Source organism: Oculina patagonica, chromosome 2, assembly GCF_052425735.1.
Source record: "Oculina patagonica isolate OP01 chromosome 2, crgOcupat, whole genome shotgun sequence".
Classification (NCBI taxonomy): Eukaryota; Metazoa; Cnidaria; class Anthozoa; order Scleractinia; family Oculinidae; genus Oculina; species Oculina patagonica.
Window position 1 is genome coordinate 7,064,497 of NC_135759.1, and position 70,000 is coordinate 7,134,496.

At 36.3% G+C, this 70,000-nt stretch overlaps 1 protein-coding gene and 1 pseudogene across 2 annotated transcripts; both read left to right on the forward strand.

The window, feature by feature from the left end:
- Positions 1-9,986: 9,986 nt before the first annotated feature.
- On the forward strand, positions 9,987-10,955 carry LOC144642128 (adenosine receptor A3-like; the record flags this gene model as incomplete). Its single annotated transcript, XM_078501120.1, has 1 exon — positions 9,987-10,955. A coding segment is annotated over one exon (969 nt), but the record flags the coding sequence as incomplete, so codon positions are not given.
- An 8,526-nt stretch (positions 10,956-19,481) lies between these two features.
- On the forward strand, positions 19,482-45,775 carry LOC144642129 (uncharacterized; annotated as a pseudogene). The gene is made up of 19 exons (XR_013568703.1): positions 19,482-19,551; positions 22,544-22,611; positions 22,769-22,853; positions 24,368-24,469; positions 25,076-25,185; positions 25,848-26,030; positions 26,568-26,641; positions 27,784-27,904; positions 29,291-29,353; positions 29,833-29,975; positions 30,520-30,679; positions 40,800-40,950; positions 42,080-42,206; positions 42,826-42,883; positions 43,262-43,350; positions 43,826-43,946; positions 44,839-44,880; positions 45,033-45,080; positions 45,607-45,775. The product of XR_013568703.1 is annotated as an uncharacterized LOC144642129 (transcript).
- The last annotated feature ends 24,225 nt before the right edge of the window (positions 45,776-70,000 follow it).

Sequence of the window (70,000 nt, forward strand, 5' to 3'; positions counted from 1 at the left end):
CATCCATGAGAAGTAGAAATAACAAAGTACGGCTTGACGAAGACCTCTTTTATGTTAACGACGCTAGAGAACAAGGGTGATTTTAGGATATTTATTTCTCAGTTACTCTACACGAAACAAGTTTCTATTGGGAAAGAAACTGGACCATTAAACTTAAATATTCGCAGTCTAATGGTTAGACATAATTTAAGGTTTTTACCGCGCATAATTTCACGCGTGGTGAGCGCGCACATTTAAAATGGCGGCGTTTTCTTTGCGGCTGGACCTCTCCAAAATAAGAAAGAATCGTCGAAAACGCGAATTTAGCAAAGAAAATTGACAATAATCATGGTTGGTGATATTATAACAATTTATTGGGTTTAAACAAGGTGCTGTTGCACCCCCCATTTTTATTTCAAAATTTTAGTTTCTATAACCATAAACAATCAATACAGTATGGGGCCCAGTTTTCGGCCACTTTTGACGTAAACTTGTATTTCTTATCTCAGAAGAACCGCAGGAACTTGAAATTTCGCCCAGAGCTAACTACATTATTCAGCTTTTTGTTGTGGAGCTATCGACCGGTCAATAATTAATTCGCCCGAGCAATAATATAAATAAAAGCTCCGTTTGTGGGCCCAGTTCTCGGCCACCCGGACCCAGTTTTCGGCCACCAAAAAGCTTGTGCGTAATTTTCTATATAAAAAGTTTCAATTAATTTCCACAGTCATAAAATCACTCTGTAAACTTATTTATGTTATGTCGATCCCAAATTATTTTGTGAGACTTTGTTTCACTTTGGAAAAGAAGGTTTTTAACGTGCCTAGTTGCTTGCCTATGTGCAGGGTCTGGCAAACCCGCAAAACTACGTTGTGTGACCAATGCATTTAGATGGTTTATTTTGCAGTGAAAAGGTCTTGAAAGAGTTAGGTGTTGTAGAAATAATAGAAAAGACAAAAGTCAGCTCAAAACTTAGATATTTAATTGAACTTTATTTTTAAAACATTTCTCTGTTTCATTATTGCTGCAGCAGATGAAATTATTTTAAAAACAAAAGCGCTAAACTGTGATAGCGAGCAGGGTGGCCGAGAACTGGCAAATACGCAAAAGTCGCACGAAAAAAATGTCGAAGTAAATTAAGACCAAAATATACAACGGTTCAACAAAAAGTTAACTTAAGCAGAAAGCTGAATTATTCTAAGTTTTACATGCCAAAAATAAGCTTGTTTAGTAGGGGCTCACGGACAAAATACGAATTTAACTACATCCATGAATTTTAAGGAGCCGTAAACAAACACGTTTTCGACAAAAACAAATTCACCTACCTTCGCATAAACTCGACGTGTGAGTTTTCTATAGCGAGTTGAAAGATCAAACTCAAGATACTAAGAGCACAAAAATCAGTCTATCGTTTGAAGGAAATAACTTTTTCTTTTAATTCAACTGTGGCGTGAAAAAACGCGTCGAACACAAAGTGGCCGAGAACTGGACCCGGCCGAGGACTGGGCCCCATACTGTAGGCGAAGTTTGACAAAAATCTCAGTGCAGGTTATATTTCAGTGGAATAACCTTAAAGCAATTAGTAGAACTATCTATGAATTGTCAAATTTCACTTAGAAAATGTTTGTTTAAGAAAGCCAATATCTTATGAGAAAGAAGTGTTTTGTTTTTTCCTAATTTAACGAAAATGATATGGTCGTCTTCTCTGCAAATAAAAAAATTTGTGTCCACAGACAAACATTTAAAAAGGGTTATATCTCATCATCGCAAGAACATTTATCGATTATTGAATCGAAACAAAATTAGGAAACAAGCTAAATGAACAAAATATTTAGGGTCAGAAACTCTTTCTAACGAAAAGGACGAAATTAACGACTTTAATCTGCAGTTATAATTATTATTTTTGCCAATTTCTCGCAGTATACGCGCGCTGTTTAAAATAGCTTTCTAATTCCGGCTTAAAGATTTTCATTTTACTGGGGTAATTTGAGAAATTCGTTATGCTAAAATTAAATTTGAGTGAAAACGAGGTTATCTATTAATAAAATATGTTATCTTTATTATTTGCTTCAGTCCGTACGAAAAAACTTATTAGAAATGATTGACATTGTTTTTCCTATTGGTTTTTTGACAGAAATGGTATGGTTGACAGCAATTTGAAATAACTGCAAGAGCCATATTATTAAAAAAACGTTTATGTCATTTCTACTCCATTGTATTTTTGACATTAATACAACGCGTGTCACCCTTAGCAAATAACGGTCAAGTTATTAACAACGACCATTATGGTACGTACAAACTCCTTCGTTTTTTGAGTGGGAGTTCTACTTCATTTCCAAAAATAAATTATAGTTACAACCGGGAGTTTCAATGTAATCTCTTCTTGTTTAATTTAGCTAAAGACTGTCTAAAAGTGTAATTCCTCGTGGAAACGTTAAAACTACTGACATTTCTAAAACATGGCAGGAAAGGGATTTACTTCCTAATCGTGTAACGATCGATTTACAAGTCGTGAACTAATTATGTTCCCATAATAACGGTTGGTGTTTTTTTTTTTTCTCACTTAATTATTTTAGCACTTAGAAAGGCAAAAACTCAATATTTAAAAGTTATATGGGTCGTAGCCTAAGAAGTTCACAAAAGAAACAAAAAGGGACAAATTTCAAATGCTGTACCAGGGCGAACACTGGACCTCACAATATATGATCCCAAATCCACGAGTTAACATTTATGTACGAAAATGGTTCACAAATATTGGGATTGTTCGAAGCCGATTAATCTAATGTGTAAACAAGTGGCCTCTATAAACTAACATGTGTAATTTTTTAGCAAAGTTCATGTGTTTGAATAGCTCATTGACCTCGGAGAAAAATGAAATTACCCGTTCACTCTGCTGTAGAGTCTCACTGTATTTATAAATGTTAGATCTAAGCTTCATTTATTTGAAACAAAAATTGTCTAAAGAACACGCGCCAAATTAGCAATAAAAAAAAACGAACTGTGCGAATCTGCCTTTTCTTATTCCTTAGTCCCAGGTTGTAAGAATGGAAAGGACTAAAGAAAATATTGAGGACTTGATAGAAAATTTAACCATAGAATATATTTGTTTTTTTTATTACACTGAAATGAAGTTTTGCTTCATGTTCAGGATTAATGAATAAAGACCTGAAAAAGAGGCAACTGACAGAAGAAACAGACCTAAAAGAAAAAAATGAAAATGAAAAAATGGTTAAAAATATGACTTACCTTGCCCACTTCCTAAATGCCACAGTGCAAGAAGAAGAACGGTCGAGAGAATCTTGGAAAGATTCATTGCCTGTATATCTTCCGACACTCTATTTGTAAGCGTAGTTCTCTTGTAAACTAAGTCTAAACGATAAGCACTCCAAGTAGCTGCCACTCCGAGAAATCGAAAACGTTCTGCTTTTTCTTCAAAGCAATGTCGCGAGGTTAAATAGCGTCCTAAAAGATTCATGGCTTTGTTTTTGGACCAAAATTAAACGGTTGGCCAACCTTGAACTAATTAAATACCGCAATTTTCTAATTAAACGGTATGTATGTATTTTTCTGTTATTAGCTTTTGACAGAAACAATTGCTGTCATTTTCAGATAATAATTAAGTTTCAAGATACCTGTTTATTCTTCCTCGCGGAATGCATAATTATTAACTTGCTTAGATAAAAAGACAAAAATAAATTATCAGAAAAACGTATTCACATTTGTCCTAACAAGATGCAAGAATTACTGAAAAGACTTGTTCAATTTCTTCGCGATTATTTCACTCCAGTGAGAATAGCAACAAGTTGGTCGTTCTTATAATATATATAAAGACTTCTCGTTTTTGACCTTTTTTTAAATGATATCTTTATTTCACCTGTCTTTCATATTGAAAGAAACCGAGCTAATAAAAATGTCAGTCTCTCTGTGGATTTCATGTAAGGTCTTGATCGCAAAATAGCAATACGCTAAACAAACGAATTTAGATTTAAAACGGGAAGCTAGAAGAAGAGACCCATACATCAAGAGAAATCAAAAATGAAAAGGGAGCGAGCTCTTCTGCTCCTAATGAAAGATCCACAAAGGTTAGAAAAAGAAAGGTTTGTACAACCAACTAAGAAATATTAATTAACTTTTTTTTCAGTCAAGTTTTATTTAGCGGAAACGTTTTGCTGTTAATGACGGGCACAAATTCGGAAGGTAAAAGGTCCCGCGCGCAGTTTAATTAGACGTGCAGGGGAATGGTCGGATGACCTTTTTTATGTGGACAAATATTTGGCATAAGGTGGCTTACAATATGAAATATTTGATCAATTTGACCTAAATGCAATAACGGGCAGTTTTAGCAAACATTAGTCAATTAACCCAAAGAACACCATAACAGAACCTGCAAATTCTGTGTTCAGAAAATAACTTGTAAATCTTTCTTAGTTTTGAATATCACCTTAAGCTTGCTCTATTTTTTTAGGCGAGGTTGGGGAATAAAATATAGTTTCTGGTCCCGTTTTAGTAACTACATTTGAATAGTTTTCAAACGCAACAACAATATAATAGGTGTGAAATGCATTGCTCTAAAAGGGACTTAACCGATGAATTGCTAAACAATATTATAACATAGCTAGCAGAGCCGTAACATAGCTAGCAGAGCCGCGCAATCAAATTCAGTATACGTAGACGTGCTTAAAATCCCAATGGTGCACGCTGATAACTTAATCGTCTAGTGAAAATCTCACTGAGAATAGCTCACACGCTGTGTTTTGCGAAAGCGATGAAATCTTATCTTTGGTTTATAGAAAGCGAATCTTTTAAATATTTTTTCAAGGATATGAGCTTCAAGGTACGCTGTTTCTTATTATAAAACAGAGAGACAAAAGGGAAAATATATTCGATTTCGCCGTCAATCTTGTGAGTTGTGTGTGTGCTTTACTTCATTCAAACTGACAAACAACAAAAACTAACGCGCGATTCTAGAAGGACGAAAAACATTTTTAGAAGAATCGGCAAACCATGAATTACAACAGTTCGATGGAATTAAAACTAGCAAGCAAACTAAATTTGTCGCGTTTTAAGCTGTACACCAAAGCGTCAACAGCCCTGTTGTGATTTCGACCGCTCGGGGAAAATATAATTCAGCGAAGAAGCACTTGGGAAGTTTGGCGAGCACTCAAGAAGTTAGAGTTGCCCTCGGCTGTCGTCTCGGGCAACTCTAACGCTTCTTTCGTGCTTTCCAAACTTCCCGCATGCTTTATAACTCGATAGCGCACGCTAAAGCATAAACCAATTGTTAGAAAACATGTTACTTCGGTCGTGATAGCTTGAGGAACAAAAAACACTATTTTCATTCCATTGCAAGATATTTCCATATCCATTTTGAAGTTAGGTTAATAGAAAAAAAAAAAAAAAGAAAAAAAAAACTCTTTTAAGAGAAATAGGAAAATGCACTGCATAAGCACAATATGTTGGATTTTAGCAGAATAATATTATAGAACACGAAACCAACTCATATTTTAGCGTTTAACATAGAGGAGGCGCGGTGGCCTAATAGTTAGCGTGCTGGAGTGTCTTAGGCAAGACACTCTCCACCCAGGTGTATAAATGGGAACCAGCAAAATTATGCCGGGAGATAACCCTGCGATGGATTAGAAATACTCCTAGTCGCTAATGCTACAGAATTCGGAAGAAGCTTCGAGTGTATGGGCCACGAAACGAAAATTGCCATTTTCCAATTTTGTAACTCTTAAGGCACTATCATAAATCTCATTGACGTGCCCTAGAAAGAAAAAATAAAAAGATAAGAGATACAAATCTTTATTGCATGGGTAATAAACAAGGTAATTAAGGATCATTGCAACCCACAAAGGACGGGAATCTTTTAATCCACTGTTCAACCCAAGTTCGCAAAACAAGAAAGGTTCTGTCCCTCCTTGGTTAAGGCAACATAGCTGTAGGACAACGGACCAAAATATGTTTTGTTCCCACTGAACTATCTTATAAAAAACGGAAATGAAATCTATGAATAGCTTTTCTCATTGTATATTTGAAAAGATCTAAGCTAAATCAACATTTGCCAGGTACCTGTGCATTTTTGTTGTCGAATCGCTTAGTTGTTTTGCAATGCAACAGGACGGCTGCACTTATCTAAATTTCGTAACATTCCATAATTTGACTGCTCAGCGGACCCCTTAGCGGACCTCTGGGGTCGGGTCAAAAGGTCATGACTTTCAATTTAGATTGGAAGATTTCGATCCATTTTGTTTAATTATGTTTTTGTGGTTAGTTGGCTGTCGCCATAATTAAGATTGACGGCAGCGATAAACGCAATCGTAAAATGGATTTTTAATTTCAAAGTTCGCATATCACTGATACCGCATAACCTAACCCTAGCGGATTTGGCCAATTTTCTAGGAACTGAGAGGCAGTGGCGAAGAAAATTCCCTTGCAATCAACTATTCCCATGGGAACGATGCCGAGAAATGTAAAATTACTGGATCGGAGCACTTTGCCAAAAAAGTTAGGATTACAAGCTAGAGTTAACCCTATCCATAACGTTTTTGGCCGATTTTCTAGGAACTGAGAGGCAGGGGAAGGAATTTGGTTGGGGGTGGCAAGGAAAATCCACTTGCAATAAACTATTCCCATGGGAACGATGCCGGAAAATGTTAGACATTCTGGATAGGAGCAGTTTGCCAAAAAAGCTAAGGTAACGAGCTAGGTTTAGGGTTATGGTTTCCCCTAACGATTTAGGCCGATTTTCTAGGAACTGAGAGGCAGCGGCAGAGAAAATTCTCTTGCAATCAACTATTCCCATGGAAACGATGCTGGGAAGTGTAAAAATTTCTTGATCGGAGTACTTTCTGAAAAAAGTTAGGATTACAAGCTAGGAAAGGGTTAGGGTTAACCATAAAGGTTTGGGCCGATTTTTTTGGAACTGAGAGGCAGCGGTAGAGGAAATCCTCTTGCAATCAACTAATCCCTTGGGAACGATGCGGGGAAAAGTAAAAATTTCTGGGTTGGAGCACTTTGCCAAAAAAGTTAGTGTAACGAGCTAGGGTTAGGGTTAGGGTTAACCCTAACGGTTTTGGCCGATTTTCTAGGAACTGATCGGCAGCGGCAGAAAAAATCTCCTTGCAATCAACTATTCCCATGGGAACAATGAGGGGAAATCTATATCTAATCTAAGACGAACATTCATGACATTAGAGCTAAATCAGGGTTTGATTTTTTAGCAGTGTTAAGGTGGCTCGCAATGGTTTATATATTCTCATATTTGGTATCCTATCACAGCTACACCAATAATGTTGAGGTTAAACTTTTAGTACAACTTTCTAAAGTTTTACCAATGAACAAGTTTAAGCCACCGAGGCGTCAAAAATTGTTGCTGTAGCAACGACCAAAGCGGTCAAAGTTGCCCTATTTTTGCCTTTTTGAAGTTAAAATCTTACAAGTTAGACGGTGAAAGTTTTTGTTTTCCATATATTTTTGTCTAATGGACAAAACTAACAATTTAACAAGTTATCCACACGAACCTCTGATTTTCCCACCTTGTTTAAGACAGAATGCTATTTTTTGACTTAACAATCCCCTTAATTTGTTCATTTGTAAAACTTCACAAGTTTAAATATTTTAAACTTCTAAAGTATTTTCATAAACATTATTGGCACTGCTGCGATAGAACACCAAAGACGGGCATGTCTAATTCGGACTAAACTATTACAAGACTACAAACTTCCTTAAATGATAAAATTAAATTTATGATTTACATGTGTTTTGATTTTCGCGTTTATATCAGTTAAATCCGTTATTCGATAGTTTAACATATAATACGAGCGGACATTTTGCTCATTGCTTGTATTTTCTTCGGAACTCGAATAATATCCTCGCGTATTATATGTTAAACCATCGAATGAGGTGTATGTATTCAGTTTCTCAACAGTTATGGTGAGAAGAAAAAATGTCGAGTTTCCAGGAGTCGAATCTTCTACGCAACAGTCTGACGCACTATAGAAGACTTGTGGTATGCTAGCTAAGACATTTATTACCGTACTTGACGCTATCATCAGGGGCGTCACCAGGGGATACTTCATGGGGTAACAGGACCCCCCTCTCCCTTTTTGAGCTTGAAATATCGCAAATGATGAGAATTAAGTACAGAAATTTTAAGAAAATCAAGGAAAGAGCATCATCATCATCATACATCACTTTTGTTTATCCTTAGATTTGAAGAGTAGCGTATACAGCTGATATCTCCAAGCCATCCACAGTACACAGCACAATGGGCAAAGACCAGACCACAACACCGGGAACTCCATGCCCTTCTCTTTACGATAAGTGTGTGGGTTCTTTTACGTCTCCTGCTGACCGTACACTGAAGATGCAGGACACGGGGCCTACGATTTATCGTCCTTATCCGAGAAGACTTAAATATATAACCATATATTTAACAGATGTCTTTGCAAAGGCAGCATATTCTCCTCAGTTATTTTAAGACCCCGAGTGTTGGTCCGTCTGGGAGTCGAACCCGAGACCTCCCGCACGTTAGTCCGGCGCTCTACCAATTGAGCTAACCGGTCGGCGGATAGCAGAATTTAAATGGAAACCGAGGTTCTTCAAGAAATTTTTATTTTAAGGAATGTTCCCTTCTTCACTGTGACATACACATTCGTTCTGAACGGCTGTATTGAACGCGCGACCTTTGTTGAGTGACTGATTTCGGACGTGATAACACTTTCTCCCCCCCCCCCCCCCCCCCTTATTAAAGGATGGGGAAGTTCCTGATCGCAGCAGCTTACAGGGTAGCCTGCGAGCAAGATTTCTGGTGTGTACGTGGGGGAGGGGGTGCAGGGCGCAGGACGCATGCTGTATATGAGCCCATATTACCTAGCTCTTCACCAGTTTACTGCAAGTCTTTATTAGGATGATACAAATGTTAATGTTTCAACGCGCTTAGTACAAAAGCTCTACGTTTCTTTCCTATCTGTTCTTTCTCTTAAAACTTTTCGTTACTTTGATTTTTTTTATAGTTTTCACCATTTCTGCCTTCGCTTCACAATTGAAGTCCATTTTTCCTTTATCAACTCTAGACAGTAATAGCAGTTGCAGAATATGTTATCCGGTCCGTGTCGCGCTTTGAGTTAAAAAATAACATGGCCACAAATCTTGTTTAAGCATAAAATCCCAATATCACTTTCCAAGCAAACTAATGCTCGTTTCAGATTGCTTTTGGACCATTATCAGATTTATGTCGAAAAAAGCATGCATGGAAGGCAATTGACCTTTTCAATTAAATCGGCCAGGAAAATATGTTTGTTTTTTGTTTTGTTTTTTAATTCACTGCCATGTTTTGCTGATATAATTTATCAATATTTTATCATCCAGTATTTATTTTTAAGCTTATTTTTTATGGATTTGCCAAAGAAAATATTATGAAAATTAATGAGACTAGTATAATAGTGAACGAACTGTCTTTTTAGACAGAAAAAAAGACACATTACCTAGTCTTTTTCACCTAAACTTCATTATTACGCACTTTGCCAGCTGCTAAGCATGTTTTCTTTGTCCTTCTGGGCCCAGTTATTCAAAGGGTGGATAATGCTATCGAGCGGATAAATCACTATCCGGTGGATAACGAAGTAGGTTTTGTTAACACTTATCCACTGGATAGCGATTGTTCTGGTGGATAACGTTATCCACCCTTTGAATAACTGGACCCTGTTTGCAGCAAATACTTGAAATCCTACAAACTGAACTTTTATTAGTTGGAAACTTGTCAAAGAAATTTTTAAACCGGCCAGTTGAGTTTATGACGTCTTTAATTGTTTGTTTTCTTGATGCAAGCTGAACCTGGATTTCATTGAAAACATAAGACCAGGAAATCGAGGCAAGACGTATGATTACGTTAACGGATTAAAGCAAAACAATAAATGTGGAACAGTAGCCTAAAATCGGAAATAAATTTTGTTCATCTTATTATTTTCTAATTTTAACTCGTTTAATTTTAACTCATTAAACTCGTTTTTGTCTTACTCTTGGCGACCGTTGGAATTGTAGGATTTGTCGGCAATTTTTTCATCTATTACTTCATCAGCACCAAGAAAAAATCCGTCTCATATATGCAGACCACTCCATTTGTAAGAAATTTAAACATTTACATTAAAAGTTTAGCTCTTTCAGATATGTTTTCTAATATAATTTCAGTTCCTTTGATTTGTACTCAGATTATGTTTGATCTATTCCAACATGGCTGGGCATGCAGAATTGTTCGATTCTTTGTCTTACTGTTTACCTCTATAACAATGAATAATTTAATAGTAGTAAGCGTTGAGAGGTTCTTGGCAACTCGTGCCGTTCCCCGCTCGTTCAGTGTCTCTACTGTTCGTAAACTAGTGTTAAGCGCATGGATTGTAGGTTTTATCTTCGTATTAGGTCCAACGGCAACATTCAATGGGACGAGACACGATCTTAACGATACACATTATACAGTAACTTGTAGAAATGATAAGAGTTATTTAATGTTCAGAATAATATTTGCAGGTTATACCATTATACAACATCTTTTACCTAGTGTTATTTTAAGTTATCTTAATATTTCCGTTGCAAAAACAATGTGGACAAAACATAAGAGAAGAGTAGATATTCAGAGGGACAACGCCATCAGGGCCAGTGTAAGGGCGGCTACGCTGCGAGGAACTTATCTCCTTGTTGCTCTAACGTTTGCTTTCATAATTCCACAATCAGCGTCACTTTATTATGCAACCTATGTATTATTGGCGAAACCTTCTCTGGATTTTCAAGCAGACTTTGTAACAAGGTCTGTTGGCGCTGTGCTGTTTTTTTCAAACAGCACCGTTAACTTCATTATATACGTTGTACAGATGAAGGATTTTCGCGAATTCCTTAAGAAGATGATTACTGGTAAAGGCAATGCTACAAATCTAAACCCTGCCGGGAACGGGATAGAACTAATACAAAACAATTCCTGACTCTATGGGACCCAACTCCCCCCCCCCCCCCCCCAAAAACAATTCCTCTTTGCCAGCGGACCTCCCAGTTAAATATGACGGGGTGATCGTCATAAGTTCTAAATGGTACCAGAGCTTGTTTTTTGGGGCGTGATTTCAATTTATTTTCGTCTCTGAGGGGAGTAGCAATCTATAACAAAACATTAACTTTTCAAATTTTCACTTTTCTTTATAGCAGTAATGGCTATTGCTTCTTGTCATATTTTACCAGCTTGCTTTAAAGGAACGAAGATATCCTTAATCATATTCATACGAGATTTTAACACCCCAAGCGATATCAAGACAGAAATCGCTCACCGTTAAAAGGTACAACGATCACCCATTTTTTTTTTCCTTTTTTATGGGAGTCCCCTACGGGCGGGAACGAACAGCTACCCCTTCCCAGACATGGATCAGAACACGTTACAGTAAAAACTCGCGAGTAAGAACCTGCATTTTGCCAAGTAAGTCTAAACATGTTCTTGCATAAATGGTAATTAGCACAAATTTAGGGCTTTTAGGTTAAAAATAGGTTCTTATTTTCTGTAGTAAAATTTACATTGCTGCTTATTGAATTTTTAGTGGTATTCAGTCTTTTTCTTATATGAAATTATTTCAATTATATAATTCCTATATAGAGGATGTCTAACTGGCAAATTTTAGCCTAACAGATTCTTAAAGATTAGGTTCTTCCACGCGGGTTTTTACTGTATTCCAATGTGGAAATTTAATCGCAACATAGCACAGGCATATTTAACAATTAGATTGTTATTAGCTCGAGATTTCTATCGTGTGATAGTTGATGAGGGCGAAGCCCGAATCAACTATCACACATAGAAATCGAGAGCGAATAATCTTATTGTTTTAGTATAAATCTACTAGACGTTCAAAACTTAACAACAAGATAGGCTCTCGTTTTTATTCAATAATGATGTAAATAAGTCACACAACACGCGGATAATTGACAACTGCACCACATTGCATTGGCTTCTGTGTGCGCGTTTGCATTTCATTCACTATTTATTGAAACCGTTATATGCCTGAAACTGAAGGAAAAGCCAAGTTTTTTTATTGTAAAATGACGATTGAAAGATGTACTGACGTACAAGGGCCCTTGGAAGTCAAGTTTTTTTTTTAAAATTCGAAAACGATTAAAAACATTAAAAGATTAAAAAAAAGTTAAGCGAGTTGTTCGCAAGGAAGAAACCACATTGCACTGTTTAGCTTCTGCGTGCGACTTTGCATTTCATTCACGATTTATTTAAACCGTCGTTTGCTCGAAATTGAACTAAAAGCCGGATTTTCATTGTAAAATGACAATTTAAAGATAGACTGACTTACAAAAGCCCTGTGGAAGTCAAGTTGTTTTAAATGTAGGAAACGTGAACGATAAGAAATTTTTGAAAAGTTGAACGAGTCGCCCGCAACCTTGAATTCGCTTTCAATTTTGTTGTTTGATTTAAGTCTTATTGATGCATAAAAAAACTTGCAGGTAGAATCAGTTTAGCCTTTCTTTTACTGCTCCTCGATGGGACGATGAAACTGTGTTAGTTTGCAAAGACATTTTAAACTTTGTTTCCACAAAATGTCTCGGTGAAACGCATCTCTGAATGTTATAAAATTATAGATTCGCCCGCTTTTGAAAGCGTAAATGAATATTAATTGCTTTTCTTACCGTGTAAAATCTTCATTACATATTTCGGTACAGTCTTTATCTTCTCCAACATCGCCTGGAATAGTAAATAATCCAAGTCCTTCTTTACGGTCAATTTAAAAGCGAAAAAGCTGCGACCATTCTGTTGACAACCGCACGCTGTTTCGCTACTCACCTTCTACAACAGAATAGATAGTGAATAGCGTAGCCAATCAGAGAACAGCATTCGTGATAGAACGCTAGTAGATTTATACTAAAAAGGATTAGTCATGTTACTATGGCAAAAACTAACATGAAGGGTGGACAAGAGCTGTTTGTGAGAAATATTCGGCGTTCAAACACTCAAAGAGTTTCTGAACGAGTTTTTAGTAAATATAACGGCTTGGCTTAAAGGAGTAAGCCTCAAGAGTTAATTTGCACAACTGAAACTTAATTTGAACAAAAAACATTGTATTAATTTTCTTTACTTTAAGAAGTCTAAGTTTTTTGCCAGTGGTTTTCTCGTTAACAGAGTATGAGGTAGTTCGTCCTCTCTTGGTTAGCATAAATTTGTGACAAATTTATTTTAATAATAAATATTACTAATATGACTCAGGACAATTGTTTTTATTAATGAGGAAAATTTAAGGAGTCGAGATAATGATAGTAACTTAACGATTTATCTAGCGTGGACAATATGAGAGGAACATGATTTTGATTTTACACATGATTTTATGATTGTGCAAAAAGTACCACAGAACCATACGAGAAACAGTAAATGTTGTTACATTGAATATATCGTTTACAACTGCATTTATATATTGGTATGCATCGGTTTTGATTAGCTCATTTTAAACTGCACGTCCAAATAAGATGTCAAAAGATGGATGTAGAAAGAAAGCTATGGGACGTAACACTGAAAGTGGGTGTAAAAATGCAGGTTTTGCATCACTCCTTTTAAACTTAAATGATCTTAGAATTATTTTACTTCTTCATCATTTGTTACCTTAATACGGAAGACATAGTCCGACGACGTCAGCAAAGAACGTGTTAAATTTAAAGGAGCTACGATACGGTCGACGCATTTTGAAAAAAAAATGGCAATTTTTTTTTTTTTTTTTTTTTTTTCTTACCAGCCTATGTTTACTTTCTGTTTTTATTCACTTCTTTGGTATTTTTCTACCTTAGATCCTACTTATACGTACACAGTAGAATCGATTTGAAAGTAAGTCCTATATGAGAAAAATGACTTACGTAACGTAGCTTCTTTTAACCGATGTAAATAGCAGTGATCGAGCTGCGGATTGTAAATATATGTGTTGTAAATATGACGTCACAACATTGAGGACTTGTTGCGCAATTATACGTTGTAAATGTAATGTTCACTGAGGGCAGCATATTGATAAACTTATTCCATATATTATTGTTACAATTCTCAGTGAGTAGTCATTTAGCAAACACTGTCATTTTTAGTGATTTCTCCCTGTTGTTTTTTTTTTTTTTTACAGCAAAATGAAAAGATTGCATCTTCGACATACCTTACTAATCATAATAACATACATAGCAATCGAACCCCGCTCTAGCAAAAGTAGTCGAGATCGTGATCGAGTGTTCCACTAGGTGTAGGGCTTGAATGAAACCAAGAAAACATCACAATTTTGCATTAATTCTTTAGAGTGATTTTATTTAACCCGTGAAACAACATCAAACAATAAGTGCTAAATAGTGAGAACTAAACAAAAGAAAACAATGGAATAAGTGTCTAATAGTATCTATTTGAGTAGTAACTATTTCACGGTTGAAGTAAAATCACTCTAATACTTCACTAAGAGTTGAAACAATACAAAAAAATTTTAATAAAGATTTTATTTTTTAAAATGTTATTTAAATAAAGTGTTAGAATAACCTTAAAAATGGATCTGCACTATACTATTTTATTGGTGTCAGCCAATTCACAGAAATATAAAAAAAAAATATAAATATATTTTATATAATTATTAATAAATTAATAAAAAAAAATTAATTTATTTTTAAAAAAAAAAACACCCACATATTTTAAACAAAAAACAACATATATAAAAAAAACAAATCAAACCAAAAAAAAAAAAAAATTTTTTTTTCTGGGGACCAAAAAAAAAAATAATAGTATTTATTTATTTGAAATTAATTTTTTAGTGTAAGTAATAAAACAGTGTATGTTAATTAAATCGTTAGTGATGTAAAAGTATCGTATTTCTGAAACAAGTTTTAAGAACATTTTAAGAATATTTTCAGGCTGATTTCTCACAAAGCATCCAGTAAATATCATCTTGTTTAGCCTGAACCCAAAATCATAGGTTCTTATATATGCGGGTGTTTACTGTATTATCTAAAACTGTAATAACTATTTTACATGTTTAGTGAAATCACTTTATTCTGCATTTGGGGGTGTGTTGAACTGTTAAGTATTATGGTGGTTGGGTATTACTAAGTAAATGATCAGAACTGGCCGTGGATTATTATATATTTAATGGTCTGGGACTATTATTTGGTTTACAAATGAGCACAGTGGACCATTAAGAGGCTAAGCTGTTGGGAATATACGTTGTTTGGAAATGTTCTCGTATTGTTGTTTTTTTTTTAAAGCAAGGACGTTTTTGTGTCTACAGGGTTATTAGTAAAAATAGTCAAACGAGTGAATGTTTGAAAGAACAAGAATAGCTGCAAAAAGCTTTGCCAAGAAAAGGAAACTAATAATGGGACGGACCATTATTTTGTTTGAAATGGGGGATCAAAAGTCCTAAAAAAATGTTTGCAAAAGCAAAAAAGCCCAAATACAGCAGACGTCAAAAAACAATGTCTACAGGACGATGCAGCCGGAAATATTGTTTGCACAGACAAGAGCACTGAAAAAAAATTGCGTTGATAAACTTGTGACCCTCCCGCAACCATCTCCCGCCAGGGAGCTCCACAAAATAATGGCCCGTCACTAAATGATGGAGAAAAGGCATCCGAAGTTCGCTTGTGAAAATAGCGTTCAATGATCTACTAAGACTACCATTATATGATCTTTGTATAGTTACAAAAGAAGCACAGTCAATAAAGTGTTTTACATGATGTATATCTGAGTTGTGCAGGTTCATTTATTAGCATTTTAGTGACTAAAAATATGCTTGTGTGGTAAGTTCCTTATCTCTAGGCAGCATATTGACCTTGTGCTAGATCATTATGACTTACTTGGGTTGTGAGTTCCTTATGGAACTCATGTTATCTAAGGGCAAAATATTGACCTCGGGCTGGATTATTCTTTTTTCACTTGGGAGGTGAGTTCCTAATGGAACTGATGTTCACTGAGGGCAGCATATTGACCTCCTGCTAGATTTTTCTGTCTTCCATGGGTGGTGATTTCTTTTTGGAATTTATTTCTTCTGGGGGCAGCATTTTTACCACATGCTAGATTATTCTGCTTTAAAATTACTTGTATTTTGGGTGGTGAGTGCCTTATGGAAGTCATGTTACCTGAGGGCAGCATATTGACCTCGAGCTGGATTATTGTCTTTTACTTGGGTGGCGAGTTCCTTATGGAACTCATGTTATCTGAGGGCAGCATATCCCCTGCAAGATCATTATGTCTTACTTGGGTGAGTTGTTCTTATGTTATCTGACGGCAGCACAATAATCCCCTGCTAGATTATTCTGTCTTACTTGGATGGTGGGTTCCTTATGGAACTCATTTTACCGGGGTTTAGCTTATTAAAATCGTTCTAGATTATTCTGCTCTTTTTTATTTTGCGTGGTGAGTTCCTTATGGAACTCATGTTATCTAAGGGCAGCAAATTCACCTCGAACTGGATTATTTCCCTTTTACTTGGGTAGCTGAGTTCCTTATGGAACTCATGTTATCCTAGGGCAGCACATTAATCCACTGCTAGATTATAATGTCTTACTTGGGCGATGAGTTCCTTCTGGAACTCATGTGACCGAGTGACAGCATATTGACCTCAAGCTGGAATATTCTCTCTACTTGGGTGGTGAGTTCCTAATGGAACTCATATTTTCTGAGGGCAGCATATTAATCTCCGGCCTGCTAGATTACTTTGTCTTACTCGGTTAATGAGTTCCTTCCGGAACTCATGTTACCGGGGGTCAGCATATTGACCTCGTGCTAAATTATTTTGTCTTACTTGGGTTGGTGAGTTCCTGATGGAACTCAAGTTATCAAAGGGCAGCTAGTTACATTTAACTGGATTATTATCTCCTACTTAGGCGGAAAGTTCCTTATGGAACGTATGTTTTCTGAGGGCAGCATATTAATCTTTTGCTAGATGCAGGCGAGCACATTAATCCCCTGCTGGATTATTATGTCTTACTTAGATGGTGAGTTCCTTCTGGAACTCATGTTACCGGGAGTCAGCATATTGATATCGAGCTGGATTTTTTTCTCCTTATTGTGTGGTGAGATCCTAATGGATCCCATGTTTTCTGAGGGCAGCATATTAATCTCCTGCCATGTCATTCTGTCTTACTTGGCAGAGGCGGATCTAGGGGGTGGATTGGGTGGCTAGCCACCCCCTTGATCAACCAAAAAAATGAAAATAAACATATTAAAATAGAAAATAAGGACAATGTTCATCAACCTTTCATATTCAGGCCGCCGTTCAAAGTTAAGGACGGCCAATTTTCCAAAATAAGAGATTTTCGACAGCCTTTTTTACGAAAATCTGTAACGAAACTTGTGTGTATAATTTTAAAAAATTAGATTCCTTTTAGTTTTCAAGAGATGTTTTAGATTGTGGAATAATTTTCTGTAAGTTCGTTGCCTGTCAACTTTAAATTTCCATCACTGTTCATTTCATAACTAAGAACTAGACTTTCTCTCCGAAATAAGAGGCTTCAACTTTTCAAAATGTTCTGAGGGGGCATGCCCCCAGACCACCCTAGAGGGATGGAGCCTACGGTTCCATGAAATATGAACCTTAGACCCAAAATGATATGCACTCCCACTTTTAAAAAAAAATGCCTAAAAGCCTGAAACCCCCTCCCCCATAAAAAAAAACTGGGACTTGAACAATATGGTGAGTTATTTCTCGAGCTCATGTTACCAGGTGTAGGCGTCAGAATTTTCTTTTCGTTTAGTTTTTAGTGTCATAGCTTTGTGTTAGTTTTTGCGTTAATTAGTTCCCTTTATTTTTGGCTATTTCTGTACATGTTACTTTTAGTAAAGAAATTATTCTACATGACACGAGCGTGGTACAAAGAAAAAATCTGAGTCCCCGATGGGAATCGAACCCATGGCCTCGCAGATACCGGTTGGGCGCTCTAACCAACTGAGTTACGTGAGACTCGTTGTGAGCTGGGCCATTTACTAGGTTGATAAGTGACACGCGTCCTGCATACTGCTAGGATCAGCAATGTCGAAATCATAAAATTTGTAATAAATAATAAAGATGGTATATTTTAAGGGCGATAAAAAATAATAAAAAAATTATTTGAGCCAGGCCATTTACTAGGTTTTATTTGCATATTGGTATATATTCTGTTGCGTGTAATTTATTCAGTCAGTTTTGTTTGCGAGTATTGAGTCGAGTAACGAGTTTACGGTTTATTTCGAGTCTACTGTTTCAAGTTCTAGTTCACGGTTCGTCCTCGGTTTTCCAGTCGTCACATTCGTCTTTGTAAGTTTCTCGTTTACTTCGCTTTGTTGTTTTCCTGTTTTCCTCATGTCGTTCGTTGTAAGTTATTTTATGCTCATTTCTGTGTTTGTAATTTTGTTATTTTTAGTTATCGTATCTATCTTCGATATTAAATGTGTGTACTGCAAGATGGACTACATGTGATTTAGCGTTTGTGACTACAACGGGGGTCTAGCCTCGTGCTAGATTAATCTGTCTTACTTGGGTTGTGACTTATGTTAGTTCTCTTTTGCTTGGGTGATGAGTTCCTTCTGGAACTCATGTTACCGGGGACTCAGCATATCTCCTCTCCTGGGGTGGTCGGCGCGCATATCACTTACCGCATTTTCTCAATAAAACGCACCCGGCGTTTATTACAAACTTTGCGTCGACTTTACCCTGCGTTTATTTGGCTCCTGTAGTTTATTAGAGCGCGATACTTATTAAGGAATGGTGTTATTTATTATTTTTGAAAGGAGATCTACATTGCATTATTTACCTTTTATTATACCTCCAATACATGCTTGAGGCGCGTATTTTCAACTTCAACTTGGAACCCGGGTGTTTATTCGAGGCCCGGTGTTTAATCGAGAAAATACAGTATTCGAAACGGTGGAATATTTCTGGTTTCTGCAAGCGTGACAAACTAGGCTAGCCCATCACGTCCACGATGCAAAAAATCAGTGCTGGGAAATGAACGCCTGCTATCACCTGCATCTGATTGACGTCAGTTTGACGCGTAAGTTGTCGTAAACTCAGCTGCATTGAAAGGGTTTCCTTTCGTGACACATGTTAATGAATTGTTTATTGTTGAAAATTACCTTCGCATTGTACACTACTAATATTCGTTAGAAGATGGAAGACAGAGAATATGTGTCCTCTGTTTTAACATAAATATTATGCACGGATGTCGAAGAGAGTTGTTTTCTATTTATTGTTCTATATAAAAGTTCATCAATTGACGTCGTTTTTCTGCTTTTTTAAAGTGAAAAACCATCGACATCAAATCCGAAGTTCCGTTCGAAATATAATTTAAAGAAAATTTACAGTGTTTAATTAAATTATTATTAAATCGTATAACATTGCTCCCGTGAAAGTCACCGTCAACAGTGCTCGAAGAACCCATTATACGTCAGCTGCCAGGATTGTCAGATAGAAACCAATAAGGATCGCGCTTAGATCAATAACTTAATTTGATAAACCTAATGGCTTTTAAGATTCTACCTCGACCGCAGCACTACTAAAATGAAAAGAAAATGAATGAAAGGCTTTAAAGAAGACGTCGAGCAATAAAGTAAGTACCTTAAAGCATTAAATTTTGACATTCAAAGTTGGACATTTTAAATTTAAGCCGTTTTGTTCCATCTGAAGCATTTTTTTTTTTGGTTTGAGAACAACAACAACAACTTTGGAGCTGCGTAACTTGAACATTTGTTTGGAACTACGTTTCTCTAAGACCATTTCTAGCGTCTTTTTTAAATAATAATAATGAAAAAACTATAAGAAAAATGTTACGGACAAGTAATTGAAATGATCAGTTAACTAATATCTATGTCGCTGCAAACGAATTTTAAAAACTACTTACAGTGTTACAGTGTTGCCGAAAACTGACCTATTTTTTTTAATATTTAAGAGGAGGCCCCATCACTAGGGGTGGTTTTCAGGAGGGTCCTCTGAGAAAATAAATGTAAACATTGAAATACATTATTGTTGTTTTTATGTAGGGTAAAAAACGATTGCTATTAACCTATGGATAGTCACCGAAATAAAATTAAAAACTATTAGTGAAAACCTTTGTGTTTTTTGTTCGGGTAGTAAGGACAAAACTATTTTACTAATTTTGAGGTGCACTGTATTTTTTATATTTTTGGCCAATGCTCTAACTCTAAACGAACGCTGAAGTTCAGTTCAAGGCTGGATAGATCATGAATTTTATTAAATAAAAATTTATAATGTTTGATGTTGGCTTTTCTGACATTGACGCTGAAATTAATAACATACAAATAGCGCGTTTTCATGTCCTAAATTTGCTCTTCCTAAATTAAGAAATCGCAGACTCGAAAATCGCACAAACGAACGTCTCAAATCAAATCAGGTTATGAGATTTATACGAAACTCGTTAAATATTTACTTGCAAGAACCGTCCCTACACAAATTACCACCTTGTTTACCAGATTAAAGAGCCATTTTTCGGAATACATACTTACATGGGTTAATTCCCAGTAATGCATAAACGTATTTTGCGTGCGCAGACATGTGTTAATTTGCCAGTAAAAGCAAAACCCGGTCACAATTTTTTAAGTTTCTTCTGGATGAATAAGATTGAAAATCCTCGCGAGAAGAGAGTCAAGATGGACTTAGGTAGCAACAAGATAAAAAAGGGAGGATTAATGGATTCCTTAGGCTATCTTTTATTGTGCAGACTTTGCCCGGATATGAATTTCATTTCTTTAATTTTCTCTTGGCTACTTGACAGTTTGTTGAGCTTTAGAATGGAAAAGACAAAAAAACTGAAACAAGTTTATTGAATTAAAATACCAGAAGCTGACAAAACGAAGAAAAATCTAGAACGTAGGAGAAATGAATAAAGGGTGGAGGTGGGTTGTCGATGTAGGGGGGAAGGGGGTGGGCGGAGAGTGTACATCTCGTAGCTTATTTTGAATGTTATTACCCATATTATGCCAACGCCTATCCAGCACTTTCAATGAAAATTTAGATGCTTTTAACAAAGTCTCGTTTCACAGCCAAGCCTTCGACATCTGGTTATCAAGACCCTGGAACAAGGACAAGTGACGCGGCAAAAAAATATATACTCTGGCCTCGACTATTGTAGTAATGACGTCATTAGATGAGTTAGAAAGAATAAGAATGAAGCATTTTTATTATTATTTTCGTTTCTTATAAAACCGGTGCTGTGTATCCCAAGCCAAAAATTCTCATATTTCGTTCTGTTATTTTTTTTCGCTTGCAGCGTTCAGTTCCTTCAAGGACTAATTTAAGATAAGTTTTTTATTTCACTGAAATGCTGTGTATAGCAGAGAGTGTATATACGCATATGTGAGACAATATAGTAGTAGTAGGTTAAGAAGCAGCAACAGACGTGTGGACAACAGCACAGATGACATGAAAGGAATTAAAGACTCTATAAAAGTGCGGAAACGTCCTTTTACTTTAGGGAGTATAAGTTATGAGCTTACAACAGTGACATTGCAGTGTTTCTTTTCCGGTTCTTATCTGCAGAACAGGTAGAACCTTAGGGCTAAATAATATTCTTATTTTTTAAAGGTTTCGGAAAGAAATCGACATTGGGGGTTATTACAAATACCGTGACTTATGTTTCCATGGTAGCGGTTGGGTTCTTTCTCTGTAAATTTAAGGTTAATGCAAACAGGCCATACACGAAAATGTATTTAATCAAAAAATTGTTTAGATAAAATGCTGCCCTGGATATGTATTAGTTCGGTAGTACACGGTTTTCTAGATAAAGTGTTTTTTTTTTTTCTTTTTTTCTTTTTAGTGGTAGCTCATTACTTATTTTCAGCACCTTAACAGGAAAAAACGGCAGTTGATTAATTAATAGTTAGACAAGCTTTGTTAAAAAAGGTTTTCAAAGTAAATACATTTCTTGAGTACTACTACGTCAGGAAACGGAGTATTTTGATTTTTATGAATTAATTAACCTTGTCTTGATCACGAACGGTAAAAAATGCTGCACGATGTAATTAAAACTAAAAAATGCTAACCTCTTTGCAAAAATCTCCATAACACCTTTTAACGGACACGAGAAACATAAAAACATTTTTTTTTGCTAAAATCTAACCGAAGTCTATCTACTTCTCTTTTCGCATAGTAATTGAGAAAGTTCAATTAATTCGAGTTTAAAAATATCAACTATGAATAAAAAAGGAGCTTTTTAAAATATATTTTGAATTTCAATTTCGGCTATTTTTTTTAATTTCAATCGCGACTACGTTAGCAGATATAAATGTGGCCAGAACAGAGTATTTCATCATCAAAAAGGGCACTTTCGTTTAAGATTTTGTTCTTAATTTTTTTTAATATGCCATTAGTGTTATCATTACGCCATTATGAAGAGGTTGGAATATCATTGGTCTAACAGATGTTTTGTTAAAGGTTTGTCGCTGACTGTGTTTTTGATGTTATTTTCCAAAAAATAACATCAAAAACACAGTCAGCAACAAACCTTTAACAAACTATATCATCCCCTGACTACAATTGCACTATTTTCAAACGGTCTAGCAGATGTGTTCGTGTTTATATTATAGGCAAATCGGTTGAGTTCCTGTGTTTTTACAACAAAAAGATTACAAGGAAATTATCATCACAAAACAAAGTAAGCTTTCAAACAAAATGTCATGTTAAAGCAGGATATTGCCATTTCATTACGTAAGCGATATTGACTTGTTGACTCAAATGCATTTTCCGTCACGTATGGAACACTTGTTATTACTGTGAATTCTAAAGTGAAATCGGTCTTCGACATTCTCTAGCACAAGAAAGATCAACTGAGGCAAATGGATACAGTTGGAAGGACTTTGCTGCTTATTGCACTAGCTGTACCTCTTCTTTACTCAGGTAAGCCGGGGCAATCTTTATTGCTAGGAACAAACTAGCAGTTATGTTAATTACTCCAACATTTGAAATAATGAACTCTAGAACGACCAGCAAATTAACGCTTGCAGTAAATCTAGTCAGTTATGATTTAATGCGGTTATTTTGTAATAATTAATACGCAATAATCCTTGCATCTGTAATGTACAGTAAAAATGCTCCTTTTAACGCGAATAAGACATTTTAAGCATCTTTAAGCTCGCGTGACGGACGGTAACAAATGGTCTCTCATTACCGACACAAAACCTAGCGTTTCCATTAGATTTCTTTGCAATAAAGTAGCTATACTTTATTATTTTCAATGGATAACTCAGGCGTCATAATAAAAAAATTTAACTAACTTTTCGCCATTGCGTGAGGGAACGCGTAAATTGATGAGATTGCATTTTTTTTCCTTAAATGGTACTTCATGTACTTGTAAACAAAGGACATCAGTGGTTACTACATCTTTCTATTTAAGCAGCTGAATTTCAGTTAAATGATGAAATATATTTGCATATAAAATTACAAGAGCAGTTATCTTTTAATCTATATTATTACTGTGCTTTTGAAGACAGCTAAGATGATCAGTAAATATAACCAACCAACCAATCAGGATCTTACTGTCGCCGGCCCAATATGTTTAAAATGTTAAACCAGCCAAACCACTTTCAGATATGAAATTGTCATAGCTCATTCATGAAAAAGTCGAAATGCATGCCAAATGGTCTCACCATTCTCTAATTATTCCAGAACCAATTTTAAAGAATAATTCAGCCAATTAGATCAAACCCTGCAACTTGTTCTGCCCTAGGCCTTTTCCTGGCTGTTTGAAATATCCATATCCACTGATTTATTATAAAGTTAAGAGTTAAATATTTTATAAAATTACTAAAAATTCTCGGGACCGTAAAGGAAGAATTCGGTCCTCCGTCTTTTTCTCAAGAAGCTTGTTTGTGCTGCGTGGGTTTGTACTGTGAAGACCGTGGGTTTGTACTATGTACAACCTTTTTGTTTAGGAGAAAACTATTTCTTCGTAGAAAAACACAGTTGTTAACTATTCGAAGCTTTAAAACTATTTCAAGTTCTTTCAGCTGTACAGAAACTACAAAAGAGTATGTTACGCAGCTCTTCCGATTGGGGAAAATTTTGAAAATAGAGATAATTTAAGAGGTTTTTATGTTACAAAAAGGGAATCTCGAGATTACACTTGGACTTGTTGCTGCAAGCAAGATTTAAAATCATCTATACAAAAAGAAAATACAGTGCGCTTAAATTCCCTAATTGTCATTTAATTCTTTAGTTTTGTTTGATATAAATATATTTTGTTAGAGATTTGTCTACTTATTTTGTCCATCTTGTTCTTTGGACTCTTTTAGATAATGTTTAACATTCTGTTTGCACGATCGCCAAATTCAGTTGCGTGTATTGTTTTTTTTTGTTCGTTTGTGTGTTTTTGGGTGCAATATAATGACGTCACTGTTGGCACTGTTTTACAGAGTATTGTCCTGAGGTGACAAAGTTTAGACTTCAGTGGCCAAGAATCTCCGTCGGTGAAAACGTCACCAATGATTGCTCGGCAATAAATTCGTCTTGGACAGGTACGCTTACAATTTGGTTTAATGATCAAAAGGTTCAATTTTTCAGTGATAGTGCTATTCTCAGAAGTATATAATAACGAGATATATACATTTTTTATTGCAATTGGGTGCACCTGATTCGGTCTCAGTTTATTGTATGAGAAAATTTACCATGAAAGGATAGAATGAGATACTTACTGCACCTCGAATACGCATGCCGTCATCGCCCTTGCATTTCAATGCCTTTTGTATGCCTTGTTCATATACTTCCAGGCGCGGGATGGATAAATAAAGGGGGGGGGGAAGGGGGATCAGGGTTTTAAATAACTAGGCACAAACTCGATACTGTATTATTAGTAGTGTTCATTTATGAGACTTTTATTTTATCCCCATAACTCAGTTTTAAACTGCAATGTGATAATAAACAGTTATCATCATCGTCATCATCATCATCATCATCATCTTCATCATCATCATCATCATCATCATTATCATCATCATCATCATCATTATCATCATCATCATCATCATTTGTGAACAGAACATGACTATACGTAAGAAAACGCAAACATAGTACCGATGTATTTCTTATAATGCTTACCTAATTCAAATTAATTCCTAACACAGGTAAATTTACGGCTGTATGTACAAAAACTCCTGCCGGAAACGTTACATGGAATTACAAGGCGGGCTGCGGATGTGAGCTACGAACGGTTCTGATATATTACGAAACGCAGGTTGGTTTGCCAGCACCCTTTCTCGAATTTATCTTACTACCTGCAATGAATCGTGTCGTGGCATGGGTTACCAATTCATTTTTTTCTGTCAATTCCACACTATTTATTAAACCCTTTTTAGACGCTGGTTGCGAGGGAGGAGGGGGTCTCCTCTCGGGCACTTTAAACGTTGATGACTACTAGATATTTTTAAATATTTTGGCAAATGTTACCAAGATTTTTTTACTTTGAGTGGAATTTATCCGGAAACAGTTTGGTGTGACATCGTGCTACAAATAAAAATTTGAGGTTGCCTTGGCAATGACATTTCGACACGCATGTTTTTCCAAATTGTAGTTAAAAAAAAAACATTTTGGTGGTTTAAGAACGGCCTCACAAAAATCTAAGATGGCTGTTCGGAAATCTTGACGTAATTTCCACGTCTTTTGACGTCATTTTTTCATTATACTAAACTGCAATATGATCTCAAAGTTTGCTTGTTTTATTTTTGTTTGGACTTAGGGGTAATAACACGATTTTAACACGACTAGTTGCGCTAGTTATTGGAAACGATCATTAATTGTGGATTTCAATATCTTTATAATGCAACTTGTAACAACAAACATTATGTTAAAAACTACTAACATCATTGCCTATCTAATGGTTTCTTATTTTTTCTGCAGGTATCACGAGTCAATGAGGCTAGCTTTCTACGGATTGTAAATGAGTTTGAAAATGCGGCTTACAAAAACTTCACCAATAAAGAAATATATCTAACTCTTCTGTCCACTCTAAAAAATTCGATGTGCAAGAAAAATCCATTGGTTAAGAGCCCTGAGTGGGACAAAATACAGAAGTATTGTCAGGTATTTAAACGTTACAGCTAACAGTTTATACAAATTCTAGGTAGGTTAGATCTCTATCAGTTTTTCCTCCTAATTTGAATTGAAGAGATAGATATGGAAATAGCTACTTAATATTGATTTGTGTAAAAGGCCAATACAAAGCAAAATATGTTTTTATTAGTATAGATGTAGTGTTTGTTTGTTTGTTTTTGTTGTTGTGTTTTCTTTTGTTTGTTGGTTGTTTTGTTTGCTTGTTCGTTTGAGTTTCTGTCTGACTGCCAGTTTGTTTTGTTTTCTTGTGCTTCACGCCCCTATTCCATGAAGTGATCAAAAGTGATAGCATTGATTCATCAAAGTTTCAAAATTGGAGAGTGTTCGAATACGTTTCCAACAATCTGAAATATCCGTCGTGTTTTAGCGATCCATCAGATTTTGTTCTATATTTTTAGTTGGCAATTTTGTCAGCAATATTTAAGTTTTAATCAATTTTGTAAGTCCAAAATGGCCTAAAATTAAAAATTACTTAGGGAAAATAAAGGTGTTTCCTTTCTTTTCAAGACGCCGCCATACGACTTTCTTAAACAGCTCAGAAACGATCACTTTGAAAAATTGTTTTGCCAGCAAGTTGGAACGTAAGTATATTTTAACTGTTTTTCTCTTTTCAACTGAAAATGAGTTTGATCAGCCGAAAAATTATTAATGTTATAGCTTTTTCAGTAATGTTCGTTTGAAACAGAAACGAAAGGCAAATGAGCCGCCATTTTGATTTTTAGGCCCGCGTGCGCCCTCCGTATCCAGCGGTCTCCAGCGAATCAAACGTGCGACTTGGTATTCACAATATTTGTTTGTTAAAAAAAGGCAAATTATTCTTTGAATAAAACAAGACAATAAAACAGTGAGAACCAATATCTATTACCCAAGTTAATTATTATTAAATGTTTTAAAATGTTTTTGGGGTTGTTGCAACTTTAACTCGTGTAAACTAAATTTTGCCCTTGTCAAAACTAAATTTCGACACGGGCAGGGGAGATAGGGATATTTGTTTCGATTTATATACTCGAAATAAATCATGTTATCCTCACTTCAAACGAAAAAAAAATTCTCCTACCGAGCCATGTAGCGATACTTTGCGCCCATTATTCTAATAAAGAAAAGATCTCTAAGGTAAAAAAAAGCAAGTAACAATACATTATTCGTGAAAACAAACCAGCATTACGTGAACATGGATTTTTAACACGTTGGGAATTTTGAAAAATGACTACAAAGGCTTTTGGACTGAAAATAGTTTCGAGAGATGGTTCTCAAGGCATAAGAAATGATCATAAACACGACGGTTTTGGCGATCGATGAGGAACTCTGTCAGATCGATTGTGCAAACATTATTTAGCTCTCTTCTCACCGGAGCTACTCATTTTCGAGAGGATTCGCATATTCGCTTAGAAGTCATCAACAATCATACAAAGGCACCGGACATCTATCTTTCTCATAGTGTTTGTTTTGTTCCGTTTTATTGCTTTAACTAAATAAATTCTGATTGCAGTCGATGATTTAAACTGGTTTACACCGTCTTCAAGTGAGCACTTGTGTTTGCTGTTTTCTTGTTTGCTATCGTTATTTTGGAGTTCTTGGTGATCACCTCTAAAAATTATACTAAAACAATTATTCACCTCAGGCTCCTTGATTATTGTTGAATAATTCCCGAGACGAAGTCGGGGGATTATTCAACAATAATCACTTAGCCTTCGGCGAATAATTGTTAATTATTACAATACAGATCAAATGAAGAAACAGGCGTAGTTCTTCCATCATTTGGAGGGTCACGTCCTAAACCAAGCACCGTAGGGGGCGCAGTCGTAGATGTTAACAAGTCTCCTTCCCAAGAAAACGGGACAAAAGTAAGTTGATCAGCAACTATCTTGATCACTTTAAAGAAAGCGGATAGGCTTGCACTAAGGGCCTGTTAAGTTGGAGGGAGGGTGCCCCGGCTAACCGAGATACCCAGCTTGAGGGATGAAACATTCGTTTTCTATACAAACGTATAAAAAGTTGGCTCCCCCAGGGTAGCTCGGTTAACCGGGGCACCCGCCTCCATGTAAACAGTATCCGGTTTTCAGTCGTGTTTACTCTTGATAATTATTTTTTGTATGTCGAAGACATTCTTCATGTTTTTTTTTCCTTATTTATTTTCCTTATTTATTTTCTTTCTTTCTTTCTTTCATTATTTCTCTTTTTAATATTCTTTCCTTCTGTAAGTGCCCGCGGGGCTTGTTACTAAGTTGCACTGTTAATGCGGAAAACGTAAATTGCAATTGCTTAGAGTGGAATCGGGAAAATGGCTGAAAATGATTGACTTGAATTCAACTGTAGGCAAAAATGTTTGTTATGTGATAATTAAATCTAGTGTGTAACATGATTATGACTGACAACAAGGCTAATATTTCTGTTAAATTTTCGAATATGCCAAATTGAACCAATCAAACCAAAGTTTTAAACCTCCCGGAAGTAAAATTGAATGGAACGGAAATACCCGGGAGATAAATTCGAAATGTAGGTATACCTTGCGTTTTAGCTATTGTTGTTGTTCTTTTTGTTTTTGTTAAAATTGTGTGGGAATTTCGAAAATATCCTCAATTCCGATGCAATCAACCGGAAATTTATATTTCATTCACTGTTAAAAATTTCCGGAAATTTAAACAGAATTTTTTTTTTTGATTGAAAAGAGCGCGGCCAGGGTCGTAACTAGTAAGAGGCAAGATGAGGCACTTGCCTAGTCTACATGTAAACCCAAATTTAAAAACAAAATATGTTTTGTTAGGAAAATAATCCCAAGTTGAACGAAATTGATTTCTCTCAAGAAATACCTCATGAAAATTGTTGAAGAAGGAGTTTCAGAGCTTCTAGATTTCAAAATTTTCTGGAGAATATGCCCCCCCCCCCCCAGAACCCCCCCCCCCCCCCCAAAAAAAAAAAAAAAAAAAATAGGAAGATCTTGCCTCGTCTATGGCAAAGGTCTGGTTACGGCCGCCCCAGGGCCACGTTTATATTGGAAAGACCTGTGCAAGTACCATGCCCATAGTTATTCAGAAAAAGGCGCGCCGTCTTTGTGAGACGTTTTATTTGCCGAACAGAAGAACGAAAAACGAAAGAACGAAAAGGCCCAATAACAGAACGCGCAAACTAAGAAATAAACAAACTAACGAACGAATGCATGAGCATATCCTCAAAAGCCCGCTAATATAGTCTCTACTAGTATGAATAATTATTTTCCGTTATTATTATAGGCTGTGAATAACACTCTAGAAAGTATTACTTCCAGTGGCTGTACAGTGATCAATTATCACGTGGTATGTACTCGTGCTTGAGAGATCACTTTGATCGAGCTTATAAATAATTCTGATTCGCCAGAACAGACCGAGCATTTGTCATAATTATTACTTAAACAACCTAAGCACAAAAATTTAAATTGCTAAGTTGTCTTATCAAGGATAAGTGTCACTTTCCTTGTAACAGGTCCCTGAGACAAGTTCATTCGTGTCAAAAAAAAAGTCAGTCGCAGGGGTAAATATTTTTTCCCTGCAACTTTTCTTACGAATTCACACTGGTTGGAATTGAAGGGACAATTCCCCAGTTCTTAAAAATTTGAGGTAGACACTTTTCTTAGTCCCTACGTTTAAACTTTTCAATTGACTTATCCTAGGAACTAGCCCCCTGAACGTGTGTTTTTGTGTGCCAACTTTAATGGTCGAATCAAAACAAACCTGATCTTAGAGCTTCCATCAAAGTAAACTACTACTGTCGAGTAATAGGTTTTGTTACATTATAGGTTAACGGGACACTCACGATAAAAGCCAAAGCAAATTTGACGACGCAAAAACACAAGAAGATAAGGGAAGGCCTTGAGCTGGCTTTAATCTCTGTTTCACTTGTGGCGATAATCTGTTCACTGGTAGTACTCTCGTGCGTAAGGTGAAAAAACAACTACAATTCTTGATCCGGGGGGACTCCCATACAAAAGGGGACGTGAATGCTCGTCGTCTTGGGTGTAAATTTCGGAGTTTTGGTCTCACGTAGGCTGTTTTAGGCAAAACGCCAATAATTTAGTTTTCAAGGTCTCGATTAGGTTTGCACACAAAGAAATATTTAAATACAAATTATATTTTTAGTGTTTTAGGTATCTCTTAGTGGTCTTCAAAAAAAGCTGCTAAAGCTACGCCCAGATTGGTCTCTATTATGGGTTCTTTTAAACCTTTCCGACGAGCTTTTCCGCCTGTTTTATAGGGTAGTCTTTATAGGGTAGTTTTATAGGGTAGTCTAGGGTAGCCTGTTTTATAGGGAGTCCTCTCGGGTTGGGGGTATCTTGGATGCTACATTTTTTTTGAAACTGTGAATACTCGAAATGTAGGAACAAATGTAACATGCTTTAAAACTAAAATGATGTTACTCAAGTTGTTGTTGTTGTTATATTGTTAAATTGTTCTTCATTCTTTTTCTTTTGTTTACCACACCCAAGGATACAGTCATCGCAGACATCTGAAAAACTGTTCATACACAAAAGCCTGCTCTTTGCCTGGGGTATCGGATACGCTGTTTACATAATGGATATAGCTGTTTTTGACAGCAGGAATGAAAAAAACAGTAAGTTTATTTTTCTTCACTATAATCACAAACTGGTTCGGTCGATGTAAAGTTAGTAACGTCAGTTCTAAAGCCTTTTATCTTCCTCGTCCTCCAATCAAGGTGATAGATTTAAATCAGTTTGTTATTGTAAATCAGTTCGCTGTATCACGCAGCAGAAAATTTGAGTTGAAAGCTTTGGAAATCTTTCCAGAATATTTAAGCAATCACAATAAAACTTAAGGTGGCTCGATCGGATTTTTGAGTGACGATACCTTTGAACTTTGAGCAACTTGTATGCTACGGTAAACAATAAGGCTGAAAATCGATCAATACAGCTGTACTAAAGAACGATGAAAGTTTCGAATGAGATACGTTTCATCGAAATCGGAGTAACCATAGCAACATAATGACGTCACCACCCATTTTACACGAGACCGATTTTCTTGTAATGGAGGGATAATTTTGAAATAAGGCTTCTAGATCTTGGACTGACTACAAAATTTGAAGAATTTTTATGAGAGCGTTTTCGAGAAAATTTGATGAATTTTCAGGTGCTAAAATACAACAAAAGCAAAGCAGTTTTAAAAATTATTGAGAAAACGTTCATAAGGCGCGATCAAGTAACATTTTGCCTTAAGTGAATCTTTTACTATCTAATTACCTTGGGAGAAAATCTCAGAGAAATCGTTTCATTCAATCTCTTGAAACATCGACTTGAATATGAACTGGAATGAATTTATTTCGCTCTTTTATCGAAAAAGGGCCTTCGCTACTAAAATGATCGCAAAATAAAAAGCGCTGGATAGAATTTTTTTTAACTTGGCAGTCAAAAAGAAGAATAAGTATGTAATGAAATGTCCGATTTTCAAAGCAATTGAAACATTTTAAGGCAGTTAATTCAAAGCCTTATCTCAGGTAAACATTGCGCTGTTTTTCACCCTACATCGGATCGCTGCCTTATTATCTGTCTCCATTGTCTCAAGCCGCGTGCATTTGTTAATTCCAGTAGATCATGAATCACTAATTATTTATTACTAGAGATTTTTGCGACAATTCTGCCTTGGCATTGAACCTCTTACGAGACTGAAGATAATACAACTGCTTTTCTATCCTATTCCTCGTTGTTATTGTATTTTGACTTGTTATAGCGGAGCCGCAAGCGCCGAAGGCGCGCGCATGCGTAGCCCCATACCTAGAATTTTTGGGAAACCACGAGCGGAAAATTTTGTTGTCACGTGACCGTCCGACCGTACGCACGGAAAAGGACTGGGGATGAATTACTGTGGCAACCCGCGTTTTTTTGGCGCGAAATCTCAGCGTAAATTCTCTTGCAAAGAAATTTTCAAAACGACCGGCTATTCAAACTACGAGAAGAGAAGAAAATATTCGTCTCTTTTATTAAGTCGAAAAGAGAGGAAAACCGAGGAGACAGGGTAAGCGAAGCGAGGGAAGAGACGAGAAAACAAGAGAGAAAGAGAAAACGAGCGAAGAACAGCGACAAAAAGAGAAGAAAGGTGCCGACAGAAAGGAAAGAAAAGCGAAGAACAGCGAGAAAGAGAACGACAAAGAGGACGGCAAAGAAGGCAAAGAGTAGGAAGAAAACAGGAAAGGAACGGAGACAAAACGAACAGTGTTTTGATGAAGGTAGTACGAAACTGCAGTGTTACATTTATACCGTATTTTACTTGCTTAAAGCTTATGTTATTCCTTAGTTTTGCCACTAAAAAAATATTACTATTAAATTCAGTTTTATAAATAGGAGCCTAGAGTTTATTCTTGATAAAAATGTCTGAACTGGAAAGCAAATGCTCGATGAAAACCGGGCTAAAAGATTCCGGTTAGTGTCAGAAGGAGTAAAAACACTGAAAAACAACATTTCATTTTCCAGTATGTTCGAATGTTTTCTTCATACTAGCTGTCAGAATTTTTGATTTTTTTCTCTCGTTTAATGCGTTCTCCGGGTTCGCATATTAAAAAGCCGAACAGTTTTTTTATATATTAAAAATTTTAATTTACTGTAATACCGGTATCCCGGCGCTGTGAATTATCAAAATTAGGATAGTAAGAGTATTTTTACATCATTCACAATACTAATGCGGACAAAATGCTCTGATGCAGATAATTATCTTCCGTTTTTGGAAGGACAAGAGCCCATAGCACGAAACCCGAGAAAGTGTGCCAAAAAAGAACTGCTCGTAATAGAGGAAATTCATAAATGCCCACCATGATTTTCGGACCTTTTGATCTTTAACTGGCGCTTAGTTTTGACGTTTTCGAATTGTCTAGCACTTTCCCGGAATTGACGGTAGTAACCTGACGTTTTTTATTTCTTTTTAGTTTTTTAATAAATCGAACGAAGGAGGCCGATGAAAGCATGGCAGCCGAAAAGTTAAATTATCGAAAATAATAAGCTTATAAACTCAATCAGTCGTTGATATTGATATCAAAAACTACCGGCCCTACAGCTATACAGCATTAATTGATATTATTTAAAATTAAATTTATAATTTCGTGCTTTTATGTTATTAATATTTTCCATACAATCGGAATTTTTTTTCGCACAGTTAAAAAACGAATACACTCCAAATAGTAGAAATAGTACGGAAATAATTTTTTTACAACTGAATGTATCACAGGTCTGTGGAACAAGGGGAATCACACGTATTATTAGTTATCATCTCCGCAAAAGAAGAATACATCGCCGTTATGGAAAATAATATGTGTATCCTGTAAAATAGTTAAAATAAATCCATTGTTCCCGATATCGACCTTCCGCTATCTCGAATCTTTTTATTCCCCTCCAGGTCATTTTCCTACTACGTTAACCATCGATACTTTTCTTCCGTATACCTACCAACCTTCTCGATTTCCTCTGAATTTTGTCTGTAGAATCAAGCGGGATACAATCGACCAGCGCATTTTACAGAGAATAAATTTCGTACTATAAACATGCAAACATAATATAATTTAAATAAAACGTGAATACTTCGCGAACTAAGCGAAAGCTGCTGCACCTATACATCTAATTTTTTTCAACCTACCCATGCATTTACTTTCCAATGAATTATATGCCTGATTCTTCAGGTGGTTTGTCAAATGAATATTTATTCCAATGCTTGATTCGACAGATGAATGTTTGATTCTATTATAAGGAAGACAATCCGCCCAATGCTGCTTGTCGGCAGCGTTTGCGCGATGAAAGTCAGCAGTGGAAAGCTCCTCTTATTACTAGTCGCACTACCCCCATATATCAATAAAATAATCAGAACTCCTTCGCCGGTCCTTATCTGTTACCTTCACTGTCTACCTGCACTTCGTGTCCACAATAACACCAGGAAATTGAGCCAGCACGAGTATCGTAAAATGCGGTAATTTTCATTCGTGCCTACGAGACCGGGAAATATTAAAATGCGATGGCAATAAATCAGTGACTTATTACACAGGTATGTAGAATCAAACAACAGGCTAAAAATTATATATTATGGATTATTTCGAGGCAATCCTATGCGGAATCACCCGATTATTTAAGTTTAAAAAATTTGAAGCATGTTCGCAATACACACGAATGAAATACTCAGAGGAAATTATAAATGCACGCACAGTGATGTAGGAAGAAGATGGTACAAAGGTTAGTTGTTCTCAGGAATCTTAAGAAAGTAGATGAGTATGAACTGCCCACTGCTGCAGTACGGAAGTGCTCGCTAGAGGATATTTTTCTTAGAAACATAAATTTTAAAAAATCAAGTGCAACTCAATTTCTTTTTATTTGTTCTCTCACGTTATCGCATTGAAGTTTCCGCAATTTACTTAAAAGTCAACCCTCAAGCCTTATTTCAGCTGATTTCTGTGAAATCATACGCGTTTGATTCAACAGTGATATTGAAGCAACTGTAAAATCAATTGTGGAATATATCGATTGATTCATCAGGCAAATTACCTGTGTTACCGCTTTTCCGAAACTGTGCAATCAAATTGATGTCATTTATAGCTAACGTTTGCCTGAATGTTTAACGCAGTTCTTGGACTACTGTATTTCATTGTGTGATTTACTACTGTCTTCTATTTATTCACGGTTAAACGACTAAGATACCAGGGCTTCTTTTTACATTCCGTTTTCATTTGATGAAAATGAAGGCAATGAACGATCTATAAAATGGTCAAAATGATGATATTCATTGCAATCGATATGATGAAGAGGTGACAATCCAAATCATTCAATAACAATATTGATAATTGATAAACAATATTGAATGCATAAGCCTTTGTTGTTATCCAATATCATCCATTTTAAATTTTATCCTTAAATAGCAGACAACACAGTAATTATCAATTATCGATCTAATAAATGACATTGAATTTTAGCAGTCCTAACACATTACAAGGAAATATCAGACTGAGTCCTTTTATCAGAACAACTTTAGAATGACGACAGTTTGATTCTTTCTGAATGCAATAGAGTTGTTGATTTATGTCATACATTTTAGCTGAGCCTATTCATTACCTGTGTGCCCCTCTCTTTCAGTGAATCACTAAGTATCAACACTGAGAGATAAATATTTCTGATAGTTATTTCATCATCCAGATAATAATGATAATTACATATTTTTGCACGTTTTTGCTAGGAATGTACTATATGGTGCAGACGAGTCGCAGAGGCCTGAAGATTTGGAAAGGATGCACACATAAAGGATTATTGAAAATATGTTTGGCTTATTTATGCACTGTGGAGCAACTTCAAATAATGTGAAAGGAATAGAAATTAATAAGAATGAGAGTTTTGTGCACCTAAAGGAAAATTCAACTTGTAAGTATGATAGTGTTTAAGTGACATTTAATTTTTTAGTAAAAACTACTAACATTCATTATTCCATAATTTATAAAAAAAAGATTATTTTAGTTTTAAGATGGAATCCACTAGGAAGTCATAATTATTTTTAAATTGAAAAAGTCAAGTACAGAATATTTAAAATATCCTATTCCTATTCTTTTCCACCTATAAAAGTAAATAATATCATACACCAAAATAATTAAGAAAAAGAAAAAAAGTAAGTAGCAATTTTTAAATTCTCTTAAGCGATCAGTGGAATTTACGGACGAAATTTTTTATTGTTTTAGAAAAGATTTTTTGATAAGATATTTGAAGCAGTAACAAAAAAGTTTGCAATAAGGTACATAATTTTGTCCAATAACTACTCGAAGTCCTGGCGGATTTCCCCTTAAAGCATTTTCTCACAAGTGCGATTTTGTTTATAATTTCACTGCCTTATTTGTTGATTGATCACACAGGCTTTAAAATGCATAGGAGCTACTTCTTGCTTGAGTGCCCAACTTTTTTTAGATTGACTTTGTCCTTTTCATGTCATGCACTTTGGTACTGTTCCCTCATTTTTCCCGTTGTCTTTCTCGCTTGACTTTACGCTGCTCTTCCGTTTTTGTTCCTTGCTTTTTACCTTCGCCTTTCCATCTCTGCTTCATGCTGCTCTTTTTTCTCTTTCTTCGACTCTTTTTGCTCTTTGTCGTTCTCTGTCTTTTTCTAAACAGTTTTTAGGGGTTTTGAAAACACACGTCTGGTACAATTTTCGTTGGAACATATTATTAATGTATTCTATTTACTTTATTACTCTTTCTATAGACTTTATAAGTAAAATTGATCATGAAAATTTTACGAAGAAATTCTGAAAGCCCGGGGGGGGGGGGGGGGGGGAATCCAATGGAAGAGACAGGGATGTTTTTATTGTTTTGCTTAGAGGTATCATGATTTAAATTATTTCAATTTTGTCTCTTTTTGTGTTCTGGGAAAAGAGGGTATTTTTTGCCTTCAAGGTCTCGTTTAGGGTTGCACAAGAAAAGATATAGAAAAATATCAATTTTAAAATGTACCAAAATTATCTTTTAGGGGTCAAAAAGTGTATCAATGCCCAGATTGTCCCCTTTAAGGGACTTAATAATTCGAGCACCCTGCCTTTCGATATGGGAGTCCCCTTTCCCCACTAACTTCCAGGGCTGAAATATAATTCTACAAGTCAACTAATTAAATTTTTGGGCAAAGAATTTTCCTTCTTCCACCGTGAAAAAAAATCAACACAGCTCTACAAGAGCAGTAAACATAATTTAATTTAAATCTTTTTTTTTAAGATTTTTTACGTTTTATCCAATATAAAATTTTGCAGTTAGATATTAAATAGTTCCTTTTAGGAAAGAATCAACTCGAATAATTTTTATTCCCTTTTTCCTAAATTCTGTTGAGATTAAATACAATTAATGTAACACATATAATATATTATTTTTAGAAAGAGGGGGGGGGAGGTTAGGCCAGGTAGAAAACGAATTTTTTTAGTTTTTTTTTGTAGATAGGGGATCCGGATTTTGGGGTATTAAAAAGAATTAGTGCCTTTCATGGGCCAGCGTTAGATGAAAATAAACAAAATGGGCGTTCTTTAGCCCCTCCTGGAATAGGGGTTGAAAGGTTTTTTTAGGGGGGGGGGTTTGTCAGGGATTTGGGTGTAGAAGACTAGGATTTTTTTGGGGTTGAGTTTTGCCCCATCGATCATCCCCGTCATTTACCCCCACCCCTCCCCATTGAGGACAAAACTGGGCCTACAAGATCTCTTAACCTGATATAATTTACTTTAATATTTTTGAGAAGGCAAATTGACTGTTGGAATTCCGATTTTAATACCTAACTTTAATAACTAAGCTCAAGCCCTATCTTACTGTTGTCGCACTAGGTATAAGTTACATAGAACTTAAATTAGCTGAAACCAATGGAAGGAAAGACACTGAGTTGATAGCTGCTAAGGCCAGAAAAGCCAGCTGATGAGAGCGGGGTTTTAAAGCAGCTACACCCCGATAATTTGGGCAGAATATGCATGCTTTCATGGAATTAATCACAGTGCTTTCAACAGCACCTGTTAGAAAGCAATTAAGATAAGAGTCTTAAAGCAAGTTATTTTGTAGGGAAAACTCATTAATTTTAGCTGCTGATTCACCCCAAAACTTAAAAAACTCACCAAAGCTCCGGCATGTGCCAGGTCCTAAGCTTATTGATTAAGCACTATTAATGTCTTCAGTAGGTTGAAAAATTTATGCTGTCACACTCACTGTGAATTAAGGATTTTTTGGTCCTGAACATATCTCCCAAGTGAACACAGTTCCTGGGCGGCCCAGGCAAAACTTTGAAAAATATCTCTTTTTTTTTATTATAGAGTCTTCTGAATTACTTTAAAATTAAAAAATATTGATGCCAATGATCATCAACAAAATTATCTTCTTTTGCCTTTTTCAGGGTTAACGTACACGAGTAGTGGAATTTCAAGAGAAAGAACACAAGAGAGATAAATGACACATTATTTTTTTCATTAGATTATTTTTTTATTGCATGTAAAATAATACTTATGTACTTGCACTTATATGATTTAATTTTTAATTAATAAAATAAAGCCAGAGTGATACAACCTAATTTAGGATCTCTGTACACAATATAAAAATATTATTCATTTATTGCTACCCAAACATTAATCCCAGTGCTCACACTGCAAAGAACAGTATATGATAATGGGATAGGCGCAGTCACACGTATATAAATTTGATTATATTTTGTAGCAGCAAAAAAAATATATAATAACATTTTTATAAGATATTATTTTAATTTTTATAGTTATTTTATTTCTACTCTGATAAAGATAGCTCTAAACAAGGAAACAACACAGCTTCAAATGGCGAACAACACAACACTTTATTCGCTAAGCATCCTGGGTACATATGGTGCAATAGCTTAACACAACTTCCGGTTATGTAGTAGTCTAAATATATTACACTTGCATGGTTTGATATCAGGAAAATAAATCCAACAATCTAACCTAATGACTAAAACAGTATCCTGAAAATTAAGTATTAACAGAATGAATGAAGGGAAAAGGTGCATCTTTGGGGGACCCTACAGACTGTAGCACGAATACTTCCGGCTGCTGCTTTTTAACTCCGGTTTGCAGCAGAAAGCTTATTTTTCGTACTGGTACACCATTTCCATCAAAAAAAAGCTGCCATCTGGGGTGAGGGGGTGGGGGAGGGGGGGGGGGAGGAGAGAGGGAGGGGGGAGGAAAAGTTACATGTAAGTGTGGATTCTTGTAGAAGAGATTTTATCCTAATGTTTGTTTATCACTTAGCTACAAAAAACAAAAGCAACATCGGCGTTTTCTTTCTTTCATCTTTTGTAAAATCTGGAAAGTGTGTGTGTGTGGGGGGGGCGGGGGGAGGATTTGACCCTGTTTGAAATCCTTAACAGGTGGGGCATCTACAAAGTGAGGAAATGACCAAACTTTTCAAAATGTCAAATGCCCCCAGGGGGTGGGGCATAGGCGGTTTTAAAAGATGATACATAACAACCAGTATGTGGGGGTTGAATATTTTCTAGAACAACGCAAGCTTTCTTTTTCTAGTTCATCTTCGAAAGTTTATACTAGTTTATCTTTAGGAGGTTTAATGCACAGACTGCTAATTGACAATCCTTTTTTATTGATCAATTTTTTTGCTCTTATATGTGCTGTTGTTCATGGTTAAAAAGGATAAATATAATTATTTATAAAGAAAATAACATGACAGTCTAAAAGGTTTAAAGGGCAATACCAGGGAGCTCCGCTTTTAGGCTTGCCTAAATCTATATATTATTAGCTTGTTTCTGTACAGTTTCCGAAAAAAAGCAGCTGTTATACATATTCAAGTTGTGCTGAAATTTACAAATGCACGGGGCACGACACAATAGAGACTTATAATGAGGCAGCGATCGATGTAGGGTGAAAAACAGCGCAAGTTTACCTGAGTTAAGGCTTTAAATTGACTGCCTTTGAATGTTTCAATTATTTTGAAAATCGGCCATTTCATTACGTACTTATTCTTCTTTTTGACTGCCAAGTTTAAAAAAATTCTATCCAGCGCTTTTTATTTTGCGATCATTTCAGTAAGCGAAGGCCCTTTTTGATAAAAGAGCGAATTAACACTTCATACCAGTTCATATTCAAGCCGATGTTTCAAGAAATAAATGAAACGATTTCTCTGAGATTTTCTCCCAAGGTAATTAGATAGTACAAGATTCACTTAAGGCCAAAATGTTCTTGATCGCGCCTATGAGTAATAATTTTTAAATGTTTTTTTTTTTATTACACTAAAATTCATCAAATTCAGCATACGAAAACATAATCTAAAATTCCCTATAAAAAAATCGGTTTTAAAATGGTGTGACGTATTATTTGTAGAATAACAAAGCAAAGGCTTTAAGGCGACGTTGGGAGAGAAGAATATACGGAAAAGCAACAAAATTTTTGTTTTTCGTGCAATTTTCTATGCTGATTTTATTCTAATTTCAACCCGTGAGTATTTTAGCCTTGACGTCATTTTCTCCTATTCGCAACAAGCCTTGGAACAAGGTTGAATGGCGGCCGTAAATTTCTGGAATAAATGTTATAATACAACGACTTCTGATGTTCGTAATGAATTGAAATTTGGCAAGGTGAGTAAGAAAGTCTAATTGTTCACGACAATGTAAAAATATGAAGATCAAAATTTGATCATAGTAGCAATTTAAAGGATGTATAGTATGTCCGAACATCTTTCTTTTGGTATACGTCACGTCTGATGATAAAGTCACATCACGTGACAATTACATCATGCTGTCAAAACAGCCGCCATCCTGGATCCGCCATATTGGATTTCAAATTGTTTCCTAAACGCCAGAAAACCACCCAAAATTACTTTAAAGTACTCAAAATGAATAAAACTATGCTTAAGAACCGTAAAAAGGTGAAAATAATTGCATTGAAGTTACCTTTCATTAATAGAAAGACGAAAATTATCAATTTAGGAAAACATGCCTGTTAAAATGCCGTTGCCATGGTGATTCAAGTTCCTGACGCAACAACCTATCCTACCAAATTATTCCCAGATAAACTTTAGAAAACCGCAAAGTTTGGCAGCGTTTGGTTGAATATTAATCCTGAAAAAGTTATATGCGTTCAAAGTCAGCACGGGCCTCAGAAGGCCACCCCGGTCTAAATAGGGTTAAAATCACCAGCAAGGGAAATTTTCAAGATGTATTAAACTTGACGAGGCCCCTATAATCGTGAGTAGCAACTTCTTTCTATATAATATAATTCAATTTAATAATTTCTTAATCCGTAGGCTGCTTGCACAGCGGTTGCTGTTATCCGCCATTTCTTTCAAACAGCAGTCTTTACGTGGATGTTAGTTGAGGCAGTAAATCTCTTCATGAAGCTGGTCAAAGTGATATCAACCAAAACGTTTTATATGACGTACCTAGCCATTGGATGGGGTAGGTCCAAAAGAGTATTTTCTTATGGTGTTAGTTCACCTGAGATTACAAAATAGGGAGCGAGGAAACGAACGAACGAACGAACGAACGAACGAATCGAACGAACCGAACGAACGGACCAACAAAGGCGAACGGACTTCAACGAACGAACGGATCAACAAACGAACGGACCAACAAACGAACGGACCAACTTACGAACGAGCGAGCGAGCGAACGTGCCAACGAACGAACGGAGCAACCAATAAACGGACCAACGAACGAACGAACGAACGGGCCAACAAACGAACGGACCAACGAACGAACGGACCAACATAACGAACGGACCAACAAACGAACGGACCAACGAACGAACGGACCAACAAACGAACGGACCAACAAACGTTTAACGGACCTACGAACGAACGGACCAACGAACGAACGGACCAACAAACGAATTTAATTTTTTTTTTTGTTTTTTTTTTTTTTTTTTTTTTTTTTTTTTTTTTTTTTTTTTTTTTTTTTTTTTTTTTTTTTTTTTTTTTTTTTTTTTTTTTTTTTTTCGGGCCAACGAACGAACGGACCAACGAACGAACGGGCCAACAAACGAACGGACCAACAAACGAACGGGCAACAAACGAACGGACCAACAAACGAACGGACCAACGAACGAACGGACCAACGAACAAACAAACGAACGGGCCAACAAACGAACGAACGGGCCAACGAACGAACGGACCAACCAACCAACGAACGAACGAACGAACGAACGAACGTGCCAACTAACGAACGGACCAACAAACGAACGGACCAACGAACGAACGGACGAACGAACGAACAAACAAACGAACAAATAAAGAACGAGCGAACACATTTACGAATGAATGAAGCAAGAAAGGTCAATTAACAAATTTTGTTAGGGACCTTAATATGAGGCGCATGAGCTTGTTGGATATTTGTCTCTAATCAAGATTTAAATTCTAGGATTAATCAATGTGTCTTATTTTTCGTAATATCAAACCTTAGCAAGCCTTAAGATTTTTAGTAATTTAAACATCGTGGGGTTTTGTCTTAAACGGAATAACTATCATTACCAGAACTAATGTGAACTGCCAAATACCGAAAAGACCCTAAAATTAATTATTCGTTTCAGGCATTCCAGCTCTAATTGTTGGTATAACGGCAGCAGCAAGAACCGAAACATACGACATGTGCCAAGAAAACATGGAGGATTTCATGTGTGGATCAATTCAATTTACTGCAAAAATAGAGAGAACAAGGCAGGTTTTTGGCGTAGTTAGCTACTGAATAAGCAAAGTATAAAGTTACGGTAAAGAATATTGAGACAGCTCTTCTCATTTTCTCGCAAATATTTCAAATTGGTCTCCATATTTTTAAAAGTATTTTGACGGCAATTAACAAAGGAAGACAGACTTTTCATTGACGTCAAGCCAATCATTATATCGTATAATAACCTATATCAATATGACAAAAGAAATTAACGACAAAGACAAACATATTCGCAAAGGTTGCGGGATTTAGAAAGGTGGGTTTAATTCAGAAGAGTCAATTACAAATTTTCTTTTTAATATGACAATGTTATCATAATTAGGTGTAAATATAGATGAAAGAAACGAACTGCTCAATAGCTTTTATTAAAATACTGGCACGCTAGAGTTTTAATCACATACTTTAAAGCTAGAGCCACCTTATACAGCATAGTAAACTGCAGTCCACTAAAGGAAGGTATGCCCAATAGATTTCATTTAAATCGGCACACACTCACATGAGGTTTCCATGCATTGACGAGAAAGTTAGAGGAAATCTATGTTTATGACTCGTGGTTCCACTTCAAGCTTGCAAGGGCTCATGCATGAGGCTTTGAATATGTCCTTTTAGTTGCTGGTTGAATGGCAGCAAGTGGCTCTACACAGGACCTGTCTTTGCAATTCTTCTGGTAGGTAGTTTAAAGGAGCTAAGTCAACCATACGTGTACGTTTGGTGATACTTGACCGTTTTTTTTTGTCGAAAGCCATCCGCTCAGGTATATGAAGAATAAAGAAGATTTCCAAACGTTATTCGGACCACCTTCCATCTTATTACGAGGCCTTTTCAGGTGGTGACATTCTCATAGCGGATGTTTTATTCGATTTGAAGAGCACGTTTATGTCAAATAATCACCTAAAAATAGCATGGCTGATGCACTATACGAAAGCAGTTTTTTTAAAAGCTAGACGGCTACGTACCTTTTGCTTTCTTTGATACTTCAAACTGATGTCATTGTTGCAGACTTACTTTTGAAACCAACACTCCAACGCTTGTTTATTTTTACCAGGTCAATCTGGTTATCTTTATAATGTTGCTTAAAGTCGTGTTTGGAAAGCTGGCTACTAAATACAACAATGACCAGATGATGAAAACCAGGTAAGATCTAGAGGGTAAACGCTTCTAACCCTTAAAATGCTAAGTTAAAACCAAATCACTACAGGTAAAGCCACTTATAGGAGACCGCCATATTGGGTTAAAGCCTACAGAGGGTTAGGCTGCGGTTAGATTTTTCGTCTCTCAAAGGTAACTGGGATGTTCGTCGATAATTTTGAGTAAAGGCCCCTAAAAGGTACCAGAAATTCATTCTATGGGCGCGGCTCGTGTTTTTAACCCCAAGACGGGAGTGGAAAAACTCTATTAAAACACACCAAGCGAATCACACATTTTAACCCCTAAAAGCTAAGACGCCATTTCTGTCACTTTTATATTTTTCAGTCCCCGTGTGGGAGTGAGAAGGGGTCAAAAACATGTTTAGTTCAATAGCCAAGCCGTACGGAGACCTTTCTTTAACGGGCATTATTTTGGATTTGTTTTCTTTTCTTTAATGAGCATATTTTTATTCATATCACAGGAAAGGACTGAAAAGCGTTGCTACCTTGCTTCCTTTGTTGGGTGTCACGTGGTTATTTGGATTGTTCGTTGATTTTCATGAGGTGTTTGTCTACATTTTTATTTTGTTGACGTCAACTCAGGTTTGTTTGGCCTATTTTATTCACGATGTTAAATGAATACTAGTTATGCAACGCTTTCGAGTGGTATACTATGGAAAATCCCACGAGTCACTTTTATTTTCTCGGTATACACACGAGCCTTTAGGCTCGTGTGTATACCGAGTGTGTATACGTGTGTACGTAGCCGTATAACTATTTTATACCATGCCATAGAAAATACGCTTACTAAATTTTATCGAGAATAAGATCGCAGCGCACGATGGGAAGGTTGGGTTGAATACCGTCGAATACACAACGGCTTTCCCGTATTCTGATTGGCAGTATTTTCTATGGCATGGTATAAAAGCTGTAACAGTACAGCTGTATCTCAATGCCTGTTAGCTATCCTTTAGCTCTTTCCTTTTCTTTCCGTGAAAAGTTTAACTACATCGTGTTAATTTTTGTTCTCTAACCGTTAAGCCCACTGCAAGGAACAGTTAAATTTGGAAACGCAGATCACAAATCCATTCGGTGGCAGAGAGGAAGATTTAAACCCAGAATTCCGGGTCACAAACTAGCGCCCTAACCACAATGCCCGTGTAGGAGGAGTCTGCGAGATGCTCGTCGTGTCGCTTAGGAGCGTAAATTAGGTTTAAGTCAACTTAGAGTTTTCAATACTTTTAGGCGTTGATGTCTCATCGACGCCATACTGTGATGGCGGACAAGACTGATTGGGCATGAAAACTGGTATCTTAACGGGATCGATAGAGCTTCAGCATAGGCCAGATAGGTCTTCTTTAGGGGTGTTATTCACATTTTTCGACAAGCGTCCCCACCCCTCTCATATGGGATTCATTCGGGCAACAAGGCCCACATTAACCTACTCAAATATTTTAATTTATTTATCTGAACTGTTTTCTTTTTCTCACAACAGGGCGTTGTGTTCTGTATCTTCCACTGCATTCTGGATGAGCAGGTTTGATATCTCTTGTGTTTTAAATAATGATCTGCCATAACATCGTCTTGTATTTTGCCAGTTTCTTTATGATATTTCACTTGTGCCGGAATTTTTCGTGCACTTCAGATTAATAGTAGCTTTTCAAAAAGGTACTCGTCTTATCTTTTCAGGTGCGACGAACAGTAAACCGGAAATTTAAAACGCCACATTTAAGCAAGGTAATACATGGATACTGAAGCCTTTCCGTTCTTACTACAAGTGTACATACATTCCAAAATGGTCAGCTAGACTTTTTCATACACTGAATTTATGACGTTGTCGCTCTTGTTTGTGTTTGTGTTGTTGTTATTTATTGTTGTTGCTGTTGTTGTTGTTGTTGTTGTTGTTGTTTATACATTGTACTTTGTATAGTACAATGCAGTTAGTTATTTAAAACAAATTTGAAAAGTTTAAATTATGGTTGGCCTTGTCTATGGAAGAATCTGAAAAAAAAAAATAAAAATGTTGGAAAGAAAGATCAACAAAATCTCATCTCAGGCATATCGGAGTCCCACATGGGAATTATGTGCAGCAGTATGTTGTTAGTAAATGGTTTAAGCTTTAACAATTGACTCGACTCGACTCGACTCGACTCTTCTCGACTCGGCTCGACTCGACTCGACGTTACTTGAGATGGAAATCTACAATGTGCGTGGATTATCGATCATTATAGTTAAATTGAAACGCTTTATCACTTTTTTGCAGAACGTTTTTCCAGGCAAAGGACGCAACGAGTAAACAGTGAACAGACCTGCAGAAAGAGAGCTGGTCAAGAAGCGGAGGCCGAATGAAACAGTGGACACTTTTAAAGAAATAAGTTAATTTAAATGGTAGCAAACATCTATTTACCTCCCTATTATCTGCAACATTTTATCGTTAAAGAAAAGAAATAAGGCTTCACTTGCAATTAGCCATGTTCAAAACGAGCAGGGAACTTTGTACGAATATTCAATATCGATTGCACTAAAAAAACTGGGCCCGTCATCTGAAAGAGCATCCAAAAATTAGTAACTCAACCAAATTTGAGAGTTATTGGTTTAAACGCATAGGTATGGTTCACTTTTAGAAATTGCTAAAATAAGAGAGCTTAGTATGGATTGGAGGGACAGCTGCCCATCCAATCCATACTAAGCTCTCTTATTTTAACGATTTTTAAAAGAATTCCACGCCTTTGCGTTTAAACCAATAACTCTCAAATTTGGTTGAGTTACTAATTTTTGGATGCTCTTTCAGATGACGGGCCCAGTTTTTCAGTGCAATCGATATTGAATATTCGTACCCAGTCCCCTGCTCGTTTTGAACATGGCTAATTGATGACTTCTATTTCCCTTTATTCCTGGCCACTATATTGTGGTCATATTAACGGGCGTACTTTTATATAAAGTGATTCCTTTTTAAATAAGAAAAAAGGAATGACTGACTGAGGAATCGTTAGGTGGAATTCCACCGCATTTTTCAAAAACATGGCAAAATACTACTAGTATATGTAGGCCTTTTCTTCGAGAGATCTCAATCGATTTCATCCATTGCCTCTTCCTTGTGTTGTCTGTTTCGTGACACGTGATGTGTATGGCATGCAAATGAATGTATTCATACTCATACACGATTGCATGTAATATATAAAATAAGCTATAAAGAGAAGAAAGTAATCAAAGCTATGTCAGTAATAAAACAAAATTTGGATCATAGTTGACTACATTTCAGTTTCATTGGGTAGTCTGTTTCAGAGAACAACACCATCATTGTAATTGTCGCAAAGTTTGACAATATATTCACCTTTCTTCACATCCCATTTGTAGTAGGATGAGCCTTTGTTATATTTGTTTAACGACAATTAAATAGTCTGCCCAACAAAAGTCTGTTCACGTCCTTAAAAAAAGGAAAATCTGATCTCCTGGGTATTTCTGCTAAATCCTCTTATAGTGGATCACTAGCATATGGAGTGGCCGTATGCGAAACATCTCTAATAAACTACAACTTTCACATCTTTATTGACAAAGCTACAGCAATAATATCGATACCCGTAAAATCTCATAAAACAGCTTGTGAAGATTTAATTACCAGTAAATTAAGAAATGTAGACTACAAGTGGTCTCCGTGATGACGTAAACTTAAGTTATCATGTTGGACCTGGAGTGAAAATAAGGATGAATCCACGTAATGGCATTTTTCCAAAAAGAACCAAGTGTTACACTTCAGGTCTCTAATTTGGTTAATTTTGCTGGATGTTGAGTGAAAATAAACTTTAATCTACGTGGTGGTAATTAAACACAAAGGCCCAAAATTGTCAATTTCAGTAGGTCGTAGCACTTTCGAACTCGATTCTTTTGGACCTGGAGTGAAAATTAGGATGAATCCATGTGAGGCAGTTTTTCAAAAAACTCTAAAACTGTTCATTTCAAGTATCAAACAAGCTAATTTTGCTGAAAATGTAGTGAAAATAAGCTTTAGTTTATGTGGCGGTATTTCAACGCATGGGCCCAAAATCGTCATTTCCGTGGCTCAACTGGCACTTTCTTACTTATTGCGGTTTTCAGTGAAATGCGAACACTGAAATTCAATCCTCAATCACGGTTTCCTTTTTCCCTTCATCTTCTTACGCCTTAATCTCTCTCCCCGAAACTTTTTTTTTTTTTTTTTTTTTTTTTTTTCTTTTTTTTTTTTTTTTTCTATTCACCACCGAAAAAACTTTTTTTTTTTTTTTTTTTAATCCTTCCAAATAATTCTTTTTTCCCGGAAGTGAAAATTAGGATCAATCTACGTGATGGCAATTTTTCCAAAAATACCCAAACTATACAATTCAAATCTCAAACTAACCGGTTTTGCTGGATCTCTAGTAAGATAGGCTTCAATATACGTGGTGGTATTTCAACACGAGGGCCCAAAACCGACGTTTTCAGAGCCGCATAAATCACTTTCTCATTCCATTTTCTGGACCTGGACTGAAATAAAGGATGAAACCATGCAATGGCATTTTTCCATAAAAACCAAACTGTACATTTGAAAACTAAAACTGGCCGGTTTTGTTGCATCTGGAGTGAAAATAAACTATAATCTACGTGCTGCTATTTCAATAGAAGGGCTCAAAATTGTCATTTTCAGTGGCTCATGAAGCACTTTCTATTCGAATCACGTTCTATTCGCATTCACGTGGTGGCATATTTCCAAAGAGACCCGAACAGCACATTTCAAGTCTCAACCTAGACGGTTTTGCTAGATCTGGAGAGAAAATAAGCTTAAATCTAAGTGGTGGTATTTCAACACACAGGCCCAAAATCGACGTTTTTAGTGGCACATTTAGCACTTCCTTATTCGATTCTATTGGACCTAAAGTAAAATTCAGGATGAATATACGTGATGGCATATTTCCAAAAAGACCCAAACTGCACATTTCAAGTCTCAAACTGGCCGGTTTTGTTGGATCTGGAGAAAAAATAGGCTTAAATCTAAGTGGTGGTAATTCAACACACAGGCCCAAAATCCACGTTTTTAGTGGCAAATTTAGAACTTCCTTCCTCGATTCTATTGGACCTGAAGTAAAATTCAAGATGAATCTACGTGGATGGCATATTTCCAAAAAGACCCAAACTGCACATTCCAAGTCTCAAACTGGCCGGTTTTGTTGGATCTGGAGAAAAAATAGGCTTAAATCTAAGTGGTGGTAATTCAACACACAGGCCCAAAATCGACGTTTTAAGTAGCACATTTAGCACTTCCTTATTCGATTCTATTGGACATGAACTAAAATTTAGGATGAATATACGTGATGGCATATTTCCAAAAAGACCCAAACTGTACATTTCAAGTTTAACACTAGAGGGTTTTGCTGGATCTGGAGAGAAAATAAGCTTAAATCTAAGTGGTGGTATTTCAACACACAGGCCCAAAATCGACGTTTTTAGTGGCAAATTTGGAACTTCCTTCTTCGATTCTATTGGACCTGAAGTAAAATTCAAGATGAATCTACGTGATGGCATATTTCCAAAAAGACCCAAACTGCACATTCCAAGTCTCAAACTAGACGGTTTTGCTGGATATGGAAAGAAAATAAGCTTAAATCTAAGTGGTGGAAATTCAACACACAGGCCCAAAATCGACGTTTTTAGTGGCACATTTAGAACTTCCTTATACGATTCTATTGGACCTGAAGTAAAATTCAAGATGAATCTACGTGATGGCATATTTCCAAAAAGACCCAAACTGCACATTTCAAGTCTCAAACTCGCCGGTTTTCTTGGAGCTGGAGAAAAAATAGGCTTAAATCTAAGTGGTGGTAATTCAACACACAGGCCCAAAATCGACGTTTTTAGAGGCACATTAATTTTAGAACTTCCTTATTCGATTCTATTGGACCTGAAGTAAAATTCAAGATGAATGTACGTGTTATTAGGGCGATCAGTGTTTGACATAATAAAATTTTGGTTTGTATTTTCTCTTAAAATCGGTTTAAAAAAAAGGTGGTAAAAAACGTCTAAAACTGAATTTTCGGTAACTCTCTTTTACCTTCATCAGAGAAAAAAAAAAAGATTCAGTTTTTGCATAATAAGTTTTTATACACGGCCGGTCTCTAGGGATGTTCCCAATGTTAAATAAACTTGTGGGAAATGCACATGCTCATTCAAACAGTTAATGTCCTTGATAGAATGTAGCGCTTCTAGGAATAGGCGTTGTTGCCTATTGTTGACATTTCTTTTTAAAATATCTACATAATCCGGATGAATGTCATGGTCTGTTGTTTCCGCGTGAAATCTCCAAGCTTGTGTTCTGCGCCGCGCGAATTTCGCGATCTTTTGCAATCTCCCAAATAAAAAACTGGCCGGTTTTGCTAGATATGGAAAGAAAATAAGCTTAAATCTAAGTGGTGGTATTTCAACACACAGGCCCAAAATCGACGTTTTTAGTGGCACATTTAGCACTTCCTTTTTCGATTTTATTGGACCTGAAGTAAAATTTAGGATGAATATACGTGATGGCATATTTCCAAAAAGACCCAAACTGCACATTTCAAGTCTCAAAATGGCCGGTTTTGCTAGATATGGAAAGAAAATAAGCTTAAATCTAAGTGGTGGTATTTCAACACACAGGCCCAAAATCGACGTTTTTAGTGGCACATTTAGAACTTCCTTCTTCGATTCTATTGGACCTGAAGTAAAATTCAAGATGAATCTACGTGATGGCATATTTCCAAAAAGACCCAAACTGTACATTTCAAGTATCAAACTTAACTTGCTGGTTTTGCTGGATCTGGAAAGAAAATAAGCTTAAATCTAAGTGGTGGTATTTCAACACATTGGCCCAAAATCGACGTTTTAAGTGGCACATTTAGCACTTCCTTATTCGATTCTATTGGACATGAACTAAAATTTAGGATGAATATACGTGATGGCATATTTCCAAAAAGACCCAAACTGTACATTTCAAGTTTAACACTAGAGGGTTTTGCTGGATCTGGAGAGAAAATAAGCTTAAATCTAAGTGGTGGTATTTCAAAACACAGGCCCAAAATCGACGTTTTTAGTGGCAAATTTAGAACTTCCTTCCTCGATTCTATTGGACCTGAAGTAAAATTCAAGATGAATCTACGTGATGGCATATTTCCAAAAAGACCCAAACTGCACATTCCAAGTCTCAAACTGGCCGGTTTTGTTGGATCTGGAGAAAAAATAGGCTTAAATCTAAGTGGTGGTAATTCAACACACAGGCCCAAAATCGACGTTTTAAGTAGCACATTTAGCACTTCCTTATTCGATTCTATTGGACATGAACTAAAATTTAGGATGAATATACGTGATGGCATATTTCCAAAAAGACCCAAACTGTACATTTCAAGTTTAACACTAGAGGGTTTTGCTGGATCTGGAGAGAAAATAAGCTTAAATCTAAGTGGTGGAAATTCAACACACAGGCCCAAAATCGACGTTTTTAGTGGCACATTTAGAACTTCCTTATACGATTCTATTGGACCTGAAGTAAAATTCAAGATGAATCTACGTGATGAAATATTTCCAAAAAGACCCAAACTGCACATTTCAAGTCTCAAACTGGCCGGTTTTCTTGGAGCTGGAGAAAAAATAGGCTTAAATCTAAGTGGTGGTAATTCAACACACAGGCCCAAAATCGACGTTTTTAGAGGCACATTAATTTTAGAACTTCCTTATTCGATTCTATTGGACCTGAAGTAAAATTCAAGATGAATGTACGTGTTATTAGGGCGATCAGTGTTTGACATAATAAAATTTTGGTTTGTATCTTCTCTTAAAATCGGTTTAAAAAAAAGGTGGTAAAAAACGTCTAAAACTGAATTTTCGGTAACTCTCTTTTACCTTCATCAGAGTAAAAAAAAAAAAATTCAGTTTTTGCATAATAAGTTTTTATACACGGCCGGTCTCTAGGGATGTTCCCAATGTTAAATAAACTTGTGGGAAATGCACATGCTCATTCAAACAGTTAATGTCCTTGATAGAATGTAGCGCTTCTAGGAATAGGCGTTGTTGCCTATTGTTGACATTTCTTTTTAAAATATCTACATAATCCGGATGAATGTCATGGTCTGTTGTTTCCGCGTGAAATCTCCAAGCTTGTGTTCTGCGCCGCGCGAATTTCGCGATCTTTTGCAATCTCCCAAATAAAAAACTGGCCGGTTTTGCTAGATATGGAAAGAAAATAAGCTTAAATCTAAGTGGTGGTATTTCAACACACAGGCCCAAAATCGACGTTTTAAGTAGCACATTTAGCACTTCCTTATTCGATTCTATTGGACATGAACTAAAATTTAGGATGAATATACGTGATGGCATATTTCCAAAAAGACCCAAACTGTACATTTCAAGTTTAACACTAGAGGGTTTTGCTGGATCTGGAGAGAAAATAAGCTTAAATCTAAGTGGTGGAAATTCAACACACAGGCCCAAAATCGACGTTTTTAGTGGCACATTTAGCACTTCCTTATTCGATTCTATTGGACATGAACTAAAATTTAGGATGAATATACGTGATGGCATATTTCCAAAAAGACCCAAACTGTACATTTCAAGTTTAACACTAGAGGGTTTTGCTGGATCTGGAGAGAAAATAAGCTTAAATCTAAGTGGTGGAAATTCAACACACAGGCCCAAAATCGACGTTTTTAGTGGCACATTTAGCACTTCCTTATTCGATTCTATTGGATATGAACTAAAATTTAGGATGAATATACGTGATGGCATATTTCCAAAAAGACCCAAACTGTACATTTCAAGTATCAAACTTAACTTGCTGGTTTTGCTGGATCTGGAAAGAAAATAAGCTTAAATCTAAGTGGTGGTATTTCAACACATTGGCCCAAAATCGACGTTTTAAGTGGCACATTTAGCACTTCCTTATTCGATTCTATTGGACATGAACTAAAATTTAGGATGAATATACGTGATGGCATATTTCCAAAAAGACCCAAACTGTACATTTCAAGTTTAACACTAGAGGGTTTTTGCTTGATCTGGAGAGAAAATAAGCTTAAATCTAAGTGGTGGTATTTCAACACACAGGCCCAAAATCGACGTTTTTAGTGGCAAATTTAGAACTTCCTTCCTCGATTCTATTGGACCTGAAGTAAAGTTCAAGATGAATCTACGTGATGGCATATTTCCAAAAAGACCCAAACTGCACATTCCAAGTCTCAAACTGGCCGGTTTTGTTGGATCTGGAGAAAAAATAGGCTTAAATCTAAGTGGTGGTAATTCAACACACAGGCCCAAAATCGACGTTTTTAGAGGCACATTTAGCACTTCCTTATTCGATTCTATTGGACATGAACTAAAATTTAGGATGAATATACGTGATGGCATATTTCCAAAAAGACCCAAACTGTACATTTCAAGTTTAACACTAGAGGGTTTTGCTGGATCTGGAGAGAAAATAAGCTTAAATCTAAGTGGTGGTATTTCAACACACAGGCCCAAAATCGACGTTTTTAGTGGCAAATTTAGAACTTCCTTCTTCGATTCTATTGGACCTGAAGTAAAATTCAAGATGAATTCACGTGATGGCATATTTCCAAAAAGACCCAAACTGCACATTCCAAGTCTCAAACTAGACGGTTTTGCTGGATATGGAAAGAAAATAAGCTTAAATCTAAGTGGTGGAAATTCAACACACAGGCCCAAAATCGACGTTTTTAGTGGCACATTTAGAACTTCCTTCCTCGATTCTATTGGACCTGAAGTAAAATTCAAGATGAATCTACGTGATGGCATATTTCCAAAAAGACCCAAACTGCACATTCCAAGTCTCAAACTGGCCGGTTTTGTTGGATCTGGAGAAAAAATAGGCTTAAATCTAAGTGGTGGTAATTCAACACACAAGCCCAAAATCGACGTTTTTAGAGGCACATTTAGCACTTCCTTATTCGATTCTATTGGACATGAACTAAAATTTAGGATGAATATACGTGATGGCATATTTCCAAAAAGACCCAAACTGTACATTTCAAGTTTAACACTAGAGGGTTTTGCTGGATCTGGAGAGAAAATAAGCTTAAATCTAAGTGGTGGTATTTCAACACACAGGCCCAAAATCGACGTTTTTAGTGGCACATTTAGAACTTCCTTATACGATTCTATTGGACCTGAAGTAAAATTCAAGATGAATCTACGTGATGGCATATTTCCAAAAAGACCCAAAACTGCACATTTCAAGTCTCAAACTGGCCGGTTTTCTTGGAGCTGGAGAAAAAATAGGCTTAAATCTAAGTGGTGGTAATTCAACACACAGGCCCAAAATCGACGTTTTTAGAGGCACATTAATTTTAGAACTTCCTTATTCGATTCTATTGGACCTGAAGTAAAATTCAAGATGAATGTACGTGTTATTAGGGCGATCAGTGTTTGACATAATAAAATTTTGGTTTGTATCTTCTCTTAAAATCGGTTTAAAAAAAAGGTGGTAAAAAACGTCTAAAACTGAATTTTCGGTAACTCTCTTTTACCTTCATCAGAGTAAAAAAAAAAGATTCAGTTTTTGCATAATAAGTTTTTATACACGGCCGGTCTCTAGGGATGTTCCCAATGTTAAATAAACTTGTGGGAAATGCACATGCTCATTCAAACAGTTAATGTCCTTGATAGAATGTAGCGCTTCTAGGAATAGGCGTTGTTGCCTATTGTTGACATTTCTTTTTAAAATATCTACATAATCCGGATGAATGTCATGGTCTGTTGTTTCCGCGTGAAATCTTATTGCGCTTTCGTTATTAGATCTTGTTCCAAGCTTGTGTTCTGCGCCGCGCGAATTTCGCGATCTTTTGCAATCTCCCAAATAAAAAACTGGACGGTTTTGCTGGATCTCGAGAGAAAATAAGCTTAAATCTAAGTGGTGGTATTTCAACACACAGGCCCAAAATCGACGTTTTTAGTGGCACATTTAGCACTTCCTTCTTCGATTTTATTGGACCTGAAGTAAAATTCAGGATGAATATACGTGATGGCATATTTCCAAAAAGACCCAAACTGCACATTTCAAGTCTCAAAATGGCCGGTTTTGCTAGATATGGAAAGAAAATAAGCTTAAATCTAAGTGGTGGTATTTCAACACACAGGCCCAAAATCGACGTTTTTAGTGGCACATTTAGAACTTCCTTCTTCGATTCTATTGGACCTGAAGTAAAATTCAAGATGAATCTACGTGATGGCATATTTCCAAAAAGACCCAAACTGTACATTTCAAGTATCAAACTTAACTTGCTGGTTTTGCTGGATCTGGAAAGAAAATAAGCTTAAATCTAAGTGGTGGTATTTCAACACATTGGCCCAAAATCGACGTTTTAAGTGGCACATTTAGCACTTCCTTATTCGATTCTATTGGACATGAACTAAAATTTAGGATGAATATACGTGATGGCATATTTCCAAAAAGACCCAAACTGTACATTTCAAGTTTAACACTAGAGGGTTTTGCTGGATCTGGAGAGAAAATAAGCTTAAATCTAAGTGGTGGTATTTCAACACATTGGCCCAAAATCGACGTTTTAAGTGGCACATTTAGCACTTCCTTATTCGATTCTATTGGACATGAACTAAAATTTAGGATGAATATACGTGATGGCATATTTCCAAAAAGACCCAAACTGTACATTTCAAGTTTAACACTAGAGGGTTTTGCTGGATCTGGAGAGAAAATAAGCTTAAATCTAAGTGGTGGTATTTCAACACACAGGCCCAAAATCGACGTTTTTAGTGGCAAATTTAGAACTTCCTTCCTCGATTCTATTGGACCTGAAGTAAAATTCAAGATGAATCTACGTGATGGCATATTTCCAAAAAGACCCAAACTGCACATTCCAAGTCTCAAACTGGCCGGTTTTGTTGGATCTGGAGAAAAAATAGGCTTAAATCTAAGTGGTGGTAATTCAACACACAGGCCCAAAATCGACGTTTTAAGTAGCACATTTAGCACTTCCTTATTCGATTCTATTGGACATGAACTAAAATTTAGGATGAATATACGTGATGGCATATTTCCAAAAAGACCCAAACTGTACATTTCAAGTTTAACACTAGAGGGTTTTGCTGGATCTGGAGAGAAAATAAGCTTAAATCTAAGTGGTGGTATTTCAACACACAGGCCCAAAATCGACGTTTTTAGTGGCAAATTTAGAACTTCCTTCTTCGATTCTATTGGACCTGAAGTAAAATTCAAGATGAATCTACGTGATGGCATATTTCCAAAAAGACCCAAACTGCACATTCCAAGTCTCAAACTAGACGGTTTTGCTGGATATGGAAAGAAAATAAGCTTAAATCTAAGTGGTGGAAATTCAACACACAGGCCCAAAATCGACGTTTTTAGTGGCACATTTAGAACTTCCTTATACGATTCTATTGGACCTGAAGTAAAATTCAAGATGAATCTACGTGATGGCATATTTCCAAAAAGACCCAAACTGCACATTTCAAGTCTCAAACTCGCCGGTTTTCTTGGAGCTGGAGAAAAAATAGGCTTAAATCTAAGTGGTGGTAATTCAACACACAGGCCCAAAATCGACGTTTTTAGAGGCACATTAATTTTAGAACTTCCTTATTCGATTCTATTGGACCTGAAGTAAAATTCAAGATGAATGTACGTGTTATTAGGGCGATCAGTGTTTGACATAATAAAATTTTGGTTTGTATCTTCTCTTAAAATCGGTTTAAAAAAAAGGTGGTAAAAAACGTCTAAAACTGAATTTTCGGTAACTCTCTTTTACCTTCATCAGAGTAAAAAAAAAAGATTCAGTTTTTGCATAATAAGTTTTTATACACGGCCGGTCTCTAGGGATGTTCCCAATGTTAAATAAACTTGTGGGAAATGCACATGCTCATTCAAACAGTTAATGTCCTTGATAGAATGTAGCGCTTCTAGGAATAGGCGTTGTTGCCTATTGTTGACATTTCTTTTTAAAATATCTACATAATCCGGATGAATGTCATGGTCTGTTGTTTCCGCGTGAAATCTTATTGCGCTTTCGTTATTAGATCTTGTTCCAAGCTTGTGTTCTGCGCCGCGCGAATTTCGCGATCTTTTGCAATCTCCCAAATAAAAAACTGGACGGTTTTGCTGGATCTCGAGAGAAAATAAGCTTAAATCTAAGTGGTGGTATTTCAACACACAGGCCCAAAATCGACGTTTTTAGTGGCACATTTAGCACTTCCTTCTTCGATTTTATTGGACCTGAAGTAAAATTCAGGATGAATATACGTGATGGCATATTTCCAAAAAGACCCAAACTGCACATTTCAAGTCTCAAAATGGCCGGTTTTGCTAGATATGGAAAGAAAATAAGCTTAAATCTAAGTGGTGGTATTTCAACACACAGGCCCAAAATCGACGTTTTTAGTGGCACATTTAGAACTTCCTTCTTCGATTCTATTGGACCTGAAGTAAAATTCAAGATGAATCTACGTGATGGCATATTTCCAAAAAGACCCAAACTGTACATTTCAAGTATCAAACTTAACTTGCTGGTTTTGCTGGATCTGGAAAGAAAATAAGCTTAAATCTAAGTGGTGGTATTTCAACACACAGGCCCAAAATCGACGTTTTTAGTGGCACATTTAGCACTTCCTTCTTCGATTTTATTGGACCTGAAGTAAAATTCAGGATGAATATACGTGATGGCATATTTCCAAAAAGACCCAAACTGCACATTTCAAGTCTCAAAATGGCCGGTTTTGCTAGATATGGAAAGAAAATAAGCTTAAATCTAAGTGGTGGTATTTCAACACACAGGCCCAAAATCGACGTTTTTAGTGGCACATTTAGAACTTCCTTCTTCGATTCTATTGGACCTGAAGTAAAATTCAAGATGAATCTACGTGATGGCATATTTCCAAAAAGACCCAAACTGTACATTTCAAGTATCAAACTTAACTTGCTGGTTTTGCTGGATCTGGAAAGAAAATAAGCTTAAATCTAAGTGGTGGTATTTCAACACACAGGCCCAAAATCGACGTTTTTAGTGGCACATTTAGCACTTCCTTCTTCGATTTTATTGGACCTGAAGTAAAATTCAGGATGAATATACGTGATGGCATATTTCCAAAAAGACCCAAACTGCACATTTCAAGTCTCAAAATGGCCGGTTTTGCTAGATATGGAAAGAAAATAAGCTTAAATCTAAGTGGTGGTATTTCAACACACAGGCCCAAAATCGACGTTTTTAGTGGCACATTTAGAACTTCCTTCTTCGATTCTATTGGACCTGAAGTAAAATTCAAGATGAATCTACGTGATGGCATATTTCCAAAAAGACCCAAACTGTACATTTCAAGTATCAAACTTAACTTGCTGGTTTTGCTGGATCTGGAAAGAAAATAAGCTTAAATCTAAGTGGTGGTATTTCAACACATTGGCCCAAAATCGACGTTTTAAGTGGCACATTTAGCACTTCCTTATTCGATTCTATTGGACATGAACTAAAATTTAGGATGAATATACGTGATGGCATATTTCCAAAAAGACCCAAACTGTACATTTCAAGTTTAACACTAGAGGGTTTTGCTGGATCTGGAGAGAAAATAAGCTTAAATCTAAGTGGTGGTATTTCAACACACAGGCCCAAAATCGACGTTTTTAGTGGCAAATTTAGAACTTCCTTCTTCGATTCTATTGGACCTGAAGTAAAATTCAAGATGAATCTACGTGATGGCATATTTCCAAAAAGACCCAAACTGCACATTCCAAGTCTCAAACTAGACGGTTTTGCTGGATATGGAAAGAAAATAAGCTTAAATCTAAGTGGTGGAAATTCAACACACAGGCCCAAAATCGACGTTTTTCGTGGCACATTTAGAACTTCCTTATACGATTCTATTGGACCTGAAGTAAAATTCAAGATGAATCTACGTGATGGCATATTTCCAAAAAGACCCAAACTGCACATTTCAAGTCTCAAACTCGCCGGTTTTCTTGGAGCTGGAGAAAAAATAGGCTTAAATCTAAGTGGTGGTATTTCAACACACAGGCCCAAAATCGACGTTTTTAGAGGCACATTAATTTTAGAACTTCCTTATTCGATTCTATTGGACCTGAAGTAAAATTCAAGATGAATGTACGTGTTATTAGGGCGATCAGTGTTTGACATAATAAAATTTTGGTTTGTATCTTCTCTTAAAATCGGTTTAAAAAAAGGTGTTAAAAAACGTCTAAAACTGAATTTTCGGTAACTCTCTTTTACCTTCATCAGAGTAAAAAAAAAGATTCAGTTTTTGCATAATAAGTTTTTATACACGGCCGGTCTCTAGGGATGTTCCCAATGTTAAATAAACTTGTGGGAAATGCACATGCTCATTCAAACAGTTAATGTCCTTGATAGAATGTAGCGCTTCTAGGAATAGGCGTTGTTGCCTATTGTTGACATTTCTTTCTAAAATATCTACATAATCCGGATGAATGTCATGGTCTGTTGTTTCCGCGTGAAATCTTATTGCGCTTTCGTTATTAGATCTTGTTCCAGGCTTGTGTTCTGCGCCGCGCGAATTTCGCGATCTTTTGCAATCTCCCAAATAAAAAACTTGACGGTTTTGCTGGATCTCGAGAGAAAATAAGCTTAAATCTAAGTGGTGGTATTTCAACACACAGGCCCAAAATCGACGTTTTTAGTGGCACATTTAGAACTTCCTTCTTCGATTCTATTGGACCTGAAGTAAAATTCAAGATGAATCTACGTGATGGCATATTTCCAAAAAGACCCAAACTGCACATTCCAAGTCTCAAACTAGACGGTTTTGCTGGATATGGAAAGAAAATAAGCTTAAATCTAAGTGGTGGTAATTCAACACACAGGCCCAAAATCGACGTTTTTAGAGGCACATTTAGAACTTCCTTATACGATTTTAGAAAATAGCACAAAGTAAATACGTGCGCTGATTGGTTAAAAATTGTGTTTCTATAACTCGATGGAGACACAGACAGTTGTCGTAGACACGGCAATCAATATTCACGGCGCTAAAATAAGCAATGCAAAAATAACAACTAATAATTGTGCCAAATTTTAAAGTCACAGCTGACAAAAACCAGGTTAAGACTAAACAAATATTTGCACATTTTAAAACAAGCGAGTAAGATGTTTACAGAGCCCGCTACACATTCAAAAATAGTCTGTGAAAGAAATTATCGAAGCGGCTGACCTTTCAAAGAAGTATATGAATTGGCGCAACTTCACTCCATTCTAGGCTTTGCAGCACTTCAGAACTATTCACAGCTCCTCAACTGGACAAGATATTCGTCCAGAATGCCGAGTCAAACTTCTTTTAACAGAAAAATAATTCACTTTCACCTCCAAGGTTCGAGTCGCTCGATCGTCGGTCGTCAAACCATTCGGTTAGTTCGATGAAGCGAAATAAAACAGAATAAAACCACAATTCTTGACTCCTTCCAGTGCTGGACTTCAGTTAAACCATCGACTTAGTTATTTCTCATAATTACGTTAACTTTGGGGCCTGTTTTCTTTGTTTGTTTGGCCAAACAACGGTGAATTTTAGCCTTGAAGCAAATGTTGAACAGTTGATTTATTTCTGTTCATCGACTCCCGTACTATGATTGGTTGATTACTGTTCATGACGTTAAACCGCGAGGTGAAGAGAATCAACGTTTTGATGTTAAATAAAGCGCTAAATATTACTTTGATGTGCGTTATTTTCTTTGTGCTGTTTTCTAAAAGAAATAGAAAACATGTTTTCCGTGTTTCTATCGAGTTATAGAAACACTCGTGAAAGTTTGGGAGAACTCGAAAAAGCTGTGGAAACACTCGTCTATCGACTCGTGTTGCCACAGCATTTCTCGTTCTCCCAAACTTCCACTCGTGTTTCTATAACTCGATAGAAACACGGAACATGTTTTCTATTTCTTAACTATTGGACCTGAAGTAAAATTCAAGATGAATCTACGTGATGGCATATTTCCAAAAAGACCCAAACTGAACATTTCAAGTCTCAAACTGGCCATTTTTCCTGGATCTGGAAAGAAAATTAGGTTAAATCTTAGTGGTAGGAATTTCAACACACAGGCCCATTCTCGACGTTTTTAGTGGAACATTTAGCACTTTCTTATTCGATTCTATTGGACCTAAAGTAAAATTCAGGATGAATATACGTGATGGCATATTTCCAAAAAGACCCAAACTGCACATTTCAAGTCTCAAACTGGCCGGTTTTGTTGGATCTGGAGAAATAATAGGCTTAAATCTAAGTGGTGGTAATTCAACACACAGGCCCAAAATCGACGTTTTTAGAGGCACATTAATTTTAGAACTTCCTTATTCGATTCTATTGGACCTGAAGTAAAATTCAAGATGAATGTACGTGTTATTAGGGCGATCAGTGTTTGACATAATAAAATTTTGGTCTTTATCTTCTCTTAAAATCGGTTTAAAAAAAAGGTGGTAAAAAACGTCTAAAACTGAATTTTCGGTAACTCTCTTTTACCTTCATCAGAGTAAGAAAAAAAGATTCAGTTTTTGCATAATAAGTTTTTATACACGGCCGGTCTCTAGGGATGTTCCCAATGTTAAATAAACTTGTGGGAAATGCACATGCTCATTCAAACAGTTAATGTCCTTGATAGAATGTAGCGCTTCTAGGAATAGGCGTTGTTGCCTATTGTTGACATTTCTTTCTGAAATATCTACATAATCCGGATGAATGTCATGGTCTGTTGTTTCCGCGTGAAATCTATTGCGCTTTCGTTATTAGATCTTGTTCCAGGCTTGTGTTCTGCGCCGCGCGAATTTCGCGATCTTTTGCAATCTCCCAAATAAAAAACTGGACGGTTGGATCTCGAGAGAAAATAAGCTTAAATCTAAGTGGTGGTATTTCAACACACAGGCCCAAAATCGACGTTTTTAGTGGCACATTTAGCACTTCCTTCTTCGATTTTATTGGACCTGAAGTAAAATTCAGGATGAATATACGTGATGGCATATTTCCAAAAAGACCCAAACTGCACATTTCAAGTCTCAAAATGGCCGGTTTTGCTAGATATGGAAAGAAAATAAGCTTAAATCTAAGTGGTGGTATTTCAACACACAGGCCCAAAAACGACGTTTTTAGAGGCAAATTTAGAACTTCCTTATACGATTCTATTGGACCTGAAGTAAAATTCAAGATGAATCTACGTGATGGCATATTTCCAAAAAGACCCAAACTGAACATTTCAAGTCTCAAACTGGCCATTTTTCCTGGATCTGGAAAGAAAATTAGGTTAAATCTTAGTGGTAGGAATTTCAACACACAGGCCCAGTCTCGACGTTTTTAGTGGCACATTTAGCACTTCCTCCTTCGATTCTATTGGACCTGAAGTAAAATTTAGGACGAATCTACGTGATGGCATATTTCCAAAAAGACCTAAACTGTACATGTCAAGTCTCAAACTGGCCGGTTTTGCTGAATCTGGAGAGAAAATAAGCTCAAAATCTAAGTGGTGGTATTTCAACACACAGGCCCAAAATCGACGTTTTTAGTGGAACATTTAGCACTTTCTTATTCGATTCTATTGGACCTAAAGTAAAATTCAGGATGAATATACGTGATGGCATATTTCCAAAAAGACCCAAACTGCACATTTCAAGTCTCAAACTGGCCGGTTTTGTTGGATCTGGAGAAATAATAGGCTTAAATCTAAGTGGTGGTAATTCAACACACAGGCCCAAAATCGACGTTTTTAGAGGCACATTAATTTTAGAACTTCCTTATTCGATTCTATTGGACCTGAAGTAAAATTCAAGATGAATGTACGTGTTATTAGGGCGATCAGTGTTTGACATAATAAAATTTTGGTTTGTATCTTCTCTTAAAATCGGTTTAAAAAAAAGGTGGTAAAAAACCTCTTAAACTGAATTTTCGGTAACTCTCTTTTACCTTCATCAGAGTAAAAAAAAAAAAAAGATTCAGTTTTTGCATAATAAGTTTTTATACACGGCCGGTCTCTAGGGATGTTCCCAATGTTAAATAAACTTGTGGGAAATGCACATGCTCATTCAAACAGTTATTGTCCTGGATAGAATGTAGCGCTTCTAGGAATAGGCGTTGTTGCCTATTGTTGACATTTCTTTCTAAAATATCTACATAATCCGGATGAATGTCATGGTCTGTTGTTTCCGCGTGAAATCTTATTGCGCTTTCGTTATTAGATCTTGTTCCAGGATTGTGTTCTGCGCCGCGCGAATTTCACGATCTTTTGTAATCTCCCAAATAAAAAACTGGACGGTTTTGCTGGATCTGGAGAGAAAATAAGCTCAAAATCTAAGTGGTGGTATTTCAACACACAGGCCCAAAATCGACGTTTTTAGTGGCACATTTAGCACTTCCTTCTTCGATTTTATTGGACCTGAAGTAAAATTCAGGATGAATATACGTGATGGCATATTTCCAAAAAGACCCAAACTGCACATTTCAAGTCTCAAAATGGCCGGTTTTGCTAGATATGGAAAGAAAATAAGCTTAAATCTAAGTGGTGGTATTTCAACACACAGGCCCAAAATCGACGTTTTTAGTGGCACATTTAGAACTTCCTTCTTCGATTCTATTGGACCTGAAGTAAAATTCAAGATGAATCTACGTGATGGCATATTTCCAAAAAGACCCAAACTGTACATTTCAAGTATCAAACTTAACTTGCTGGTTTTGCTGGATCTGGAAAGAAAATAAGCTTAAATCTAAGTGGTGGTATTTCAACACATTGGCCCAAAATCGACGTTTTAAGTGGCACATTTAGCACTTCCTTATTCGATTCTATTGGACATGAACTAAAATTCAGGATGAATATACGTGATGGCATATTTCCAAAAAGACCCAAACTGTACATTTCAAGTTTAACACTACACGGTTTTGCTGGATCTGGAGAGAAAATAAGCTTAAATCTAAGTGGTGGTATTTCAACACACAGGCCCAAAATCGACGTTTTTAGTGGCACATTTAGAACTTCCTTATACGATTCTATTGGACCTGAAGTAAAATTCAAGATGAATCTACGTGATGGCATATTTCCAAAAAGACCCAAACTGCACATTTCAAGTCTCAAACTGGCCGGTTTTGTTGGAGCTGGAGAAATAATAGGCTTAAATCTAAGTGGTGGTAATTCAACACACATGCCCAAAATCGACGTTTTTAGAGGCACATTAATTTTAGAACTTCCTTATTCGATTCTATTGGACCTGAAGTAAAATTCAAGATGAATGTACGTGTTATTAGGGCGATCAGTGTTTGACATAATAAAATTTTGGTTTGTATCTTCTCTTAAAATCGGTTTAAAAAAAAGTTGGTAAAAAACGTCTAAAACTGAATTTTCGGTAACTCTCTTTTACCTTCATCAGAGAAAAAAAAAAAGATTCAGTTTTTGCATAATAAGTTTTTATACACGGCCGGTCTCTAGGGATGTTCCCAATGTTAAATAAACTTGTGGGAAATGCACATGCTCATTCAAACAGTTAATGTCCTTGATAGAATGTAGCGCTTCTAGGAATAGGCGTTGTTGCCTATTGTTGACATTTCTTTCTAAAATATCTACATAATCCGGATGAATGTCATGGTCTGTTGTTTCCGCGTGAAATCTTATTGCGCTTTCGTTATTAGATCTTGTTCCAGGCTTGTGTTCTGCGCCGCGCGAATTTCGCGATCTTTTGTAATCTCCCAAATAAAAAACTGGACGGTTTTGCTGGATCTCGAGAGAAAATAAGCTTAAATCTAAGTGGTGGTATTTCAACACACAGGCCCAAAATCGACGTTTTTAGTGGCACATTTAGCACTTCCTTCTTCGATTTTATTGGACCTGAAGTAAAATTCAGGATGAATATACGTGATGGCATATTTCCAAAAAGACCCAAACTGCACATTTCAAGTCTCAGAATGGCCGGTTTTGCTAGATATGGAAAGAAAATAAGCTTAAATCTAAGAGGTGGTATTTCAACACACAGGCCCAAAATCGACGTTTTTAGTGGCACATTTAGAACTTCCTTCTTCGATTCTATTGGACCTGAAGTAAAATTCAAGATGAATCTACGTGATGGCATATTTCCAAAAAGACCCAAACTGCACATTCCAAGTATCAGACTAGACGGTTTTGCTGGATATGGAAAGAAAATAAGCTTAAATCTAAGTGGTGGTAATTCAACACACAGGCCCAAAATCGACGTTTTTAGAGGCAAATTTAGAACTTCCTTATACGATTCTATTGGACCTGAAGTAAAATTCAAGATGAATCTACGTGATGGCATATTTCCAAAAAGACCCAAACTGAACATTTCAAGTCTCAAACTGGCCATTTTTCCTGGATCTGGAAAGAAAATTAGGTTAAATCTTAGTGGTAGGAATTTCAACACACAGGCCCATTCTCGACGTTTTTAGTGGCACATTTAGCACTTCCTCCTTTGATTCTATTGGACCTGAAGTAAAATTTAGGACGAATCTACGTGATGGCATATTTCCAAAGAGACCTAAACTGTACATGTCAAGTCTCAAACTGGCCGGTTTTGCTGGATCTGGAGAGAAAATAAGCTCAAAATCTAAGTGGTGGTATTTCAACACACAGGCCCAAAATCGACGTTTTTAGTGGCACATTTAGCACTTCCTTCTTCGATTTTATTGGACCTGAAGTAAAATTCAGGATGAATATACGTGATGGCATATTTCCAAAAAGACCCAAACTGCACATTTCAAGTCTCAAAATGGCCGGTTTTGCTAGATATGGAAAGAAAATAAGCTTAAATCTAAGTGGTGGTAATTCAACACACAGGCCCAAAATCGACCTTTTTAGTGGCACATTTAGAACTTCCTTATACGATTCTATTGGACCTGAAGTAAAATTCAAGATGAATCTACGTGACGGCATATTTCCAAAAAGACCCAAACTGTACATTTCAAGTATCAAACTTAACTTGCTGGTTTTGCTGGATCTGGAAAGAAAATAAGCTTAAATCTAAGTGGTGGTATTTCAACACATTGGCCCAAAATCGACGTTTTAAGTGGCACATTTAGCACTTCCTTATTCGATTCTATTGGACATGAACTAAAATTCAGGATGAATATACGTGATGGCATATTTCCAAAAAGACCCAAACTGTACATTTCAAGTTTAACACTAGACGGTTTTGCTGGATCTGGAGAGAAAATAAGCTTAAATCTAAGTGGTGGTATTTCAACACACAGGCCCAAAATCGACGTTTTTAGTGGCACATTTAGAACTTCCTTCTTCGATTCTATTGGACCTGAAGTAAAATTCAAGATGAATCTACGTGATGGCATATTTCCAAAAAGACCCAAACTGCACATTTCAAGTCTCAAACTGGCCGGTTTTGTTGGAGCTGGAGAAAAAATAGGCTTAAATCTAAGTGGTGGTAATTCAACACACAGGCCCAAAATCGACGTTTTTAGAGGCACATTAATTTTAGAACTTCCTTTTTCGATTCTATTGGACCTGAAGTAAAATTTAAGATGAATGTACGTGTTATTAGGGCGATCAGTGTTTGACATAATAAAATTTTGGTTTGTATCTTCTCTTAAAATCGGTTTAAAAAAAGGTGGTAAAAAACGTCTAAAACTGAATTTTCGATAACTCTCTTTTACCTTCATCAGAGTAAAAAAAAAAGATTCAGTTTTTGCATAATACGTTTTTATACACGGCCGGTCTCTAGGGATGTTCCCAATGTTAAATAAACTTGTGGGAAATGCACATGCTCATTCAAACAGTTAATGTCCTTGATAGAATGTAGCGCTTCTAGGAATAGGCGTTGTTGCCTATTGTTGACATTTCTTTCTAAAATATCTACATAATCCGGATGAATGTCATGGTCTGTTGTTTCCGCGTGAAATCTTATTGCGCTTTCGTTATTAGATCTTGTTCCAGGCTTGTGTTCTGCGCCGCGCGAATTTCGCGATCTTTTGCAATCTCCCAAATAAAAAACTGGACGGTTTTGCTGGATCTCGAGAGAAAATAAGCTTAAATCTAATTGGTGGTATTTCAACACACAGGCCCAAAATCGACGTTTTTAGTGGCACATTTAGCACTTCCTTCTTCGATTTTATTGGATCTGAAGTAAAATTCAGGATGAATATACGTGATGGCATATTTCCAAAAAGACCCAAACTGCACATTTCAAGTCTCAAAATGGCCGGTTTTGCTGGATATGAAAAGAAAATAAGCTTAAATCTAAGTGGTGGTAATTCAACACACAGGCCCAAAATCGACGTTTTTAGAGGCACATTTAGAACTTCCTTCTTCGATTCTATTGGACCTGAAGTAAAATTCAAGATGAATCTACGTGATGGCATATTTCCAAAAAGACCCAAACTGCACATTTCAAGTCTCAAAATGGCCGGTTTTGCTAGATATGGAAAGAAAATAAGCTTAAATCTAAGTGGTGGTATTTCAACACACAGGCCCAAAATCGACGTTTTTAGTGGCACATTTAGAACTTCCTTCTTCGATTCTATTGGACCTGAAGTAAAATTCAAGATGAATCTACGTGATGGCATATTTCCAAAAAGACCCAAACTGCACATTCCAAGTCTCAAACTAGACGGTTTTGCTGGATATGGAAAGAAAATAAGCTTAAATCTAAGTGGTGGTAATTCAACACACAGGCCCATTCTCGACGTTTTTAGTGGCACATTTAGAACTTCCTCCTTCGATTCTATTGGACCTGAAGTAAAATTTAGGACGAATCTACGTGATGGCATATTTCCAAAAAGACCTAAACTGTACATGTCAAGTCTCAAACTGGCCGGTTTTGCTGGATCTGGAGAGAAAATAAGCTCTAAATCTAAGTGGTGGTATTTCAACACACAGGCCCAAAATCGACGTTTTTAGTGGAACATTTAGCACTTTCTTATTCGATTCTATTGGACCTAAAGTAAAATTCAGGATGAATATACGTGATGGCATATTTCCAAGAAGACCCAAACTGCACATTTCAAGTCTCAAACTGGCCGGTTTTGTTGGATCTGGAGAAATAATAGGCTTAAATCTAAGTGGTGGTATTTCAACACACAGGCCCAAAATCGACGTTTTTAGTGGAACATTTAGCACTTTCTTATTCGATTCTATTGGACCTAAAGTAAAATTCAGGATGAATATACGTGATGTCATATTTCCAAAAAGATCCAAACTGCACATTTCAAGTCTCAAAATGGCCGGTTTTGCTAGATATGGAAAGAAAATAAGCTTCAATCTAAGTGGTGGTATTTCAACACACAGGCCCAAAATCGACGTTTTTAGAGGCACATTTAGAACTTCCTTATACGATTCTATTGGACCTGAAGTAAAATTCAAGATGAATCTACGTGATGGCATATTTCCAAAAAGACCCAAACTGCACATTCCAAGTCTCAAACTAGACGGTTTTGCTGGATATGGAAAGAAAATAAGCTTAAATCTAAGTGGTGGTAATTCAACACACAGGCCCAAAATCGACGTTTTTAGAGGCACATTTAGAACTTCCTCCTTCGATTCTATTGGACCTGAAGTAAAATTTAGGACGAATCTACGTGATGGCATATTTCCAAAAAGACCCAAACTGAACATTTCAAGTCTCAAACTGGCCATTTTTCCTGGATCTGGAAAGAAAATTAGGTTAAATCTTAGTGGTAGGAATTTCAACACACAGGCCCATTCTCGACGTTTTTAGTGGCACATTTAGCACTTCCTCCTTCGATTCTATTGGACCTGAAGTAAAATTTAGGACGAATCTACGTGATGGCATATTTCCAAAAAGACCTAAACTGTACATGTCAAGTCTCAAACTGGCCGGTTTTGCTGGATCTGGAGAGAAAATAAGCTCAAAATCTAAGTGGTGGTATTTCAACACACAGGCCCAAAATCGACGTTTTTAGTGGAACATTTAGCACTTTCTTATTCGATTCTATTGGACCTAAAGTAAAATTCAGGATGAATATACGTGATGGCATATTTCCAAAAAGACCCAAACTGCACATTTCAAGTCTCAAACTCGCCGGTTTTGTTGGATCTGGAGAAATAATAGGCTTAAATCTAAGTGGTGGTAATTCAACACACAGGCCCAAAATCGACGTTTTTAGAGGCACATTAATTTTAGAACTTCCTTATTCGATTCTATTGGACCTGAAGTAAAATTCAAGATGAATGTACGTGTTATTAGGGCGATCAGTGTTTGACATAATAAAATTTTGGTTTGTATCTTCTCTTAAAATCGGTTTTAAAAAAGGTGGTAAAAAACGTCTAAAACTGAATTTTCGGTAACTCTCTTTTACCTTCATCAGAGTAAAAAAAAAAAAGATTCAGTTTTTGCATAATACGTTTTTATACACGGCCGGTCCCTAGGGATGTTCCCAATGTTAAATAAACTTGTGGGAAATGCACATGCTCATTCAAACAGTTATTGTCCTTGATAGAATGTAGCGCTTCTAGGAATAGGCGTTGTTGCCTATTGTTGACATTTCTTTCTAAAATATCTACATAATCCGGATGAATGTCATGGTCTGTTGTTTCCGCGTGAAATCTTATTGCGCTTTCGTTATTAGATCTTGTTCCAGGATTGTGTTCTGCGCCGCGCGAATTTCACGATCTTTTGCAATCTCCCAAATAAAAAACTGGACGGTTTTGCTGGATCTCGAGAGAAAATAAGCTTAAATCTAAGTGGTGGTATTTCAACACACAGGCCCAAAATCGACGTTTTTAGTGGCACATTTAGCACTTCCTTCTTCGATTTTATTGGACCTGAAGTAAAATTCAGGATGAATATACGTGATGGCATATTTCCAAAAAGACCCAAACTGCACATTTCAAGTCTCAAAATGGCCGGTTTTGCTAGATATGGAAAGAAAATAAGCTTAAATCTAAGTGGTGGTATTTCAACACACAGGCCCAAAATCGACGTTTTTAGTGGCACATTTAGAACTTCCTTCTTCGATTCTATTGGACCTGAAGTAAAATTCAAGATGAATCTACGTGATGGCATATTTCCAAAAAGACCCAAACTGCACATTCCAAGTCTCAAACTAGACGGTTTTGCTGGATATGGAAAGAAAATAAGCTTAAATCTAAGTGGTGGTAATTCAACACACAGGCCCAAAATCGACGTTTTTAGAGGCACATTTAGAACTTCCTTATACGATTCTATTGGACCTGAAGTAAAATTCAATATGAATCTACGTGATGGCATATTTCCAAAAAGACCCAAACTGAACATTTCAAGTCTCAAACTGGCCATTTTTCCTGGAGTTGGAGAAAAAATAGGCTTAAATCTAAGTTGTGGTAATTCAACACACAGGCCCATTCTCGACGTTTTTAGTGGCACATTTAGCACTTCCTCCTTCGATTCTATTGGACCTGAAGTAAAATTTAGAACGAATCTACGTGATGGCATATTTCCAAAATGATCTAAACTGTACATGTCAAGTCTCAAACTGGCCGGTTTTGCTGGATCTGGAGAGAAAATAAGCTCAAAATCTAAGTGGTGGTATTTCAACACACAGGCCCAAAATCGACGTTTTTAGTGGCACATTTAGACCTTCCTTCTTCGATTCTATTGGACCTGAAGTAAAATTCAAGATGAATCTACGTGATGGCATATTTCCAAAAAGACCCAAACTGCACATCCCAAGTCTCAGACTAGACGGTT